This window comes from Bos grunniens, chromosome 5 (genome assembly GCF_055505025.1).
Source record: "Bos grunniens cultivar Pamir isolate PY7600 chromosome 5, Bosgru_T2T1.0, whole genome shotgun sequence".
In the NCBI taxonomy this organism is placed as follows: domain Eukaryota; kingdom Metazoa; phylum Chordata; class Mammalia; order Artiodactyla; family Bovidae; genus Bos; species Bos grunniens.
The window spans coordinates 101,390,865-101,462,953 of record NC_141169.1 but is presented as its reverse complement, the minus strand read 5'-3'; the positions used below and the strand labels follow the sequence as shown (position 1 = coordinate 101,462,953).

General features: G+C 38.5%; 2 protein-coding genes and 1 long non-coding RNA gene across 7 annotated transcripts in view; 2 read left to right on the top strand and 1 right to left on the bottom strand.

Annotated features, from left to right (window-relative positions):
- Window positions 1-22,066: 22,066 nt before the first annotated feature.
- Window positions 22,067-49,328, top strand: LOC147372763 (killer cell lectin-like receptor subfamily F member 2). Of its 5 annotated transcripts, XM_086402010.1 has the most exons (8): window positions 22,120-22,321; window positions 24,494-24,592; window positions 30,137-30,265; window positions 36,920-37,074; window positions 37,815-37,927; window positions 40,784-40,933; window positions 43,404-43,468; window positions 49,081-49,328. In XM_086402010.1, exons 1-6 carry the CDS (start codon window positions 22,183-22,185, stop codon window positions 40,920-40,922), a joined length of 774 nt encoding a protein of 257 aa, XP_086258136.1. In that variant the 5' UTR covers window positions 22,120-22,182; the 3' UTR covers window positions 40,923-40,933; window positions 43,404-43,468; window positions 49,081-49,328. The 5 variants fall into 5 exon arrangements, with proteins under 5 accessions (XP_086258140.1, XP_086258136.1, XP_086258139.1 ...); XM_086402013.1 differs by lacking the exon at window positions 40,784-40,933; XM_086402014.1 differs by lacking the exons at window positions 24,494-24,592; window positions 49,081-49,328 and having other exon boundaries at window positions 22,067-22,321; window positions 43,404-43,848.
- On the bottom strand, window positions 48,233-55,446 carry LOC147372762 (C-type lectin domain family 2 member D-like). Its single transcript, XM_086402016.1, has 5 exons — window positions 55,398-55,446; window positions 53,232-53,372; window positions 51,944-52,113; window positions 49,192-49,298; window positions 48,233-48,356 (listed from the first exon to the last, which is right to left on the bottom strand). Exons 1-5 carry the CDS (start codon window positions 55,444-55,446, stop codon window positions 48,233-48,235), a joined length of 591 nt encoding a protein of 196 aa, XP_086258142.1.
- A 13,205-nt stretch (window positions 55,447-68,651) lies between these two features.
- Window positions 68,652-72,089, top strand: part of LOC147372761 (uncharacterized) — a 6,776-nt gene continuing 3,338 nt past the window's right edge. Inside the window, exons 1-2 of the long non-coding RNA XR_015164912.1 lie at window positions 68,652-69,361; window positions 70,526-70,690. This is a non-coding gene — a long non-coding RNA (uncharacterized LOC147372761). The remainder of the gene's footprint in view (window positions 69,362-70,525; window positions 70,691-72,089) is intronic.

Below are 72,089 nucleotides of genomic sequence, written 5' to 3'. Positions count from 1 at the left end.
TTTACCAGCTGAGCCACAAAGGAAGCCCAAGAATACTGGAGTGGGTAGCCTATCCCTGCTCTGGAGGATCTTCCCGACCCAGGAATTGAACCAGGGTCTCCTGCATTGCTGGTGGATTCTTTACCAACTGAGCTATCAGGGAATCCCCTGGTCCCTTCATATCCTGCCTGAGTTCTTTATATAATTGATGTACTGGGGCTTCCCTGGTGGCTCAGCAGTCAAGAATCTGTCTGTAGGAAACAAGGGTTCAATCCCTGATCCAGGAAGATTCCACATGCCATGGAGCAACTAAGCCCATGTGCCACAACTATTGAGCCTGTGCTCTAGAGCCTGGGAACAGCAACTACTGAAACCCTCCTGCCCTAGAGCCCATGCTCCACAAGAGAAGCCACCGCAGTGAGATAGATGTCTGTGCACGGCAATGAGAGAGTGGCCCCTGCAGCAATGAAGACCTAGTATAGCCAAAAATAGATAAATAAATTAAAAAAAATTGAAGTATTAATTCTTTGTCAATAGTCCTGAAAATACTTGATACTTTTATTGCTCCATATAAAAATTTATTTTCATCTATATAGTTCAATATACTGAGGTTAAGTGAGCCATTTTTCTATTATGCATTTTTTTAATGTTTTCTTAGTTTATAAGGCATCAGTGAAAGTGAAAGTCGCTCAGTCCTGTCTGACTCTTTGCCACCCCATGGACGATACAGTCCATGGAATTCTCCAGGTCAGAACAGTGGAGTGGGTAGCCTTTCCCTTGAAAGGTATAAGGCACTGGTATTCCTAGAATATTCCTTTTAAATGTATACCCATGTATAGATTTCATTCATTCAGAAATGACTTTGGTGTTTAGTAAAAAATAAAATAATTTATTTCACAAAATTTTCACCCATTTGACTCAAGACACTGAGCAATGTCTCTATTCTCCATCAATTTATTTCACCATTTTAAAAAGAAACTCAATAGTAATATAAAATAATACATTTATAGATTATCTCTTTTGTTTCAGTTATCTGTCTCATGTCAGATTCACATAGAAAACTTTGCTAAAATATTGAAACATGTTTAGTATCTGAGGAGAGTACTCATTTGTTATTCCTTTCAGCATTATCTTTGAAATTTTTGATGTCTATTCTTTTTATCTCAAGTGTTCCAAACACTCAAAATTTTCAAACTTGGGGTTAGCTGAAATACATACTTTTCAGAGTACCATATCTCTTCTTTTTGTTTTAATAATGTTATTTGTCATCTGCACAGAAAAGTGTTCACAAAATACATGTTTTTTTCCCCTTTTCTCACCATTGCATTGAGTTATATCTTGCTAGGAAATGGGATACTATTAAATTGGAAAGGAGAGCCCTCAGTTTTTGGATGTTTTCATTAAAGAGCTGTCAACCTTCTCTAATATAAAACTGGAGAACAGTTTGATCATGTAGTGATATTAAAATTTTTACTGATGGTATTACCAAATGTTGCTACTCTTCTCTATGAGTAAACCTAAGCAGCCTATTGAAGCCAGTAAAAGACCATACACTGTTGATTCAGTTCAGAGAAGGAGGCAGGCAGCACAGACAAGCCCAAGCCCAAGCAAAGGGGCTTTTTGCTGAAATCTGTATTCCAGCTCCCTAAATGGAGGTATGAGCTGTCTTCTACTCTCAGTTGTGACTTACTTATTCTATGACTTACTTATTCCATCTCAGAGTTGTGGTGAAGCAAGTGTGCAAAGATCAGATCAGATTAGATCAGATCAGTTTCTTAGTTGTGTCCGACTCTTCACGACCCCATGAATCACAGCACGCCAGGCCTCCCTGTCCATCACCAACTCCCGGAGTTCACTGAGACTCACGTCCATCGAGTCAGTGATGCCATTCAGCCATCTCATCCTCTGTCATCCCCTTCTGCTCCTGCCCCCAATCCCTCCCAGCATCAGAGTCTTTTCCAATGAGTCAACTCTTCGCATGAGGTGGCCAAAGTACTGGAGTTTCAGCTTTAGCGTCATTCCTTCCAAAGAAATCCCAGGGCTGATCTTCTTCAGAATGGACTGGTTGGATCTCCTTGCAGTCCAAGGGACTCTCAAGAGTCTTCTCCAACACCACAGGTCAAAAGCGTCAATTCTTCGGCACTCAGCCTTCTTCACAGTCCAACTCTCACATCCATACATGACCACAGGAAAAACCATAGCCTTGACTAGACGAACCTTTGTTGGCAAAGTAATGTCTCTGCTTTTGAATATGCTATCTAGGTTGGTCATAACTTTCCTTCCAAGGAGTAAGCGTCTTTTAATTACATGGCTGCAGTCACCATCTGTAGTGACTTTGGAGCCCAGAAAAATAAAGTCTGACACTGTTTCCACTGTTTCCCCATCTATTTCCCATGAAGTGATGGGACCAGATGCCATGATCTTTGTTTTCTGAATGTTGAGCTTAAAGACAAATTTTTCCCTCTCCACTTTCCCTTTCATCAAGAGGCTTTTTAGTTCCTCTTTACTTTCTGCCATAAGGGTGGTGTCATCTGCATATTTGAGGTTATTGATATTTCTCCCAGCAATCTTGATTCCAGCTTGTGCTTCTTCCAGTCCAGCGTTTCTCATGATGTACTCTGCATATAAGTTAAATAAACAGGGTGACTATATACAGCCTTGATGTACTCCTTTTCCTATTTGGAACCAGTCTGTTGTTCCATGTCCAGTTCTAACTGTTGCTTCCTGACCTGCATACAGATTTCTCAAGAGGCAGGTCAGGTAGTCTGGTATGCCCATCTCTTTCAGAATTTTCCACAGTTTATTGTGATCCACACAGTCAAAGGCTTTGGCATAGTCAATAAAACATAAATACATGTTTTTCTTGAACTCTCTTGCTTTTTGCATGATCCAGCAGATGTTGGCAATTTGATCTCTTGTTCCTCTGCCTTTTCTAAAACCAGCTTGAACATCAGGAAGTTCACGGTTCACATATTGCTGAAGCCTGGCTTGGACAATTTTGAGCATTATTTTACTAACGTGTGAGATGAGTGCAATTGTGCAGTAGTTTGAGTATTCTTTAGCATTGCCTTTCTTTGGGATTGGAATGAAAACAGACCTTTTCCAGTCCTGTGGCCACTGCTGAGTTTTCCAAATTTGCTGGCATATTGAGTGCAGCACTTTCACAGCATCATCTTTCAGGATTTGGAATAGCACAACTGGAATTCCGTCACCTCCACTAGCTTTGTTCGTAGTGATGCTTTCTAAGGCCCACTTGACTTCACATTCCCGGATGTCTGGCTCTAGGTCAGTGATCACACCATCGTGATTATCTGGGTCGTGAAGATCTTCTTTGTACAGTTCTTCTGTGTATTCTTGCCATCTCTTCTTAATATCTTCTGCTTCTGTTAGGTCCATACAATTTTGTCCTTTATCGAGCCCATCTTTGCATGAAATGTTCATTTGGTATCTCTGATTTCCTTGAAGAGATCTCTAGTCTTTTCCATTCTGTTGTTTTCCTCTATTTCTTTGCATTGGTCACTGAAGAAGGCTTTCTTATCTCTTCTTGGTATTCTTTGGAACTCTGCATTCAGATGTTTATATCTTTCCTTTTCTCCTTTGTTTTTTGCTTCTCTTCTTTTCACAGCTATTTGTAAGGCCTCCCCAGACAGCCATTTTGCTTTTTTGCATTTCTTTTCCATGGGGATGGTCTTGATCCCTGTCTCCTGTACAATGTCATGAACCTCATTCCATAGTTCATCAGGCACTCTATCTATCAGATCTAGGCCCTTAAATCTATTTCTCACTTCCACTGTATAATCATAAGGGATTTGATTTAGGTCATAACTGAATGGTCTAGTGGTTTTCCCTACTTTCTTCAATTTAAGTCTGAATTTGGCAATAAGGAGTTCATGGTCTGAGCCACAGTCAGCTCCTGGTCTTGTTTTTGCTTACTGTACAGAGCTTCTCCATCTTTGGCTGCAAGAATATAATAAAACTGATTTCGATGTTGACCATCTGGTGATGTCCATGTATAGAGTCTTCTCTTGTGTTGTTGGAAGAGGCTGTTTGTTATGACCAGTGCATTTTCTTGGCAAAACTCTATTAGTCTTTGCCCTGCTTCATTATGCATTCCAAGGCCAAATTTGCCTGTTACTCCAGGTGTTTCTTGACTTCCTACTTTTGCATTTCAGTCCCCTATAATGAAAAGGACATCTTTTTGGGGTGTTAGTTCTAAAAGGTCTTGTAGGTCTTCATAGAACTGTTCAACTTCAGCTTCTTCAGCATTACTGGTTGGGGCATAGACTTGCATTACCGTGATATTGAATGATTTGCCTTGCAAATGAACAGAGATCATTCTGTCATTTTTGAGATTGCATCCAAGTACTGTATATCAGACTCTTCTGTTGATCATGATGGCTACTCCATTTCTTCTGAGGGATTCCTGCCCGCAGTAGTAGATATAATGGTCATCTGAGTTAAATTTCACCCATTCCAGTCCATTTCAGTTCGCTGATTCCTAGAATGTCGACATTCACTCTTGCCATCTCTTGTTTGACCACTTCCAATTTGCCTTGATTCATGGACCTGACATTCCAGCTTCCTATGCAATATTGCTCTTTACAGCATCAGACCTTGCTTCTATCACCAGTCACATCTACAGCTGGGTATTGTTTTTGCTTTGGCTCCATCCCTTCATTCTTTCTGGAGTTATTTCTCCACTGATCTCCAGTAGCATATTGGGCACCTACTGACCTGGGGAGTTTCTCTTTCAGTATCCTATCATTTTGCCTTTTCATACTGTTCATGGGGTTCTCAAGGCAAGAATACTGAAGTGGTTTGCCATTCCCTTCTCCAGTGGACCACATTCTGTCAGATCTCTCCACCATGACCCGCCCATCTTGGATTGCCCACGGGCATGGCTTAGTTTCATTGAGTTAGACAAGGCTGTGGTCCTAGTGTGATTAGATTGACTAGTTTTCTGTGAATATGGTTTCAGTGTGTTTGCCCTCTGATGCCCTCTTGCAACACCTACTGTCTTACTTGGGTTTCTCTTACCTTGGGCGTGGGGTATCTCTCACGGCTGCTCCAGCAAAGCGCAGCCATTGCTCCTTACCTTGGACGAGGGGTTTCTCCTCACTGACCTTCCGCGTGGGATAGCTCCTCTAGGTCCTCCTGAGCCCAGGCAGCCACAGCTCCTTGGACGTGGGGTTGGTCCTCCTGGCCACTGTCCCTGGCCTCGGGCGTGGGACGAGGGGTATCTCCTCCCGCCCACCACCCCTGGCCTCAGGCTTAGGGGCGTGGGGTAGCTCCTCCCCACCAAGCCCCTGGCCTTGGCCCTGGGGCAAGGGGTATCTCCTCCCGGCCACAGCCCCTGACCTTGGAGGCGGGGTAACTCCTCTTGTCGCCGCCCCTGACCTCAGACTCGGGGTAACTCCTCTCGTTGCCGCTCCTGACCTTGGACGCTGGGTATCTCCTCTCCGCCGCACCCCCTGACCTCGGATGCGGGGTAGCTCCTCTTGGCCGTTCCTGCGCCGTCGCAGTCTGGTACTCTCGGCCGCTGCCCCTGACCTCGGATGTGGGGTAACTCCTCTTGGCTGCCGCCCTTTGGGCATGGGGTCCTCCTGGCTTCTGTCCCTGACGTCGGACATGGGGTGGCTCCTCTCGGCCTTGCTTAGCGCGCTTGAGCGTGCCCGTCGCAGCTGCCTGCGCTTAAGCGCCCCCGTCGCAGCCACCTGCACTTAAGGAATCCTCAAGTAGGGGCTCTTCACTGACTTTCTGCACTGTCCTGGTGCCATTTCCTAAGTCAACGAAGCTTTTTTCCTCTGGGCAGTTTCTCCTTCAATCCTCCAGGCCTAGTGTAAAGACTGTGGTTAGAAATGCTCAAAAACTACTTTTAGGTCACTTCCCTAAACTGTGTGTCATGGTTCAGGTGGGAAAACTGCCAGTCATGAAGGAACTTGCTGAATAGATCCCATCAACTTCATAGCTCTAGAAATTTCTGACATATTGTGACACATATTCAATTTAAAATTTAATTTATGGTACCATGCTGGACTTTCCAGGACTTTCAGCTGGCTCAGACGGTAAAGAATCTGCCTGTATTGCAGGAGACCTGTGTTCAATCTCTGGGTTGAAAAGATCCCCTGGAGGAGGGCATGGCAACCCACTCCACTATTCTTGCTTGGAGAATTCCATGGACAGAGGAGCCTGGCAGGCTACAGTCCATGGGGTTGCAAAAATTGGACACGACTGAATGATTAACACACTGGACTTTCCATAAGTTGTATATATTCAGGCGTATTTTACTGAGAAATTCTCAGAGTAGACAAGTCATTCTTCACCAAAAGTCTCTATCATTTTGAGACATGTGTTGTTATTTACTTTAAAGGTATTTACCTGATCTCAGTAAAGTATTAAAAAATGAGCACACACATGATATTGCTCTCCTATATTCAAGTTCTGTCTCTCTTTTCTAAAGATATTTTTGATTTTAAGGTCTTTACTCAATTTATTACAATATTGAGTCTATTTTCTCTTTTGGTTTTTTGGCTGTGAGGCATGTGGGATCTTAGCACTCTGACCAGGTATCGAACCACACCCCTTAAGTTGGGAGGTGAAGTTTTAACCACTGGACCAGCAGGGAAACCCCTCTTCAGGTTCTCTTTAAACACTATCGTCATATTCAGTCTTTCTTCACTTGGATCTTAACATCTACATCTTATGAGAACACACACTGAAGAAGGCTATTGCTTTTAATTGCTGTAAAATGTATTGAGCTAACTATGATTCATTGTTCAAAAACACTAGCTGGAGTTCTGCAGGGAGCCGGCATATTGCATATTGAGTGCATATTGCATATTGCATATTGAGTGCAGCACTTTCCACAGCATCATCTTTCAGGATCTCGAATAGCTCAACTGGAATTCTATCACTGCCGGGAGCCAGCGTGAGGAGCTCCACCCATGACAAAGGTCATGAGGAAGGAGGCTCGGCATACGCAAAGGCAGGATCAAGCCTCAGGAGTCCCCCTGGAAATTCTCGAGCATCTACCCACAAAACCAGAGTCTGGCAGACTCTGCCTACTTTCTGCTTTGTGCTCTCACCTACACCTCTGACTTTACGGGAGGCTGTCCCCTACTACCTCTCTCTGAAAAAAGAGTTAGCTTACAGCTCCAGTTAATAATTCCTGGGTGTGACAGTATTTCAACCTACAAACTCCTTTGGAAATCCTCTAGCCTGCCTGAATAGGTTTTTCCGGCCACATGTGATTGTTCAGAGCCTCCCAACTGTGAGAGGTGGGAGATATTCTAAACTGTCTAAACAGAGAGTCCTTTGAGTAGTTAAATGATTGATTAGAAATTGTATTGGTGAAGGGTTTTTCACTTATTGGGCCAATGTTTGCTGCTAAGTCTCCATACCCCTTACCTACTGTGTCCTTGGCAGTGTATTGATTGATATAATGGGTGTATAGAAATGTAAGTAGTAGCCTCAATGTTTGTAACCTTGGACCCTTGAGTTAATTCTTTTCTTGATTGGCCCACCTCACTTTTGCCCTATAGGAATGCAGCTTTGTCCAATGCTTTTTTGGAGGCTGGTGCTTGACTTTGGAATAATCACCTTTAGAGAAAAATAAGTTTCTTAAAATGTTAACAGGCCTCCTGGCCAGAAGATGATGTAAATCACCCGAACTTTTGCATATGAGAAGTTTGAAAGCCTGGCTTCGATTAGAACCAGGAACTGCTGTCTTTGCATGACTCCACTCCTTCCCCCATTATCCTCTATGCATAACTTAAGGTATAAAAACTACTTTGGAAAATAAAGTGTGGGCCTTGTTCACTGAAACTTGGTCTCCCCATGTCACTCTCTCTCTCAAATTCTGGCTGAGTCTCCATCTGGAGCGTGGAACCCGCCATGCTTGCTAATTATGCCTGGGCTTCTAAGATCCGACCAGGGGGACCTCAGTGTCTCCTCTCCTTTGGGAGAACAGAAGGACGCGTGCGGCCTACGTAAGTGGTGCAAACTTCTTGTCTTAAAGTTTTATTGGTCTCCCGCATAAACGAAGCTACTCAGCCTCTTTTCTTCACTGAATTTTCCTACTGAGCTATCCTTATTTCAGCCACTTTTCTCCACTGAATTTCCTCACTGAGCTATCCTCATTCTATTACTCTTTATATCCTTAATTAACATTTAATTAAGCAATTGTTTCCTGATCCTCACCTACGCCTTCTCTCCTTCGAATACCCTGTATCAGCCGGGGCTGGACCCTGGCAGAGTTCCTTTTGTACAACATCTGGAAGAAAACTGTTATCTTGAATCTAGACCTGCACTGTTGAATCAGCATTCTGCAATGGTGGAAATATTCCATATCAGTTGCAACCACAACTGTAGCCACTAGCCACTTGGGGCTAGTGGGCATTTGAAATGTGGGTGGATTTTAAATTTTTATTTAATTATAATTGACTTAAATTTAAACACTCAAATGTGGTTAATGGCTACTGTATTGGACAGCAGCTCTAAATGTATGATTTGGATTTAAAAATTACAGCATTTTAGAGAAGAATTTTTTCACAACCAATTTTTTACCACTGATGTCAGGAATGGAGTACAAAATCAATACGTATTTGTAAAACCCACCAAAATATCATAAAGTAGTGTGCAAGTCACTCAGTCATGTCTGACTCTTTGAGAGCCCATGGACTGTAGCCTGCCAGGCTCCTCTGTCCATTGGATTCTCTAGGCAAGCAAACTGGGGTGGGTTGGTGTGCCCTAATTAGCCTCCAATTAAAATACATTAAAACAAACAAACAAACAAACTTTTGGTTACTTCTTGTGAAAAAGTGATACAGGTATAGATCAGATATTTAGGCATTGATTAGATATTTATTTGTAATGTTTACATAGATGAGTACCTGAACAAGGTATTACTCAAGGATTGATTCAAAAGATCTGGTGCTTATAGTCATTCAGAAGATATTGTGTTAGAAAAGCAGTAAACAGGGAATGAAAGAATAAACTTTGATAAAATTCTAACTAAGGAAAAACTATGGTATGAAATATAATTTATGGTTATAAGGATGGGCTTTGAAGAGGAACAAGGGAGCCTTGGTGTGGTGACTGATAGCTGTGTAATACTGGCAGTTTACATAGAATCTGTGAGCTTCATTCATTTTACTATAAAGTAGGAATGCTTGTTATTGTTCAGTCGTGTTCGACTCTTTTCATGGACTGCAACCCGCCAGGCCTCCCTGCCCGTCACCAACTCCCGGAACTTGCTCAAACTCATGTCCATTGAGTCAGTGATGCCATCCAACCATCTCATCCTCTGTCGTCCCCTTCTCCCCCACCCCATCCCCCAACACCTGCCATCTTCAATCTTTCCCAGCATCACGGTCTTTTCAAATGAGTCGGTTCTTCACAGCAGGTGGGCAAAGTATTGGAGTTTCAGCTTCAGCATCAGTCCTTCCAATGAATATTCAAGATTGATCTAGTTTAGGATGGACTGGTTGGATCTCCTTGCAGTCCAAGGGACTCTCAAGTGTCTTCTCCAACACCACAGTTCAAAAGCATCAATTCTTCGGCACTCAGCTTTCTTTATAGTCCAACTCTCACATCCATTGGAGAAGGCAGTGGCACCTCACTCCAGTACTCCGGCCTGGAAAACCTCATGGAAGGTGGAGCCTGGAAGGCTGCAGTCCTTGGGGTCGCTGAGGGTCGGACACGACTGAGCGACTTCACTTTCACTTTTCATTTTCATGCATTGGAGAAGGAAATGGCAACCCACTCCAGTGTTCTTGCCTGGAGAATCCTAGGGATGGGAGAGCCTGGTGGGCTGCCGTCTATGGGGTCGCACAGAGTCGGACACGACTGAAGTGACTTAGCACCTCACATCCATACATGACTACTGGAAAAACCATAGCCTTGACTAGATGGACCTTTGTTGACAAAGTAATGTCTCTGCTTTTTAATATGCTCTGTATATTGGTCATAGCTTTCCTTCCAAGGAGCAAGCATCTTTTAATTTCAAGGCTGCAGTCAACATCTGCAGTAATTTTGGAGCCCAAGAAAAGAAAGTCTGTCACTGTTTCCATTGCTTCCCCATCTATTTGCCACGAAGTGATGGGACCAGATGCCATGACCTTAATTTTTTGAATGTTGAGTTTTAAGCCAGTTTTCTCACTCTCCTCTTTCACCTTCATCAAGAGGCTCTTTAGTCCCTCTTCACTTTCTGCCGTAAAAGTGGTGTCATCTGCATATCTGAGGTTATTGATATTTCTCCTGGAAATCTTGATTATTATTCCTATTAAAGTAAGAAGGATAATAATAGGTTAATAAATTTTAGGATACAATACCTTGGATAAAATAAATACTATACCTGTTAAACTTTTCATATAATTAAGTTCTCCTTGTGTATCTAAAGCATAAAATCATACAAATTCAGAAATATGTGAATGTTAAATAAGAGCATCCCTGGTACACAGGGAAAAATTACTTTGCTAATAGACAAGTAAAGAAATCGTCAATATTCCCAAATCCATAAGAATGGAAATAACCTGTTTATTTACAGATGCATGTGAATAAAAGTTCATACCACTTGGTGGCAGTATAATACATTGGATTAAACAGGACTTTAGCACAAGAACTGATTTAGGTACAAATCTCAGTTACCTTATTCAATGATTCTATGAATTCAAGCAAAGTTTGTAACCTTTCTAAATCAAGTATAGAGTAGAAATAATTATGTCTGTCTTGACTGTATTACATTAAAGCTGTGAGAATCACTTAAGAATTATGTCAAAGCATCTTCAATTTTAACATACTATATAGAAAGTCTCCAAACTTTCATTCACAGAATCACTGCAGTTATAAGGCTGTATAAGAAAGTAATAAATGTCAAAAGCAATAGAAGCAAAATTAATCACTGATGAGCTGACACTTGCAAAATTGGCTGCCACGCACCTGCTCTTCCCACCTGGCATTAGCCTCCGTCTATGCCATGACATCAAGGAAGTTGTTGACTGTATTTCACCAGCTCTCGGATGCTAAAAGTTAATGCACACAGAGTGTGCTATGCAAAATAACCTTGCTTCCAAAGTATTTAAGATTTTCTGAGAGCTTTGAGATTTGTTTAAATCAAATTAGAAATTAGTTTAAATCACAGGCAGATTTACTGAAAAATGGGAGAACAACAGACCTGTACAAATTAATACTTTAAATATACAAAATCAACAGGGACACTAAGAAGATTAGTAGCTGCTTCAACCAGGTTCGATACAGGATACTGGATGCTTGGGGCTAGTGCACTGGGACGACCCAGAGGGATGGTATGGGGAGGGAGGAGGGAGGAGGGTTCAGGATGGGGAACACATGTATACCTGTGATGGATTCATTTTGATATTTGGCAAAACTAATACAATTATGTAAAGTTTAAAAATAAAATAAAATTTAAAAAAAAGAGACACTCAATAAAAATAAAACCAGAGAGGTATTCTTTTTTGCAAAAGTGACACGTTATATGATTATGCTATAAAACTCAAATAAGAGCTACAGTTATGCTACTCTGCTATTATAAAATCAGGTTGAAAAATAATGTCCCTCCTAAAATCTCAACACTTAATTCTTTCCATTCTAAAGATTGTTGAATATATACAATTGTAGCTTAAATCTTAAATATAAGATAAACTATTTTCCAATAATATCATGCTTTATTTTTCAAGATAAAGCCTACTGAACTCTCCTCCCCCACCATTTATTATGAAATGTTAGTTTTTCTTTTAGATCAGTTTATGCAAGTGTACTTTATCTAGTATTCAATTATACAATGAGGACTTCTAGTACGTTTTAAGATGATTTATTTAGGAAAAGAATAAAGTTAGATTTGGAAATTGATAAAATAATTCGATGTGGTTAGATACATATCTTGGTGAGGTTTTGTTTTCTTTTTGTTTTTTTACTCTGACTTGGTATCAACTGTGCTTTTTCTCACAAATGAATGGAGAGACAGCTAATGCTCTCAGATGGACTGTTTATTTATACACATAAGAATTTTTTGCAAATGCTTATTGACAATATATTTTCTTTTTTCATAAATTGTTACCTCATGTTTTCTTCTAGTTTTATATTGCTATTTTTTAACTGATTAGAAAGAACCCCCCGTATATTCCTCGTAGTTCCTTATTTTATATATACATTTCAAATACTTTCTGTGTTACTTGTCTTCAATTTTTGTTATAGTGTACACATGATTTACACTGGATTTTTGGTATTTTTCTTTATTGTTCCTTCTTTTTTTTTTTTGAGAAACAGCAACAATATCCTTTTTTTTTTTTAGTTATTCCTTTCTTTTTTGACAGTTATGGAGGATCATTCTCTACCTAATGTATTTCTCTTTTAGTCTAGCCTCCACTTGACTCATTGCAAAAGACCCTGATGCTGAGAAAGACCGAAGGCAAAAGGAGAAGAGGGCGACAGAGGATGAGGTGTTTAGATAGCATCACCAACTCAATGGACATGAATCTGAGAAAACTCTGGGAGATGGTGAAGGACAGAGAAGCCCGTCATGCTGCAGTCCCTGGGGTTACAAAGAGTTGGACTGGACTTAGCAACTGAAGAGCAACAATCACATGACTTGATGGTTCTATGGCTGTACAAAGACCACTTTGTTCTGCTCTCTTTTGCCTAGACATCCTAAATTTTCTAATGCTCTTTTTGATTATTTTACCTGTCACAATGTTGCTTTCTCAGTAATCTGTAATCAGGAGAATGTCATTCTTGGTTGAACCAGATGTTCACAGTATGTGATCAAAAACGATGATTATTCAGACGTAAATATTCACTGGTGAAGCTTCTCGTAGGATGAAGGAAATTTAAATAAAGACATTTAGGTGGTGTAGAATAAGTATCTTTGGGAACATTGTTTTAATTAATTTATTTTTTAATCGAAGGATAATTGCTTTACAGAATTTTGTTGTTTTTTTGCCGTGAATGAGCCACAGGTATACATAGAAATTATGAAGGAGCATGTTGAAGGGTCCAGACTCTACATCAGATAACATGGACATAAATTCTAGCTCCAACACTACATTAAGTTGATCATTCTCCTTGCCACTCAGTTTCCTCATCTTTAAAGTGGGAATAATAGGCCCAAGAGAGTGGTTTAAATGGTTGAAGGAGATGGTGCATGTCCAAAATATTATAAGTATGCAATATTATTTTAATAACATCATTTAAATAAATCATAAAAATCTTTATTTTTGCTATTTCCAAGTAGGTGAATACCTCTCTCATCTTTTTCATTCTTAGCTCTAATCATTTGTATATTTACAAGAACAAATTGCTCTTTACATTCCCTGGGCTTTGTCAACTCCACTAGTGTGTTTTTAAAAGCTACATTTGTTAGGTATTCTGCTAGATGATCTAAATCCAAAGGTTAAAACAAAGTTATCCTTGATATTTACAAAGATAACTTTAGTATTCATATAGTAAGTAAAAGGATATAAAAATTCATACAGTAACTGAATGATATTGGAGTCAACCTTTAGCTTTTTACTCTGCTGTTTTAGTTAACACCATAAAATCTATTCTATAATGTTATTATTTCCTTTCTTTCAGGGCTTCTCTAGTAGCTCAGCTGGTAAAGAATCCACCTGCAATGCAGGAGACCCCAGGTGGATTCCTGGGTCAGGAAGATCTGCTGGGGAGGGAATAGGCTACCCACTCCAGTATTCTTGGGCTTCCTGGTGGCTCAGCTGGTAAAGAACCTGCCTGCAATGTGGGTGACCTGGGTTGGGAAGATCCCCTGCAGTAGGCAACAGCTACCTACTCCAGTATTCTGGCCTGGAGAATTCCATGGGCTGTAAAGTTCATGGTGTCGCAAAGAGTAATATTGGGATCTGAATGATATTGGGGTCAACCTTTAGCTTTTACTCTGCTTTTTTAAATTAACACCATAAATTCTATTGCTGTAATATTATGGTTTCCTTTCGTTTAAAGCTTCTATCATTTTTCTTCACTTCTTTTCCATATTCTGTCCCCTGCTGCTGCTGCTGCTAAGTCACTTCAGTGGTGTCCGACTCTGTGTGACCCCATAGACGGCAGCCCACCAGGCTCCTCTGTCCATGGGATTCTCCAGGCAAGAACACTGGAGTGGGTTGCCATTTCCTCCTCCAATGCATGAAAGTGAAAAGTCAAAGTGAAGTCACTCAGTCGTGTCCGACTGCTAGTGACCCCATGGACTGCAGCCTATCAGGCTCCTCCGTCCATGGGATTTTCCAGGCAAGAATACTGGAGTGGGGTGCCATTGCTTTCCCCCCTTAATCTCTTACAGCCCCTTGAAGAATAGTCTTGAAGGATCCTTCCTTTAATTCCAAACTTCTCTTTTTTCCCTAGCAATTCTTTTGGCAATACACTTGGCCCTCAACCACTTAGTTTGCTGATTCATATCTACTTAACACACATGCTGATCTAAATTATTATTTTTGTGTGCAAAATTTCAAACAAATCACGAAAGCATATTTGAAAAAATTTTAGGTGAACCACAGTCTTCAAAATACTTCAGAGAAATGCCATAAGCATTGTTTGAGAGGAAGTAAGCTGCCAGGAAAGGAAGAGATTGTGGTTATCCTTCCATAGTTGCTTTTCTTTGATGTAGAAGAGAATAATTTAGAAATTTGCACACAACTCTTGGCCAAAATTAAACTAAGTGTGTCTAGAATTCAAAGCATAGAATAATCTCTATTCTGTTACAGTGGAAATAATATTTTTGCTCATATAAAAAGCCAAGCCCACCACTTGTACTTTAGAATCCATCTCCTCTTGATTTTTCTGAAAACATTACTTTTGCAATTATTTATCTTCCACCCTTTTTTGCAGTATTGATTTTTATCTTTTCACTGATTCATTTCCATCATAAAAAAAAGCAACCTAAAGGAACAAAAACCCCCATGCTCTAAGGTCCACCATATTTAAAATAAAATAATTTCCCTTGATCATATATTTTCCTCTAGCTATTATTCCATTATTCCTTCATTCTTCTTAGTATATTTGTCAAAAGATTTGGCTAAATACACACTCTCAAATTCCTCATTTTCTGTTGTTTTTCAACTCATTCCATTCTCTTCTCTTCACAAAACCATTTCTGATCAATATCACTAGGGACTTCCACATTGCCAAGTTAATGGCCATTTAACTATCCCTGTATTTCTTGACCTCTCAGCATCCTTTGACATAGTTTGCCACCTGTTGCTTAATAAAAACTTTCTTCTCTGTGTTTCCAAACACATCTCTTTCTTTTTTCTCTGACAACCTCAGCTACCCTTTCTTAATCTCACTTACTGGCTTCCTCTCTCTTTTAGCTCTAAGTGTTGGAGTTTCTCAAGGACAGTACTTAGCACTGTAAGTACACTCTTTGAGTGAGCTCATTCTGCTTCATATATAGTTCTTTTTCTTGAGTTACAGGTACAAATATCTAAATGCACATTAGGCATTTCCATTTGGATGTCTAATAGGCATCTCAGACTTATGTCCAAAATCAGATCACTCTTTTTCCAAATACAACTCCTCGTTTCTTTCCTCTTGTCTTCTTGATTTTAGACAAAAGTTATATTTAATTTCTCTTGTTACACATTCAGTCTTCTCTTGTGGCTCAGAGGGTAAAGAATCTGCCGGCAATGTGAGAAATTGGGTTCGATCCCTGGGTGGGGAAGATCCCCTGGAGAAAGGAATGGCAACCCACTTCAGTATTCTTGCTGGAGAATTCCATGGGCAGAGGAGCCTGGCAGGCTACAGTTCCTGGAGTCATAAAGAGTTGGACTCGATTGGGTGACTAACACACAGAAACATACATGACACATTCAGTCCTTCTGTAATTTCCTTGGCTTTTTCTCAAAAATAAATTCCAAAGATAAGAATAACTGTATCATATAGAAAAATACCATTATTATACTTCTATATGTGAGATGCAGTGAGTAGTTAGAGGGAAATCTGTGTCATGAAATGGATACACTCAAAAATAAGTAAGTAAGATCTAAAATCAGCTTTAAATTCCCGTTAGGAAACTAGACAAGGGAGAATATTTTAAACCTAAAAGACACAGAAAAAAAGAAATAGTAAATATTTGAGCAGAAATAAATGAAACAGGAAAACAATAGAGAAAATCAGGGAAACCAAAAGCTGGTTTCAATAAGATTCATCAAGAAGCTTGGTATCAATAAGATTCATCAAACTCCAATCAGGATAAGAAGCAAAGAGAGAAGAAAGAAATTATCAATATCAGAAATAAGAGCTTTCATGGCAATAAAAACATAACCTAGATATACCAGAGATAATTTTATTCCCACAAATTTGATAACAGATAAAATGTGTCAATTCCTGGAAATACACAAATTATAAAAATTCGTACAGGGAGAAATAGATAAATTGAATAGTCCACATCTATTGAAGCAATTGAGTCAATTACTAGTATATTTCCAAACCATAAAAAAAAAAAAAAAAAAAAACAAAGCCAAATGATATCACTGGTGAATTCTACTAAAGTTGTAAGAAAGATGTAGTACCAATTCTCCACAATCTCATAAAGGAAATAGAAACAGAGAAAACACCTCCTGAGAAGACATTCTATGAAGCCAACGTTACTGAAAGTAGAATAAAGACATTAAAAGAAAATAAAACCGCAGATTTACATCTCTCATGAACACACCAACAAAACATTAAAAAAAAAAAAAAAAGCTTTGCAAATTAAATCCAAAAATCTACAAAGGAAGTATACATCATGGACAGTTGGGTTTTATTTCAGGTTTGCAAAGCAGGTTCAACATTCAAAAATCAATAAATATAATCCAATCAATAAGCTGAGGAGAAAAAGCATGTAATCAAGTCAGCTGGAAGAAAAAAAAAGTGACAAAGTCAATACCCATAAGCACTCTGAGCAAATAAAAAGCTTGATAAACAACACTTATTTAAAAATCTACTGTTAACATCATGTTTCATGGTGAGGTAGTTTTCCTTTTAAGCTCAAGAAAAAGGCAAGATGTCTACTCTTACCTCTCTTATTCAGCATTGTATTAGAAATCCTACCTCATGCAAGAAAATCAAGAAATAAAAGGCATACAGATTAGAAAACAAAAACTAAAACTATTTCTTTTAGCAGATGATGTAACTGTCCTGTTAGAGAACCCAAAAGAATCAAGATAAAAAATTCTTGGAACTAAGAAGTGAGCACAGAACATTTGCAAGGTTTAAGGTTAATAAATAAAAAGTTAATTTCATACATATATACCAGCAACGAACAACTTGAATTTAACATTTAAAAATCCCATTTACAATACCATCAAAAATTGAAATATTTAGATATAAATCAAGCAAAATACGTACAGAATCTATATGTGGAAAACTATAAAGCACTGATAAAATGAATGACATCAAAGGAGATTTAGATCAATGGAGAGATATTTCATGTTCACATATTGGAAGATTCATTACTGTAAAGATGTTGATTCCTTCTGACTTTATCTATAGACTGTAATGACAAATAAATCTCTTCAAACTTTTTCATAGAGATCGACAAACTAATTCCAATTATGTAGGAAGACAAAAAGTTCTAGACCAGTCAACACAATGCTGAGGAAGAAGAGCAAAATTGAAGGACTCACAGTACTTGATTTCAAGACTTACTATAAAGCCAAAGTAACCAAGACAGCGTGGTATTGGTGAACATACAGACATATAGATCAACAGAACAAAATGAAATCCCCCCGAACAAATGCCTTATAATACAGTCAACTCATTTTTGAGAAAGACACAAATACAATTGAATTGAAAAAGGAATGGGCTCCATTTAAAATAAAAACTTCTGTTCTGTTAAAGACACTTTTATGTCACAAAACAGTAAAAAATTTTTTGCAAAATATGAATCTCATAAAAGGACTTGCAGTCAGTGTAAATAATTCAATGCTCAACAAAAACTGGCCAAACAACTCAATCGAAAAATTGGTAAAAGATTTGAAAAGACACTTCACCCAAGAAGATATGAAAATGGAAAGAGCACATGAAAAGATACACCTGTTGCTAGGGAAATGCAAGCTAAAATAACAATGAACTTCCACTAGACACCTGCTAGGATGCTAAAATCAAAAGTCCTGACAATACCAATTGCTGATGAGGATGGGAAGCAACAGGGACTCATTCTTTGCTGGTGGAAATGCAAAGACATTCAAATTGAAAGACAACTGACTTTTTTTTTTAAAAATAAAACTAAGTATAGTCTATCATATGATCAAGCAACTACCATTCTAGGTATTTACAAACTGATTTGAAAACTTGTATCCACAAAAAACTGCACATGAATGTTTATGGCAGATTGATTTATAATTGCCCCAAACTGGAAGCAGTCAAGATGTCTTTCAATAGGTGAATGAGTGTACAAACTATGGTACTCAGATGATGGAAAGAGCGATAAAAAAGAATGAGCTATCCAGCCACAAAAATATATAGATAAATCTGAAATGCATATTTCATATTAAAAGACATTAGTCTGAAAATGCTCTATTTTACATAATTTCATTGATGTGTTATATGGATAAAGCAAAACTGTAAAGAAGGTAAATATTGTCAAGGTTTGCATGAAAAGTAAGGTTGAAAAGTGAAACACAGGGGATATTTCAGGGCAATGAAGCTTTATTCTGCATGATATTGTAATGGTGTATTCATTACATTATGCTTTAGTCAAAACCCATGAAACTCACAGAATTTTATGGCAGAAAGAGTGAATTTTAATGTACGCAAATTAAAAAGATCATGAAGTCTACTCTGTAAAATGGACAAGTGTTTTACTTGTTTAGGATGGGTGAGAATGGGTGTGGGTCTCCTATGACATGGAGGTAGAGTAAAAGTCACCACGAGGGGATACCAGGCATCTAATGAAACCCCTACAACTATCCCATTACCTAGAATTAATAGTGATGTTTGCATTGAATGGATGTCCTACAAAGGCATGATTGTAGCAAACTGTGAGAAGCATCCACCACTGTTTAGAGGGATTTTTCTGGTGAAAACTTCCTGAGCACCTGTGAATCATTGTAGACTACCATGCTCTTATCTGGTGCCTACTTACTGACTTCTCAGCCCAGAAAAACTGGGTGTCAAGTTCATGAGACATTAGTAAGGTTTTCCCTGTGGTGAATGAGTGATCACTGGTTGAATGGCTACAAAAGGAAAAAAAGTAACCCTTCTTCTGCTGCTGCTTAGCAATATGACATCTTTAGTTGAAAATTCTTAGTGGAATATGGCAGATATAGTTACTGACAAAGAGAAAAGCCAATGCTATATTTTAATGGTTTTTGGTATCATTTCCTTTTCTGTAACAGATTATAGGAGTAAGATGCACTGATGCTGTGAAGAGAACAAACTGTTTCAAGCCTGATGTACAGCTGCCAGGAGTAGGCTAACATTACAGTCATTCAAGATGGGACAGGAAAACATCAGCACAGCACTAGTGTTAAAGGGGAAGTAAGAAAAACCCTGAATGGGTTAAAATGGCATATAGAAGAAGAACCAAATGCAACACCATCACAGGTACTTCAAAGAATTATCCATCATGATGAAGAGGTCCTGTTATTCAGACCAGAAATTCAATAATAGGGACAGTAAATAGAATTCAAAACAGACACAGACTTCCAAACCTAACTTCATTGCATGTAATTAAAATCTCAGAGGAGTATAAAGTGACAAGATATGGGGATTTTTATGCATGATTCCAGTGCTCAAAAATCACCAAAAAATTCTTATTTATAGTAATGCAACTTAAGACAATATTTGATATTTCAGTGCCAGTATACATATTCAGTGATGACATCTTCAAGATGACCCCAACAGTTCACTCAGTTATTCACTGTGCATGGAGTAGCACTGGGTTTTTCTGTGTTGTTGAATTATGCACTAACAATGAAAAAGTAAGAAGACACAGATATGTATATGAGAAAGTACTTGTGTTTGCACAGGAAATAAATCTCAACATTGTGGGATAAATCACTGTGCATGATGGGTTCTGAGATGGCAAATACAAATACAACTTGACTATACCAGATGAAGAAGGAAAAGGATGCTTGTTTTATTTGTCACAATCACTGTGGCAAAAAAATCTTGTTTGGGAGAGCATATGAGCATATCACTATAGTTATTAATAGCCAACACACTAAGTGTTCATCCATGCAGTTTGGAGTTCTATTTCTGCCCTTAGAAGACATAAATGAAAATTTAAATACATTATGGAGAAGGCAGAAGAAAAATTAGATGACTTAGTGGATTATGTTTAGAAAGTATGAGTCTATGGAAGCAAGGCAGAGGCAGAAGAAGATCAAAAGCTCCAAGAGTTCCACCAGAAACTTGGAATGTTTACATATCAGTACTAAATGGCAACCACAAGGTGAACAACAGAAAGTTGGAATTGCAAATTTCAACAGCTGATGGTAGTTCATCATTCTTCAATTTGGAAATTTATTGAAGTGTTAAAGGTGAATAGCAAAACAATGAAAAATGATCGCCTAGATTCTTTGTATTCACACTTGAATATGGCCACCAACAGATAACATTGTCACAAAGATGGTGACAAAATTTGTATATACAAAATTATTAACAGATACTGCAAATATAAAACCAAAAACCAGGTCCATATACACTTGAGAGCAACCACTTATTGACTTAAAAGTAACCCTGCCAAACTTCACGGTAAGAAAGAATAAACATGAAATCCATAACTGGCAATGAATTACAATAAAAATAACTCAAAAAACATTTCAATGAAGTTAATGTTTGTATTATTTAATGAATCATGGACCAAATGTCTCAATGGATGTTTTTGACAGTACCAAATGTCTTGTGAGGGATAAAGTATGTATACTACAATTGAAAAATTAAGGAAGTTACTGGTGATGCTGATAACTATGATTCTCACTATTGAAGTGGGAGGTTGTAGAAATGCAAAGGAAGAGATTAGCACAATTCATGTTGTAACGTATTCGATTTGGCAGCATCAGCATAAACTTGTGGAGCCAACTGAAAAGCTCCCGATGGTCGAAGATTGAACCATGTGAACAAGAAAATAAAGTAACATTAGATTGTCCCTCAAGACATAAAATGAATGTGAATGACTTTCATTGATATAAATGACTAAATGAATAAGTAAATGGAACACTAGTCAAACATCCTCTGCAGAATAAATCTAAATAATTTATGTAGATTGTCTCTTTTGAAAAAGTTGGAGCATAAATCTCCACTGAAGTGTAGGCTGAGCATATTGACTTCTTTCTGAAGAGTACTGTGTGGAAATGGGGAAAAGTGAGTAATTTTGCAGTAGTTAAACCTGATGAATACCGTTATAGTCAAGTGACCAAAGTCACCCTCATTAGTTATGTTGATAAAAGTACCCTTCATCAGATGTGCTAAGAATGATTACTTATCCCTGTGGTCTTCCTCCAAAACCTATGTGCATCAGTCATTCTGTCATGTCTCGTGTGACCTCACGGACTATAGCCCACCAGGGTCCTCTATTCATGAGATTCTCCAGGCAAGAATACCGGAATGTTGCCGTTCCCTTCTCCAGGGGCTCTTCCCAACCCAGGGATCAAAACGTAGATTTCCTGCATTGCAGGCAGATTCTTTACCATCTGAGCTACCAGGGAAGCCCTCTGAAAATATATGACCTATTATAATGATGAGAAAAACATCAGACTACCTCAGCTTAGGAGCATTTTGGAAAATATCTAATCAACATTCCTCAAAACTGTCAAAATTCAAAAAAAGAAAAAAGTGAGAAACTATCACAGTAGAGATATCCTAAGCAGATGTCAGAACTAAATGTATTGTGGTACCCTGAATGGGATGTATCCTTGAATATAAAAAGGTCTTAGGTAAATACTAAGGAAGAGGTACTGGACAAAAAATGAATAAAGTATAGACTTTAATTAAAATAATATATTAATATTGACCCATTAGTTCTGACAGATGTACTAATGCAACATGTTAATAATAGAGGAGGTGGAGTGTTGGGTATATGGTAACTCTGTAGTGACATCACAACTCTTCTGTGAATAATGAAACCATCTTGAAAGAAAACATTTATTTAAATAATGAAGTTCCTCTCACTCTTCAACCATATCCTTTGTGGTTTCACAGCTCTAGGCTTTGTTTCAGTGCCACAGCTTGTAGGCACTGACTGCTTTTAATCAAGTGATGTCTCTCTTTCCATCTCATTCAAAGATGGATTATTCTGTTTATAGGATGTTTGGACAGATGCAAAACACAGAGGAATCAATGATGCAGAAGCCAAGGAAACATCCCTATCATTGCCAACATATGTGGACATGCAAAGGTAAGAATCCATAACCTTCCACGAGGCCACAGATTATACAGCTAGAATTTTCTATTGGTTTTTTAGTCTTAGATTTTTAATGAGAACTTTTAAGAACTACAACTGGAGTCTATTATTCAGAAAATTCATAATCTTATTCTGAAATAATCAGTTTACATACATGTCTCCCCATTAGACTGTGCAGTTTTCTATTTCTGCAACCCTTCTATTCAGTCTAGTTTCTGGCATATAATTATATGTTTATAAATATTGTTTAATTGAAAGTAATGAATCAGATCTGACTTGACCTATGTTGAAAATTAAGAAAGTATTATAATGCTTATTTTGTTGAAGCAATGTTATAAAGACTGGCATCTGAGTTTTGCTTCATGAACTGATATAAATATATAACTGTTAAAATATTAAAAAAATATTTCAAACAAAATTTAGAAAGATGGATGGCTATAATACTTAATTTTGCTTATGTTTCTACTTTAGACAGTAATTTTTAATATAATTCAATTCTTTTGATACTTTTGATATATTTTTCCCTTTTGGGATATATTTTTCCTTCCTGGGTGTCAATCCCACTGAATATTATCTATTTCCAGTCCAGGTGTACATAAAGGTAAATGACAAATTTTAGTGGAAATATTTTGACTACTTGATTGTCTAATAACCACCCATTTGATTATTATGTGAATTATAGTTTTGGAACAGAAGTGTTAACGTAAGAATAATATTCTTTCACTAATACTGGTGAATTCTACAGAGTACTTTGGTGGTTGGTAGTGAGAATGGGGGGAAATGTTGAAATGATTACAAAATTCTAGTGATACTAATAAGTTCTGGTGATAACAGTTCTGGGGGTATAATGTACAACATGATGACTATAGATATCAATTCTGTGCCATATACTAGAAAGCAGCAGTGAATGTGCATCATCAAAGTTATCACCACATCTGCACACAAAATGATAACTATGTGAAATGAGGACTGCATTATTATGGTTGAACCCAAGTGTCCTGCACACATCTCCTGCATTGTAGGCAGATTCTTTACTGCTGACCCACCAGGGAAGCCCTAATCACAGCCCAATGTATGTGTATGTCAAATTGCCCTGTTATAAACTTTAAACAAAATGTGATATGTCAATTATATCTTAATCAAGCTGAAAAAATTTAAAAAACAATGAAGTAAATAATTAAAAACCAAAACAAACAAACAAACAAACAAAAAAACAGAAAATATTTAATTATTAGATAAAGCATACTGGTGTCTTAGACTTCCCTGATGGCTCAGCAGTAAAGAATCTACCTGCAGTGCAGGAGATGCAGGAGATGTGAGTTCAATTCCTGGGTCAGGAAAATCCCCTGGAAAAGGAAATAGCAACCCACTCCAGTATTCTTGCCTGGAAAATTCTATGGACAGAGCAGTCTGGCGTTCTACAGTCCATAGTGTTGCAAAAAGTGAAACATGACTGGGCACACACACGCAATTGATTCATCTCTTATTTTGAATTGATAAAACCAGTTCTTTAAAGATAACTAAATATGTGTTCATGGTAACAGAATATGTATAGAGATTGTAGATTTCTTTCCATCACATTAAGACAATGTGTACTCTCAAAAGTTTGACATTTGTATTGTCAAGTACAAGCTGGCACTTGTCATCCACCTCCACAAGAATTAAATCATGTGTTGCTGCAGCTGCTGCTTTTCAACACATCCCCAAAAGAGTCTGGGGTAGAGAGCAGAGTGCACACATCTCCTCTGTGCTTGAGTGACAAGTCTTCGGATAAATACTTTCACAATCCAATTTTATGAGCCCAATTCTTGTATTTCTCCATAGCTAGAAAAACTCTAAAATCTGTCACGGTGAGATGACTGTTTCTGTGATTAGCAAAGCTTCACAAGAATAGCAGAAATCTTTTGGAAAAAATATATGCTTGATTGTACACATTCCACCTTCACCAAAATCATTTATGTACTGACCTTCCCCTTGCCTCTTTGGAGCAACTTTTCAGAGCCATCTGAAATGCTGTCTCCCAGGCTGCAGTCCTCATTTTGCCCCAAAGGAAACTTAACTTGTAACTCTCTAATGTAGTGCATTTTTTAAAGTCAACGGTTTGACTTATTTTCAAGTTTGTTTTAAGTGCTTAAATGTTTCAGAAAGAAAAATTAATCATTACAGATAACCCCAAATGTCCCAAATGGCATCAGACTGCTCTGAGACTGACCAGCATTGCCATGGTTACACTTGTTGCCACAGTGATAGGACTAACTGTTTGGGGTGAGTAAATTAAAGCTACACATTCAACTATAGAGATTAATATGTTTCCTTTGGAGTTGTTTTTTTCTTTTTAGACATTTCTCTAACTTTTTCAGAATCATTGTTCACATTTACCTAATATTCTCTTTCAATATTGTTTTATTTATGTTGGTATTAAATGACAAGGTTGATAATTTCATTAATTATTAATCATTTTCCCCTATATAGAGCAGGTAATAAATGTGATTTATACTCTGCTAGAAATTTTGTAATTAATTGGCAAACTGTGGGTTTGACAGTCACAATTTGCTGAAGTTTTATGTTTTGGCAAAAGCACTTTGTTGAAAAAGATTTGCACAATGTGAGAGTTGGGAATTAAGTTTTATTTGGGGCAGAAGGAAGACTGACTCCTGGAAGGTCGTGATTCAGATAGCTCTGAGAAGCTGCTCCAAGGAGGAGGGAGGGGAGAAGCTAGATTATACAGAAGTTTTGCAACAAAGGGTGGGTAATCTGAACACCAAAAGATTATTGTTAATCAAAGAAAATCAGATATCTCAAGTTAAGGAATTTGGCACTTGTTTATATATGGGAAGATGCAAGAGTCTGGGCTCACTGAAATCATTCCTTTCATATGCATCTCAGCTATCTGGGGCCTATATCCTGTGTTTTCATATCCTGAGCTTCTTTGGGGCTCACTCTCACAGGGAGTGGCTGCCATCTGATGGCGGTTAGATAGCAGGCATTCTCCTTGCTGAGTTCCCTTAGAGCTCACAGGCTCACTTTGGAGGGCTGCAATCGCTGATGATGGTGACATCCTTGTTTACTGATAAGGAAATACTTCATTTCTCAGTTGGTAAATAATGTAGGTTTGACAGTCCCAATCTATGAACTGAGGTTTTATATTTTGGTGAAAGTACTTAATTTTATGAAAGCTGATTTGGGAGAATGGCATTGAAACATGTGTAATATCATATATGAAACGAATTGCCAGTCCACGTTGGATGCAGGATACAGGATGCTTGGGCCTGGTGCATTGGGATGACCCAGAGGGATGCTACGGGGAGGGCGATGAGAGGGGAGTTCAGGATGGGAAACACGTGTATATCCGTGGCAGATTCATGTTGATGTATGGCAAAACCAGTACAACATTGTAAAGTAATTAGTCTCCAATTAAAATAAATAAATTTATAATAAAAAAAAAACTTACGGAGTTTACATATGACAATATTTTGAAGTTTTGACAAAATTTATCAGCTGTTTAAAAATTTAAGGCTGAGTTAAATTTAAGATTTATTGTAAAATGAGCTCTACTTCAACAAGAGCTACAGTCTTACCTATTATTGTTTCCATTTGCTGCATCCTATTACATGTTAGGAGTTGTGACAAATATCTTACATTTACTAACTTTCAGCCTTCCATCAACTCTAAGTTAATTAAATATTTCCCCTTTTTATATATGAAGAACCTGAGGAAAAGAGAAGCTACATCACTAGTTCAAAATCACACAGAATTCTAACCTATTATACCAAACAGAACCGTTCAACTTCAGCTTCTTCAGTGTTACTGGTTGGGGCATAGACTTGGGTTACTGTGATATTGAATGGTTTGCCTTGGAAACAAACAAATCATTCTGTCGTTTTTGGGATTGAATCCAAGTACTGCATTTCGGAGTCTTTTGTTGACCATGATGGCTACTCCATTTCTTCTAAGGGATTCTTGCCCTCAGTAGTAGATATAATGGTCATCTGAGTTAAATTCACCCATTCCAGTCCATTTTAGTTCTCTGATTCCTAGAATGTCGACGTTCACTCTTGCCATCTCCTGTTTGACCACTTCCAATTTGCCTTGATTCATAGACCTAACATTCCAGGTTCCTATGCAACATTTCTCTTTACAGTATCAGGCCTTGCTTCTATCACCAGTCACATCCACAACTGTGTATTGTTTTTGCTTTGGCTCCATCCCTTCATTCTTTCTGGAGTTATTTCTCTACTGATCTCCAGTAGCATATTGGGTACCTACCGACCTGGGGAGTTTCTCTTTCAGTATCCTATCATTTTGCCTTTACATACTGTTCATGGGGTTCTCAAGGCAAGAATATTGAAATGGTTTGCATTCCCTTCTCCAGTGGACCACATTCTGTCAGTCTTCTCCACCATGACCCATCCGTCTTGGGTGGCCCCACATGGCATGGCTTAGTTTCATTGAGTTAGACAAGGCTATGGTCCATGTGATTAGATTGGCTAGTTTTCTGTGAGCATGGTTTCAGTGTGTCTGCCCTCTGATGCCCTCTTGCAACACCTACCATCTTGCTTGGGTTTCTCTTACCTTGGAGGAGGGGTATCTCCTCACCGCTGCCCCTCCTGACCTTGAAGGTAGAGTAGCTCCTCTGGGGTCTCCTGCGCCCACGCAGCCACCACTCCTTGGATGCGGGGTAGCTCCTCTTGGCTGCTCCTGCACCGTCGCAGCCTGGCACTCTCGGCTACCGCTCCTGACCTCGGATGTGGGGTAGCTCCTCTTGGCCCTGCTTCTGCGAGGTCCATCACAGCCGGCAGGCTTCTGCCGCACGGTCCGTACAAGACCTTTTAGAACTAACACCCAAAAGACGTCCTTTTCATTATAGAGGACTGGAATGCAAAAGTAGGAAGTCAAGAAACACCTGGAGTAATAGAAAAATTTGGCCTTGGAATACGGAATGAAGCAGGGCAAAGGCTAGTAGTGTTTTGCCAAGAACACGCATTGGTCATAGCAAACACCCTCTTCCAACAACACAAGGGAAGACTCTACACATGAACATCATCAGATGGTCAACATTGAAATCAGACTGATTGTATTCTTTGCAGCCAAAGATTGAGAAGCTCTATACAGTGAGTAAAAACAAGACCAGGAGCTGACTGTGGCTCAGACAATGAACTCCTTATTGCCAAATTCAGACTTAAATTGAAGAAAATAGGGAAAACCACTAGACCATTCAGGTGTGACCTAAATCAAGTCCCTTTTGATTATACAGTGGAAGTGAGAAATAGATTTAAGGGACTAGATCTGATAGAATGCCTGATGAACTATGGACAGAGGTTCATGACATTGTACAGGAGACAGGGATCAAGACCATCCCCATGGAAAAGAAATGCAAAAAAGCAAAATGGCTGTCTGGGGAGGCCTTGCAAATAGCTGTGAAAAGAAGAGAAGCAAAAAGCAAAGGAGAAAAGGAAAGATATAACAATATAAATGCAGAGTTCCAAAGAATAGTAAGAAGAGAAAATAAAGTTTTCCTCAGTGATCAATGCAAAGAAATAGAGGAAAACAACAGAATGGGAAAGACTAGAGATCTCTTCAAGAAAATTAGAGATACCAAGGGAACATTTCATGCAAAGATGGGCTTGATAAAGGACAGAAATGGTATGGACCTAACAGAAGCAGAAGATATTAAGAAGAGGTGGCAAGAATACACCGAAGAACTGTACAAAAAACATCTTCATGACCCAGATAATCACGATGGTGTGATCACTCACCTAGAACCAGACATCCTGGAATGTGAAGTTAAGTGGGCCTTAGAAAGCATCACTATGAACAAAGCTAGTGGAGGTGATGGAATTCCAGCTGAGCTATTTCAAATCCTGAAAGAAGATGCTGTGAAAGTGCTTCACTCAATATGCTAGGAAATTTGGAAAACTCAGCAGTGGCCACAGGACTGGAAAAGGCCAGTTTTCATTCCAATCCCAAAGAAAGGCAATGCCAAAGAATGCTCAAACTACTGCACAATTGCACTTATCTCACACGCTAGTAAAGTAATGCTCAAAATTCTCCAAGCCAGGCTTCAGCAATACGTGAACCGTGAACTTCCAGATGTTCAAGCTGGTTTTAGAAAAGACAGAGGAACCAGAGATCAAATTGCCAACATCAGCTGGATCATGCAAAAAGCAAGAGAGTTCCAGAAATAGAGTTCCATCTATTTCTGCCTTATTGACTGTGCCAAAGCCTTTGACTGTGTGGATCACAATAAACTGTGGAAAATTCTGAAAGAGATGGGAATACCAGACCACCTGACCTGCCTCTTGAGAAACCTACATGCGGGTCAGGAAGCAAGAGTTGACTATGCCAAAGCCTTTGACTGTGTGGATCACAATAAACTGTGGAAAATGCTGAAAGAGATGGGAATACCAGACCACCTGACCTGCCTCTTGAGAAACCTATATGAGGGTCAGGAAGCAAGCAGTCTGTTATTATGGAACAACAGACTGGTTCCAAATAGGAAAAGGACTGCATCAAGGCTGTATATTGTCACCCTGCTTATTTAACTTATATGCAGAGTACATCATGAGAAATGTTGGGCTGGAAGAAGCACAAGCTGAAATCAAGATTGCCAGGAGAAATATCGATAACCTCAGATATGCAGATGACACCACCCTTATGGCAGGAAGTGAAGAGGAACTAAAAAACCTCTTGATGAAAGTGAAAGAGGAGATTGAAAAAGTTGGCTCAAAGCTCAGCTTTCAGAAAATGAAGATCATGGCATCTGGTTCCATCACTTTATGGGAAATAGATGGGGAAACAGTGGAAACAATGTCAGACTTTATTTTGGGGGCTCCAAAATCACTGCAGATGGTGATTGCAGCTGTGAAATTAAAAGACGCTTACTCCTTGGAAGGAAAGTTATGAACAACCTAGATAGCATATTCAAAAACAGAGACATTACTTTGCCTAGAAAGGTCCGTCTAGTTAAGGCTATAGTTTTTCCAGTGGTCATGTGTGGATGTGAGAGTTGGACTGTGAAGAAAGCTGAGCATTGAAGAACGGATGCTCTTGAACTCTGGTGTTGGAAAGACTCTTAAGAGTCCCTTGGATTGTAAGGAGATCCAACCAGTCCATTCTAAAGGAGATTGGTGCTGGGTGTTCTTTGGAAGGACTGATGCTAAAGCTGAAACTCCAGTACTTTGGCCACCTCATGTGAAGAGTTGACTCATTGGAAAAGACTCTGATGCTGGGAGGGATTGGGGGCAGGAGGAAAAGGGGACGACAGAGGATGAGATGGCTGGATGGCATCATCGACTCGATGGACGTGAGTTTGAGTGAACTCCGGGAGTTGGTGATGAACAGGGAGGCCTGCTATGCTGCAGTTCATGTGGTCACAAAGAGTCAGACACGACTGAGCAACTCACTGAACTGAACTGACACCAAATAGGTGCAAATGTAAATATATATTTTTAAACATTTTTATTATTTAGATAACTTTTTTTGTTGTTTCTACTTACATTTTCCTAAGTGAAATTCTCTGAGTCTCAAAGCTTATTATCCTTTGTCAAATTATAAGGCTAAAATGCTATAAACAAATGTCCTCTCAATCAGTATTTTGTAAATTTGTTTGCAGTTTCATATTATCCTATACAATGGACATGACCTTTGGCAAACTTTGGGAGATGGTGAGGGACAGGGAAGCCCAGCGTGCTGCATCCATGGGGTTGCAAAGAGTGGGCAACTGATCAACAACACTGACAGATAATTAAAAGGCCAAGGCTTATATTTGTAGGAATCTAACTAGTGTTACTACTTTTCTTCATTTCTTAGTAAGTCACCTAAGCATATATTCCTGCAGTGACAACCCCAGCGAGAGGTTCAGTAGTGAGAATGGAACCAAAGATTGCAACTGCATGAATCTTTCTCCCAGGAAGCAGCAGAACAGTACAAACTTCATAAGTAAGTGGTTTTATTTCATTGTGTTTTGGGGGAGGAAAACACCAGTTAACAGAAGAAAATGGTTCATCTGTGTGCATACGAGAGCTAACAAAAGAAGTGGCTGGCTAAATGGTCAAAGTTAATTGTTTACATATTTATGCTTCAATAAGGAAAAGAATTGTTCCTTAGTCACTAAGTCGTGTCCAACACTTTGTGACCCCATGGACTGTAACCTGCCAGTCTCCTCTGTTCATGGAATTTCTCAGGCAAGAATATTGGAGCAGATTGCCATTTTCTTCTCCAGGGGATCTTCCCAACCCAAGGATCAAACCCACATCTTCTGTATTGGCAATGGATTCTTTATCACTGAGCCACCTGGGGAAAGAAAGACAGAAGAATTGACTCTGATGGGAAAAACAGAATGGGTTTTTGGGAAAGACAAGTGGGTTTTTCAGAACACATTGGAACTAATGAAGTTTGTGACAGTGTCTATTTTAGCAGGCATGAGTAGTCTTTCCCTTTTCTTCGTGGCCATAAAATTTCCCCAGAGAAGGAACTTAAGGTAGGTTTCCTATCAGTCTCTTTCATGGGAGTTGTTTTTACCCTGAAGAGGGTATTCATGGCAGCCTCACTTCTCAGAAAGTAACTGAGCAGGACCCCATGGGGCCTTTCTGGGTGGGACAGAACTTCCCCCAAATCCTCTGCTTTAGCTCCTCTCTGAAGGGTCTGGCTAATAGTATTTGGTACATATTTCCAGAGGTGTTTTGTAGATGTTAAAAAAACCTCCCCCTCTCCAACAAATGGAAGATGTTAACTACTTGATGACCTTGAGTACAGAGCCCCAGGCCTGCTGGAGCCTAAGAACTGACGATGTTCACCCTTGTAACACTGCCTTATTCCCTCACCGTCAGCCATCAGAGAACTGTGCATGAGCTGATCACAGACCTTGCAACCTCCCTTCCTCATCTGGCTTTCAAAAGTTCTTTGCCAAAACCCTTCAGGGAGCTGTGACCTTTTTTTAGGGCAGAAGCCACCCTTCCTTGCATGGCCTTTCAATAAACCTTGCTCCAGACTGATGCTTTGCTTTGCTTGACACATGACCTGGAGTTAACAAGTTAACTTTTTGTCTGATTAAGCAAAGCTCAGAGGAGGCTTCTTCCTGCATCTGTTGAATCTCAAGTTGTTTTTCAGCTTAAAATAATTCTCATATAAAAATGGAATATTTTAGGCTGGTGAATTCAGGTCCTTTTCAGTATTTTGAAGATGGTTTTCTTATTGTAATTATTCACTCTGGTTCCTGTTAATCTGTTCAGGTTCACTACTTAGGTAAGTACTGCTCACTTACCTTGCAGCTGCTAAAACTCTTAAATACCACTGTCTCCAGCAGTCAACTTGTTGCTACTTCGAATGTTACAATTCTCTTACTAGTCAATAAACATATCACTATCTCTTCCTATTTTTCAAATTCTTAATTTGTTAATTTGATATCACATACTTATTAGGCAAATATAAAATACTTGGTTTAATGATGAGATGGCAAGAAACTTAAGAAAAAGTCCCTACCCACAAGATGCATATGTGTGTATGAGAAATAGTGAAGATATAATCAAATGCCTTTTTCATGTGAGATTTAACTGATGAAACTTTTTCCTGACAGAGGTCTAGAGTAGCTTCCTGTGTGAGGCATTAGAAACTTGAAAGGTAAGGTGAGCCCAGGATGTGGAGTGTGGTTAAGGATGATATGATAATAGATATTGTTTTGGAGCAAAGGGCTTGCTGCCTAACACATGTAAAATTCCATACTTGGCATCAGCTTTTGAGAGAAGGAGAAGCTTTATTGTGAGGTCAACCAATAAGGAGATAGCAGACATGTCTGTTAATCTGTCTTCCTAATCTGAGTTTCAATCATGCTTCTATGAATTAGGGGGGGAGGGTGATATGTAAAATTTCTGATATGGCATGTGTTGACTAAAGAAATATTCACAATCTGAAAGTCAAGAGTAATGTTTTATTTGGTGGGGATTTTTGGAACTCTGAGCCTGAGAGGCAGTAACCCTAAGAGAACTGCTCTGGGGAGGTGATGGGGGAGCTAGGATATATAGGAGTTTTGCATCAAAGGGCAGGTAATCAGGCAGTCAAAAGATTACTGTTAAATAAAGAAATCCAGAAATCACAAGTTAAGGAATTTAGCCCTTTTCTATGTATTTGTCGCTGTTGTTCAGTAACTTAGACATTTCTGATTCTTTGCGACGCCCTTGGACTGCAGCACAGCTAGGCTTCCCTGTCCTTCACTATCTCCTAGAGTTTGCTCCTTCATGTCAATGATGCCATCTAACCATCTCATCCTCTGTCAACCCCTTCTCATAGCTTCATTTAAAAACTTAATCATACACTACTTTGTATAAAATATGTAACTAAAGAGAACCTTCTGAATAGCACATTTAGTGCTCTGTGGTGACCTATATAGGAAGTAAATCCAAAAAAAAAGAAGGGATGTATGTATATATGGGCTTCCCAGGTGCTGCAGTGGTAAGGAATCCGCCTGCCAGTGCAGGAGGCACAAAAGATATGGATTCAATCCCTTGGTTCGGAAGATCTCCTGCAGTAGGAAATGGCAACCCACTCCAGTATTCTTGCCTAGAAAATTCCATCGACAAAGGAGTCTGGCAGGCTAGAGTCTGTGGGGTCACAAAGAGTCAGACAAGACTGAGCACACACACATGTGTATATGTATAGCTGATTCATGTTGCTATGCAGCAGAAACTAATATATTTCAAACCAACAAAAATTAATTTAAAAACACTCATGAATCAGATATTAGAGTACAAAACTCACTATTTGTAAAAAATATAGTGGAAAAAAGTTAAATTTTAAAAAGTCTCTTTACCCCTTCCTTTCTTCCTTCCCTCAGTCTCAGGAATTAGAGATGATCTAGATAAAATATTCTTGAGGAAGGTGGTAGAACATTTACATCTCAAGGCACACAGAGAGAAATGCAAGTTTCTCCTAGAAAATTAGCTTCCACTAACTGAATATGTGGACTTCCCAGGCAGCTCAGTGGTAAAGAATTCACCTGCCAATGCAGGCGATGCAGATTTGATCCCTGGGTCTGAAGATCCCCTGCAGGAGGAAATGGCAGTCCACTCCAGTATTCTTTCCTGGAAAATTCCATGGACATAGGAGCCTGGTGGGCTACAGTCCATGCGATCAAAAAGAGTTGTTCATGACTTACCATTAAACAACAACAGAAACTGAATACGCAAAAACCAGTTTTAGGATGCTCAAAGAGTTTCATCTTGAGCATTTTTGGGGCAAGATTTCCTTCAATTTCTAAATAGCCATTCTTGTCTCCAGGGGATATTTCCCACCCAGGGATCAAGCCCCCATCTTCTGCATTGCAGGTAGATTCTTTACTGTCTGAGCCACCAGGGGGTTACCTTTCTAAATAGCCGATTCAGTTTAAATTTGAAGAAGTAACATCACTCCCTCACACTCACATACCTCTCCTCAGATGAACTTGAATCAGCATTCAAGTTACCATAAAGACTTGCTAAGGAATGTCAATACCAGGAAGAGAGAGCAGGATTTGGACTCTCTATCTCACACACACCCACACACACACACAGAGTTCAGATTATATGTGCTAATATACTATGATAAAAGTACACATAGTTGATTTTAGTTGCATTTCTTATATAACAGAGAAATTAAATGCAAAATTGCACATATTAGATATTTTTATTTTTATTCTGTAAAATGCCTGTTCATCCTCTTTGCCCTTTTTGCAAAAAAAAAAAAAAGGAGTGCTTATTTTTTCTTATTTATGTGTTTATTTTAAAATATGAAAATTAACCTTTCTCATAAGTTATGATCATTTTCTAAGTATAAAACCCACCTAAAGCTATAAGCTTTTGCATAGTTAAATGCCATGAGTTATGCTAAAATATATGTATAGTCTTGATGTTGAGATGGGACTGTTGATGGCCAAAATCCTGGCTTTCTCTGCCCACCAAAGCCTAATAAAAAATATGGAGAGTTTGGAGGAGATAGAAAGGTGGCTTTAATTCTCAACCAGTGGAGAGGGCAAAACAGTAGGCTCATACCTCAAAAACTGTGTCTCCCCTCCCATGAAGAAATGAAAGTGTTATTCACTCAGTCTTGTCCCGTTCTTTGCAGCCCCATGGACTGAAGCCCACCAGGCTCCCCTCTGTCCATGGAATCCAGGCAAGAATACTGGAGTGGGTAGCTATTTCTTTCTCCAGGATATCTTTTAAGATGCAAGGACTCAGCTTCAAGTACAAATATTATTAATTTTTCTGAATATATAAATAAATTCCTCAATATAGATTTATTTTCTGAGTATAGATTTTATTCATTTCTGAGTATAGATTTATTTTAATGTTTTTTTTTCCAAGTTTTTCCTTTTCATGGTGATATGTCTGGAGGTCCTTGGGGCATAGAGATATTGGGATCATGATAAACATTTTGTTTTACAAAGTTACTGATAAAATATGCTGTGAAACCTATTATTCTGCATCAAATGTGACTCTGAAAAGGACATTTTCTTTTTTTTTCTTTTTTTTTAAATTTTATTTTATTTTTAAACTTTACATAATTGTATTAGTTTTGCCAAATATCAAAATGAATCCATCACAGGTATACATGTGCTCCCCATCCTGAACCCTCCTCCCTCCTCCCTCCCCATACCATCCCTCTGGGTCATCCCAGTGCACCAGCCCCAAGCATCCAGTATCGTGCATCGAACCTGGACTGGCATCTCGTTTCATACATGATATTTTACATGTTTCAATGCCATTCTCCCAAATCTTCCCACCCTCTCCCTCTCCCACAGAGTCCATAAGACTGTTCCATACATCAGTGTCTCTTTTGCTGTCTCGTACACAGGGTTATTGTTATCATCTTTCTAAATTCCATATATATGCGTTAGTATACTGTATTGGTGTTTTTCCTTCTGGCTTACTTCACTCTGTATAATAGGCTCCAGTTTCATCCACCTCATTAGAACTGATTCAAACGAATTCTTTTTAATGGCTGAGTAATACTCCATTGTGTATATGTACCACTGCTTTCTTATCCATTCATCTGCTGATGGACATCTAGGTTGCTTCCATGTCCTGGCTATTATAAACAGTGCTGCGATGAACATTGGGGTACATGTGTCTCTTTCCCTTCTGGTTTCCTCAGTGTGTATGCCCAGCAGTGGGATTGCTGGATCATAAGGCAGTTCTATTTCCAGTTTTTTAAGGAATCTCCACAGTGTTCTCCATAGTGGCTGTACTAGTTTGCATTCCCACCAACAGTGTAAGAGGGTTCCCTTTTCTCCATACCCTCTCCAACATTTATTATTTGTAGACTTCTGGATCGCAGCCATTCTGACTGGTGTGAAATGGTACCTCATAGTGGTCTTGATTTGCATTTCTCTGATAATGAGTGATGTTGAGCATCTTTTCACGTGTTTGTTAGCCCTCTGACATATATCACAGCAGGATCCTCTATGACCCACCACCCAGAATATTGGAAATAAAAGCAAAAATTAACAAATGGGACCTAATTAACCTTAAAAGCTTCTGCACATCAAAGGAAACTATCAGCAAGGTGAAAAGACAGCCTTCAGAATGGGAGAAAATAATAGCAAATGAAGCAACTGACAAACAACTAATCTCAAAAATATACAAGCAACTCCTACAGCTCAACTCCAGAAAAATAAATGACCCAATCAAAAAATGGGCCAAAGAACTAAATAGACATTTTATTTTTCAGAGTGGTTTTCCCCTGATGCCTTTTAGATATCTAGGCATTTAGCCTCTCTGTTTAAGTTTTTCTATCTCCTATCTATTTCTAAACTATACGACCTTTAGTAAGTTATTTTAGTTGCCCTCTTTATTCTTTGCTTAACCTTAGCTTTAGCATCTTTATTTATGAAATGTGGAACATGAAGTTAATAATTTTATGTCATAAATGTCATATAAAGAAAAACATTTTATACATTCATATGAATAAAGAACTCAGGAAACTACTTAATTGTAGCCCTTAATAGTAGGGACAGGGAAGACTGGCGGGCTGCAGTCCATGGGTTTACAAAGGGCTGGACACCACTTGTGTGCTTAGTCATGTCTAACTCTTTGTGACCCCATAGACTGTAGCCCACCAGGCTCCTCAGTCCATAGGGATTCTTCAGGCAAGAATACTGGAGTGGGTTGCTGTGCCCTCCTCTAGGAGATCTTCCCAACCCATGGATCAAATCCAGGTCTCCTGCATTGCAGGCAGATTCTTTACTGTCTGAGCCACAAGGAAAGCCCAGGAATACTGGAGTGGGTAGCCTATCCCTTCTCCAGGGGATTTTCCTGACCCACGAATCATACTGGGGTCTCCTGCATTGCAGGCGGATTCTTTATCAGCTGAGCTACCACTTAGCTACTGAGTAACAAAAACGACTATTTCTGGCATTTATCTCTTTGTCTGCAAAGAGTCAGAAGTGACTTAGCAACTGAACAACAACAATCTCTTTAAAGACCATCAGTGGAGGAGGCGTTCATCTCTTAAAAGTGAGACAAAAATTTTTTTAAAAGAAATTGTTTACAAAATTAGTGCCATAATTGATTTTGATATCCAAACCTTGTTTTCAAGTCTATTTCTTCTTTTTTTATGTTTTAGGAAACCATAGCCAAAACTTATGCCCTAATGGCTGGGTGCAGAAGAAAGGGAAATGCTATAACTTTTTCAAAAACTATCAATCATGGATCGATAGCCAAAAACTCTGTTCAACAATGAAATCACATCTCTTGGTGATCCAAGATAAGGCTGAATTGGTAAGAGCTCATTTGCCATGAAAAAGGAAAAACAAAAAAACAAAAAAGCCCTTTTAAAACTAAGAGAAGAGCTTCTGTGTGCTCAGTGGTGTCTGACTCTTTGTGACCCCATGGACTATAGCCCACCAGGTTCATCTGTCCATGGATTTCCCAGGCAAGAATACTGGAATGGGTTGCCATTTCCTTCTCCAGGGAAATCTTCCCAACCCAGGGATCAAACCTGGGTCTCCTGCATTACAGGCAGATTCTTTACCGACTGAACCACCAGGGAAGCCCAGAGAGGTACTCATCAAAGGTGCTACCCATATCTGACAATATTCCTGGTATCTTGGATAGGACAGATGGAGGCTCCTTAGTGTTATTATTTATTTTCCCCATAAACATCAGTCTTCTTCAAGACTGCACATCGGTAGGCGAAAGGATAGCTATCTCTCCTTTGGGAAGACATTAATTCCTAGTTTTTGCTTCAAATTCTCTTTGCACCCTTTCATCAGTTGCTGTGTATATCATCCTCATGAATTCCATTAAGTAGCAAATACCTTTACACAACATATGCAAGAATACTTCAGAAACCTTTCCATATTAATTTCCTACCTTAAGTATGTAGAAAACCTCTTCAACTTTCTTAAGATTTTCCTGATTAGGAGGATAAATAGCAAAACCTTTTAAAGTCTGAACAAAGGTCAGAAGAAGCTGTTTTAATAGTGTAACAATTCATTTCCTCTGGATCCCTGTCACAGGATTTCTTACAGAGCAGTATACAAGATGGAATTTACTTTTGGATTGGATTGAACATTTCTTATCCACAAAATACGTGGACCTGGCTGGATGGCACCCCATTAAATCTACAACTGTGAGTATTTGGCATTTGAGTGCGTGTGTGTGCCCAGTCATGTCCAACTCTTTGCGACCCTATGGACTGTCACCTGTCAGGCTGCCCTGTCCATGGAATTTTCCAGGCAAGAATACTGAAGTGGGTTACACTCCAGAGGATCTCCCCAACCCAGGGATTAAACCAGAGTCTCTTGCATCTCCTTCATTGTCAGGCAGATTATTTAACACTGCATCACCTGGCATTTGAGTTCTATAGGGGGAACTTAATAGTTCAACAGCCAGTCCCTTCTAGGGGCTGCCTGAACCTGCAGGGAGCCAACTTGTTCCTACAGATTGAAGACTTTAATCTTTGTTAGTGTATAAATGATCAGGAAATTTGCCTTAGAGAAACAGACTCCTAAACTAATTTATTTTCATATTTGGCTTTCTTTTAGCTTACAGATAATGCTAGAGGTATAAATGGAAAATCATATCAATGCAAAATTCTCTAAATTTAAATTCTTATTACGTATTTCTTAAGAAAAGAGGTTTACAGAATAATTCTTATCTTTTAAATTGGAGTATAACTGCTTTGCAGTGTTGCATTAGCTTTTGCTGTAGTACAGCATGAAATGGTTACATGTATACATATATCCCCTCTCTCACATGCAAAATAAAGATCTTAGAAGACTGCTATGATCTGCATGTTTGTATCACCCCAAAATTCATGTGTTAAAATCCTAACCACAATGTATTAATACATCATGATGTATTAAGAAATAGGACCTTTGAGAGATGCTTAAATCATGAGGGTGGAGCTTTCACAAAGGTAGTTTCCCCCACCCCAATAACTGGGAAATATTAAGGAAAAATTTACATGTAACACAACAGACAGCCATTTGACTCTCTTCAAATTCTATTATCCCAATAAACAGTATCTGTATCTATTTTATGTACCTCGTTCATTTCTGTTTAAATTCTATGTGTAGAGAGTACTGAATCTTTGGGGATTCTGTGCTGATCCTCAAAACACAGGCAGAAGGTTTGGAGTGTCCAGGGCAAAAACTTCTATTCTTATTATCAAGGCTTGAAGGATCATTAAAAGTTGATTTAACTTCTTGAAAATTTGAAATTTGTGGTATCTCTTAAAGAGATGTGATATGGAGGAAATGAAGAAAGAAAATAGAGATGTTTGAGAGTGATACAGCAGACTTATCAGGCTGGCTGAGGGGAAGTAAAAATTGCTCAAAAGAAGGAAGTAACTCAGCAAATGAATGTTCTTAACCAGAGACTATTTACAATATCTTTTGTTAAAATTCATACTCTGTACTCACATATGCCACAATCTCTGTACACCCTCCACACTAAATTAACTTAAAAAATTTATCTCTGATTATTTTTAATGGATATCACCCAGCATATTTTTTTCTAGAAAATCAGCATTGACCCTTTTTTATTTTTAAATATTTTATTTTTAAGTTTTGTTGGAGTATAGTTGATTTAACATGTCCAATTAGCTTCAGACAGAGAAGGTGATGGCACCCCACTCCCGTACTGTTGTCTGGAAAATCCCATGGATGGAGGAGCCTGGTGGGCTGCAGTCCATGGGGTCGCAAAGAGTCGGACACGACTAAGCGACTTCACTTTTACTTTTCACTTTCATGCATTGGAGAAGGAAATGGCAACCCACTCCAGTGTTCTTGCCTGGAGAATCCCAGGGATGGGGGAGCCTGGTGGGCTGCCATCTATGGGGTCGCAAAGAATCGGACACAACTGAAGCGACTTAGCACCACCAGCAGCATTAGCTTCAGATGTACAGCAAAGTGAATCGGTTATACATATACCCACTCCTTTTACCATTATATTTTTCGTATAGAATGTGATGCTTGGCCACCCACATGCAAACCTGCTTAGAATTATTAATTTGCTAATCTGATTCTTTAAGTTGAGTATTTTCTGATTTCTAAGATATTTTGCAGCTTATTTGTTTAAGACAGGAAAACCAGAATTTAGGGGAAGTTTCCTTCTTTTATGTTAAGGATAAAGAATCTGGGTATATCCTTATACACCCACATGCACAGAAATTTTCTTGTTGAGGTGTCTATGTGAGTTTACAAATTTTAAAAGGGAGTTGATCTTTGTAGAAGCAAAGAGGCTCATTACAAACAGTGAAAAAAGATTTTTGAAAGGGCTCATTCTATTCTGGCTCCTATAACAAAATACCACAGGCTTGGTAGCTTATAAGCAACAGAAATGTATTTCCCACAGTTCTGGAGTGTGGGATTCCAAGATAAAAGTACCCGAATGATCTTGTTTTGTTAAGAGGATTCTTCTTGGTTTGCAGCCAGAGCCTTCTCAATATGTTCTCACATAGTGGAAGGGGCTGGAGATCTCTCTAGAATCTCCTTTGTAAGGAAATAATTCCATTCATGAAGGTTCCACCCTCATGACTTAAGCATCTCTCAAAGGTCCTAATTCCTAATATATCATTTTGAGGTTAGGATTTTAACATACGAATTTTGGGGTGATACAAACATGCAGATCCTAGTGGTCTCCTAAAATCTTTAGTTTTTGCATGATGGAATGGATTGGGAAACCAATGTTTCTTACATTTTAATTTTCATTTTAATTCCACATAGTAATGATATTTACAAATGACTGTTTGGGTTAGAAAACTATTTAGAGGAACTCCTTCATTAAATAAATTGCTTTTAATGTGCATTTGCTCTCTAAATATTGCAATGTCTCAAAACTCCAGATTGGAGAGTACATTCTTCCTAAGAAGAGAGAAAACACAAGATACACAGAATTGTGCTTTTAGCAGAGTGAGAACAGATGTCTGGGAAAGAGTCCAGCTTTCATGGGAGTCACTAGCATGTTGCCTTTTCCTCCATAGATTTCAAGTTCTTGGAGAGGTTGAAGATGATGCTTGTGCTTTAATAACAAAAAAGGGTGTTTTTTCTGAAAAGTGCCCCATTCAGAATTACTGGATTTGTCAAGGTGTTGTTCCTTCATCTACAGACACTGACCTCTGAATTGATCACAGGTATAAATCTTCCTCTTTAAAAAAAGTATGCATTTTTGTGGAAACACTTTGTTTCTACAACAAATATTATTGTGGTAGTGCTGATAATAGTGTGGACGTGGGTCACTACCCATCTAGGCAATCAGCCTTGAGTTCTTGGCTCTACCAGAGGACTTAAATGACATTTTCATAGTCATCTCTCATGAATGATACTGACTGTTTCAGACAGAAACTATTGCTTTGTGTCCTTAAGAATTCTCTCCCTACACCTTGCCTTCACCATTAATGGAAAAACTTTTTACTTTTTCAAAGATAAGCCATTGGATGTTACATTTTTGAATTTTCTACCATTGAATCTACACATTCGTCTGTGTCTTGTCACTTTTTTCTCTCCATTTCCAAAAAAAAAAAAAAAAAGCCACACTTCTTTCTATCTAAATCAGATCTCCAAGTCTACGGTCAGGATTGCATCCATTTAATTTTTTTCAAGGAGATCCCTTCCTTGATTATGTCTTCTTTAACCTCTCTCTTCTTATGCCTTCCTTTACAAGAAAATTGTTCATTAACCACATGAGTCTTTTGGTTTCCACCCAGTTTTCCTCATCCGTTTTAAGTCAAATTTCCTAAAATTTTTTTATACTTGCCTTCCTCTTTCTGTTTCTCAGTCCACATTCTAAAATGTAGTTTCTGCTTTTCCTACTATTGCTCTGACGTGTTCTCTCCACACTTTTGACTAAATACAGTCAGGACTGTTTACTTTCACTTTATCTCTCAGCGGTGTTGCTCCTTGTTGACCTGGCATTCATTTTTGAAACATTTTTTAACCTTAGCACCTATGATGCAAAGTTTTCTTGAAATTCTCTCTACCTGTCCAACTAGTCCTCCTCAGTATTTTCTGCAACATCTATTCTCTCGTCTGATCTCTTGAATAATGATATTCCTCAGAGTTCTTGTGGGTCCTCTATTACACGCAACTATTGGCTAAACTCATCCACTCTATAACTTCAACCGCTATCCATTTATTTTATTTTTAAATAATTTTTATTGACGTGTAGTTGATTTACAATGTTGTGGTAGTTTCAAGTGTACAGCAAAGTGAATCAGTTATCAGTTCAGTTCAGTTCAGTTGCTCAGTCATGTTGGACTCTTTGCGACCCCATGGACTGTGGCATGCCAGGCTACCCTGTTCATCACCAACTCCCAAAGCTTGCTCAAACTCATGTCCATCGAGTCAGTGATGCCATACAACTGTCTCATCTTCTGTCATCCCCTTCTCCTCCTGCCTTCAATGTTTCCCAGCATCATGGTCTTTTCCAATGAGTCAGTACTTTGCATCATATGGCTAAAGTATTGGAGTTTCAGCTTTAGCATCAGTCCTTCCAATGAATATTCAGGACAGATTTCCTTTAGGATTAATTGGTTTGATCTTGCAGTCCAAGGGACTCTCAAGAGTCTTATCCAACACCACACTTACAGTTATACATATACATATATTCATTCTTTTTTTAAAGAGTCTTTTTTACATATAGGTCATTACAGAGTATTAAGTAGAGTTCCTTATACTATACAGCAGGTTCTTATCAGTTATACATATAAAACAACTAATTTCATATGTACTTGAGTGTATATGTTGGGGCTTCTCTGGTAGCTCTGTGGTAAAGAATTTGCTTTCAACACATGCGGGTTTGATCCCTGGGTCAGGAAGATCCCCTAGAGAAAACCCAGTCCAGTATTCTTGCCTTTGAAACCCCATGGATGGAGCAGCCTGGCAGGCTACAGTCCTTGGGGTCACAAAAGAGTCGGACACAACTGAACTACTAAACAAGGGTGTATATGTCAGTCCCAATCTCCCCAATTCATTGACTACTCCCAAACCCATACTTCTAGCCCAGACCTTATTATAGAGGATTGCCCATTGGACATCTCTATATACATCTACATCTCAAGACCCATTAACTAATGAACTTAAACAGATTAGCTTAGTGGATTGGTAGCAACATGCTCACTCTAGTTCAAGCCAGAACTTTTGGAGTCAACCATGACTTCCTCCTTCTTCTCTCTCTCAATATTCAAAAATTCATTTAAACCCTGTCAATTTTATCACACGATTATTTCTGGAGTCTGTCTCTATACAGACTTTATTAATCACCCAATCATCTTAGATTATTGCTCTAGCTTTTCTGTCTGCTGCAGTCCATTCTCCATGTTGTCATCATGGTTTAGATTCTTTGAACCTCACATCCCCTACATTACTCACCACCTAATTTCCTTCAGTGGCTTTTCACAGTTTAAACCTTTTACCAGCTCCTCCAGCCGCTCTTTATTCCTCCCCCACCTCCATGCTGGTAATGATGCAAGCACACTAACCCTGTTTCGGTTCCTCAAATGTGGCATGCTGTCTTTTGCCTCTAATCTAATCATATGTTTGCTTCAGCTCAACAAACACTGTTCCCTTTCTCACTCTTCTGTTCAACTCTTCCTTATTTTTCAGGTCACCAGTGAAATGTCATTTGCAAGAAAATACTTCTGTGACTATTGTCCACTCCAGGCTAAATTGTAAGGATTTAATATATATTTTCATAGTTCCCTGTGCTGATTTTAATCTTAACATTTAGAACCTTTTTTTTTCTTAACCATTGTTTAATTATTCATATTTCTTCATGTGCTGTAAACTCTGTAAAGTGAATAATCCTCATCATTGTGTGAACAAGATGTGTGATTCATACTGGTAGATAAGTACTTTTTAATGTTATCAAGTATGTATTTGCAATATGTTCCCCAGCATCATTTTTACTAGTTAGGTAGAGTTTTCCCTAGTTTTGATAAACAAAACCTGCATACAGAGAAATAAAGTCACTGCTGTTTTTGTTTTTGTTTTTTTTTAAATAAATACCAGTGTTAGATTTACAGACTAATAAATAAAAATTTCCAGGTTTCTTGCTTGTTTGTGCTTTTAACCAAGAACCTACATTGAGGCTTGGAGCTGAGAGATTACTAATGTTTGCTGATTGACTTTAAATTCACCAAGAAAACTATTTTAAGGTCTTAGATCCATTAACAGCAAAATTTAAAGATCATAAAAGAATTTTAAAAATGTATTTCAAATTCATACGTATAAACAGAAATAATTACAGCTTTGTAGGGAAAGAAATATAAAATGTTCAACTCAAAAAATTTAAATGCAAAGAGCATAAAACCATGCTTACTTAATATAACAAATGCAAAAATATGTACCGTTTTATTAATATGAACATTTGAGAAATGTCAAAAAAAATTGATAAACGTTACAGTTGAAGGGAAGGGGAGAAAGATTAAGAGATCCGAGGATCTCTTGTTTCAATGATTTTTGAAACACTGGTTTTGATGCAAACGTTTAAACATTTAAATATTATGAAAGAATTAGTCTGCACATTGAGTATTGCCTTGGAAAGAAAGTGAAAGTCATTCAGTCATGTCCAACTCTTTGCTGTCCGACTCTTTCTTTGCTGTCCGTCCGACTCTTTGCTCTCTGTCCAACTCTTTCTTTGCTTTCCGTCCAACTCTTTGCTGTCTGATTCTGCGACCCCATGGATTATACAGTCCATGGAAATCTCCAGGCCAGAATACTTGAGTGGGTAGTCTTTCCCTTCTCCAGAGGATCTTCCCAACCCAGGGATTGAACCCAGGTCTCCCGCATTGTGGGCGAATTCTTTACCAGCTGAGCCACAAGGGAAACCTAAGAATCCTGGAGTAGGTAGCCTATCCGTTCTCCAGCAGATCTTCCCGACCAAGGAATGGAACCAGGGTCTCCTGCATTGCAATCTATGCCTTAGATCAAACCAAAAATACAACTCCAAGAAGATAAGAGAATCAATAACTAAAATCCGAATAGTAAGCTACCCATAAGTATTGAATTACTATTCTGGGACATCCGTCCATAGATATCACATATTAATGGAGTTCATATCCCCATTTCCAAGTGAGCCCTCTTTTTTTTCCAACAAATTGAATGATAAGGTTTGAAGATTTATTAACCACTATTGCTGTCGAGTCACTTAAATCCTGTCTGACTCTTTGTGACCCCATGGACTGCAGCACACCAAGCTGCATGTGGTTCTCCAGGCAAGAATACTGGAGGGGATTGCCGTTTCCTTCTCCTAAGTGATTCCTCTCAAGTCAAATGAAGTGTCACATGTTCACTCTCACACAATGATGAAGTTATATTTCTCATTTTTCTCCATTTATATTCAGTAGTGTTGAACACTTTGGGTTTCCCATCAATCATTGTAAAAATTAGCATGTTACTTTCCTGTTTTGTTTATGCTTATTAGTATATAAATACATATATGCATGTGTATCTTTATATTTACTTGCATATGCATTATACTTAAAGTATAATACAAATTATAATCAAGGATAAAAAAGTTTTCACTCTTAGAAGTTGTCTTCTCATAATTTGAGATATTAAATGTCCAATTCTAACCATACTTATCTATTATCGCCCCCCAATGGACATGTGAGAGAATATTTGTGATTTTATTTAAAAAACACCAAAACTCTCAATTTGCTTTTACAAAGTAACTTTATTTTAATACTAATTCATATACTTAGGGCAGGCTTTTAAAAAATCTATGTCACTAAGTAATGAAATAGCATTAGGTCCCATAAAAGCCATGAGTCATACAAAGGGATTTTTTGACATTGTTACTCTATTGTTAGAGAAGGCTGATACAATGACCATATAATTTTTAAAATTATAACTTGAAACAGTGTATTTTTCTATTTGATTTTGGACACTCCAGTATTAGAAGGCTTACAGGTCTAATATGTGAGTATTGCAGCATCTGTATCCTAGAAAATATGCATTGTTCTCATTTTATGCTTCTGCAAATATATGTAAACGGATTTATGTGTCTGAAGTTAAACTGTTGCTACACTGGTGCTCTCAGAGGCCCAGATTCAGCTCTCTGACCAAACGAAAATGACCTTTAACTTCACCTAAAAAGCAATAAGTAATATAGAAGCAAATAATTTTTTCATTAGGCAGATAACTGTCGTCTTTGCCACCATGCACTTTTCCTCGTTTTGTCATGTGAGCTTACAGCTGAGATCTGTGCACCTCTGTCTGCATCCGTGTCACATACCAGCCCAGACTCTCTCCTGAATTCTAGAACTGTACATCCAACTTCCTGTGAAGCGTTTCCCCCTGGAATTCCTGCCAACTCCTAAAATTCAGTAATTCCAAAATATCCTTTTCCTGCTGTGTCAGTTAGTAATCCCACTGTTCCTCTGATTGACTTCCTAAAGGGAAACATGGAATTTATTTTTTTAAACATCTATTCTTCATCTCATTGTCTGATATTTTCTGGGAGTTTATCTCTGAAAGAGTTTCTGAGTCACTTAACTCTTCTCTATTCTTCTACCACCATTTCTGACACTGCTTTTATCGTTTCTTCTTTCAATCAATTGAAAAGACTTTCAAATAATTTCTTGACCCATCAAGTATCTAGTATCTTTAAAGAAATAACCTAAAGGTACTTGAAGTTTAGAGCATCAGTTCTAAACTTCACTACTTCAGTTAGTATAGCAAATAATTCCCCCTGAATCTGGCCCTGGGTCTCCTTCCCTCTTTTTCTCCCTCCCCGATCCCCACTTTCAGCTCCAAATTTTATTCTTTCCCCTCTCATTCTGGTGCTTCCAGACAATTATAGCTTCTCAATTTTGTAGCATTTGCTAACCTCATATATGCTTTTCACTCTGCTGCCAGTGTTTTTCCTGAAAATGTTCTTCCTTGAATATCTCCACTTTCTTAACTTGTCAATTAAAAAATATCTTCTCTAGGCACCTCTTTCTCAAATTTCGGACACTTTCTATCTTGTGCTACCAGTGAACCTTGCATACTTCATATCCATTTAATTTTGTACTTTTTACACTGTTTGATAATTCAATGTTTGAAGGTTCATCTATTCAGTGTCTGCTTTTCTAGACAAATTATAGGCAATGCTAAGTTTCTTGTCCCATTTATTCTATTCTAGTTTTCAATTAAAATAATTTTATTTACTCCCAATACAGGAGAACAATGAAGTAATAATATAACACAAGCCGTTAAAATTAAGACCTTAAAAACAAAGTCCTGAGTTTTCTAAGAAACCATGCAATGGTTGGTTTTAATTAGGAAAGAGATTTTCTCTTTTTGTCTTTTATGTGACTCTGTATGGTTCTTTCCCCTATTCATGTTGAGATTGAAATAATCAAATAAACATTTATAAACAATGGGAATGAGGAGAGAACAGAGAGGAAAACAAAATGAGAATGAGGGTGAGAAGAGAGCTTAGAAAAATGGAATTGATATGGTCGATAACAGAAGATGTAACAACGAGACTCTGCTAAGTTATTTTCCTAAATTCTTATGAGTCCAGTATGTGTTCTCTTTTTACAACTGTTTAAATTTCTATCAATGAGTATACATGAAGCACCCGTAGGATGCAGAACACAGATTTCACAATTATTTCAAGAAAACAATGTTTTACAAAGAGATATTGTTAACCTTGAGTAAACATGAAGATAATATCTTCTGAAGAGTTACACATTCTGACATACAACCTAATTCATTTTCTCAAATAGAGAGCAGTTTGCGCAGCAAGGTTCAAATCACTTCCTCACCCACCTGCCCCCCAAAGTTGTACTATTCATGATGTCCATCGCACAATAGGTCCTTGGCATTCACAAATAGCACTCTGCGAGTTCACATTGTTTACTCATTACCTTGATTCTGTCACATGACAGTCTGAATGTGAAATCTTTTTATTACTGTTTCATTGTTTCTTCTATGTGTTCAGTGTGTGAAAGTGATTCACTCAACTAGTAAGTCAACATGTTATGCACTATTCTTGTGTTGAACTACACTACATTATTCATGAGTGAATCTCATGAAGTTATGCAAATATTGCAAAACTAAAAGAAAATCAACTAGGACTGATAATGAAATTAACAGTAAAAATATCAGAATTCTTACTTAACAAAACAAGCAATTTTGAATGACATTAGTCAATTCATATTATTAAATCTCTTGAAATGTCATCGAAAATTTTCATACATATTTTAATGTATTACCTATCAGATTTGATTCTAAAAGCAATTTGGGAACTTTTAAATATGCTGTGGCATATATATCTTGAATGCCAAGAATGTAACAGATTTATAAAAATTGACTTAGAGGTTTTGAGTGAAATATCAATGAACATTTCTAAGCATGAATTTCATGTACCTTTATATTAACATATTTCTTTCTGAAGGAATAAAAATTACATTTTATGTAAAGTATGTTAAATCTAGGGTGTCTTAACTTTTTGATGTGCATATGTCTGGTTTGCTGCAAATCCATTTGCTAACTAAATGGGTACTGGCACTGCTGACCCCAATTTTGTGTAAATAGGCACATTCACCAATCCCAATTATTTTAAACCTGAAACAAAACACAAAAGGAGGGGGGGAAAGGGCCACAGAATGAGTGGATACTGAAGAAAATTATTGTCTTCTCTCAGATTTTATTCTAACCCAACATCATATTATTTGAATATAAAGCAAAGTGAATTCATATGTTTTGCCTGTCCTAAAACATAGCTTTATAAACTGTATAGTCCTTGGAATTCTCCTGGCCAAAATACTGGAGTGGGTAGCCATTCCCTTCTCCAGGGGATCTTCCCAACCCAGGAATCAAACCCAGCTCTCCCACACTGTAGGCAGATTCTTTGCCTTCTGAGCCACAAAGGAAGCCCGAGAATACTGGAGTGGATAGCCTATCTCTTCTCCAGGGGATCTTCCCAACCCACTAATCAAACTGGGGTCTCCTGCACTGAAGGCAGATTCTTTACCAGCTGAGCTACCAAGGAAGCCCTTATACACTCAGAATATCAATAATCTATATGATGAAGAAGGGAAGGCTCTATTACCAAATATATTTTAAATGTTGTATAATATTCTAATTATTTAACATCTTTGAAAACTAATTTTTATTTCACCTGTATTATTATGGAATAATACATATTACACCTCTCACAGTTTCTGTACAGATTGTATGGTACAATGATTATATGAAGCATTGTGTTTGGAATATTATAGGCTTTAAATAATTTGTATAATAACTTGTGTTACCATTTTGTTTCCTGGGCTCATTTTTTCTCCACCAGAGGGAAACTTCCAGGAGAACAGTGTGTATGGATTATAACTCAGATCTCTCCATGATGGGAAAGGCTCTAAGCACCGGTTTCAGGGGTGTCAGTTATATACTCAGGACTTACCAGTCCTGGTTGTATAGCGTTCCATCGATCCACTTCCAAGTCTGCCCTGGTTTTCGCCTCAGTCCAATCCAATATTGAGAATGGTCAGAATATCGCTTCAGGAAATTCTTTAATAAAGAATATTTATAGAATAAATAGCAAATGCCTCCTTCTCTTGAATTTTTTGGTCTAAGTCATTATACATTAAAAAAAAAACACACAGACTTTCAGATTTGGAAATGATCTCAGGGTGACTTTGCCCTTCTCTAGTTCATGACTCAATTCACAGGCATGTTACTCTTGTAAGAGCTTTTGTAGCAAATTGCACTGGGTAGCTTTCTCTCTTTTTTACTTTCTATAAGAGTTTTTATAAAACAGAAATTAATTTTTCTGTGAAGGCTTGATCTAACTTGATCAAATCTTTCTAGGTTTGGTGGCTTTTAGGATGGGAGAATTTTGTTCAGCAGTAAATTGTATTGAATAGTTATTGGCTCATTCAGATTTTATATATCTCTGTATTTATTCTGATACATTATATTTTCTGTTATTTATTACCACTAACCTAGCTTGGACTGTAAGGAGATCCAACCAGTCCATTCTAAAGGAGATCAGCCCTGGGTGTTCTTTGGAAGGACTGATGCTAAAGCTGAAACTCTAGTACTTACTTTGGCCACCTCATGCGAAGAGTTGACTCATTGGAAAAGACTCTGATACTGGGAGGGATTGGGGGCAGGAGGAAAAGGGGACGACAGAGGATGAGATGGCTGGATGGCATTACTGACTTGATGGACGTGAGTTTGAGTGAACTTCGGGAGATGGTGATGGACAGGGAGGCCTGGCGTGCTGCGATTCATGGGGTCGCAAAAAGACGGACACGGCTGAGTGACTGAACTGAACTGAACCTAGCTTTATGGGTTGGTTTGATTTTGGTTAATAATTGCCTTGCATATCTTTTCTTTGTACGTCTTCTCTAACTTTCCTGTGTGTGTGTGTGTGTGTGTGTGCATTAGTTATGTCTCTGTAAGTAGGACATAATTAAACTTCATTGTTTTTTAAAGCCAATCTAAAAATTTTTGTCTTTTAAGAGATAAATTAAAAATATTTACATTTTATCATGATTTTTGTTATATTTGGATTTATCAATGTGTTTTATTTATTTTTTCATCTTTATTTTTGCTAAATTCTGTTGGATTGATTTTTTATGTCTTCATTTGAACACCTTTTTAAACATTTTTTTATTCTTTCATGATTACCACTGAATTCTTAAGAAATATGCCTATCTATCTATATATATATATTCTAATTTTTAGATTGTCTATGTATAAACAATTCTTTAAATAACTGTTTGGACAATTATCCTTTTCTTCAAGGTCTTCTAACTGGGTGCCATAATTTTTTTACATCTCCATAGTTTGTAATTGTATTTCTTAGGCTGAGTAGTCTTTTCTCCTTTTCTGTAATCAATCTTGTCTATTCAGAGAACCAGTTTTCCTCCTGTATATCCTCACTTATTATTTTGTTCTACTCTTTTTCTCTTATGCTTATTCTACTAATTTAACAAATAAATAATAAAGCTTTTGTTCTGTTTCCATATCCATCTGATATTTCTCATTTTCCCCCTGTTTTAATTCCATAATTTATTATTCTATGGAATAGAATTTATAACTTTGCATTTTTCCACCATTCTAATGTATTCATTTAAATATTTTTACCAGAATTTTCTATAAAATTAATGTTAATGTGGGTCAATTCCTCTTCTGTCTATTCCTAGTAGAGCAAATTGTCAGCAAATGTTAAATATGTCCCTATGCTCCTTAAGGTCTTAACCATTCTGTCTCTTATCACCTCTGGCATTCTACATCTCTACTGTTTCTGTTTCAAGGCATTTCGTATTGTACATTTTTGAATTTTTCTACTTTAGACTTTTTTGTGCCCCAGAGCTCCTAGATCATCTTGGCTATAACAACTCATGTACTAATTCTCTCCAGCATCTCTGACAAACTGTTATGATTCTGTTTATCTTTGCTTTCATATAGTCCCACAAAAAGCAACTTTTATTTGATATAAAACAGATTAATATCAGTTCATACTGAGAGCTTTATTATTACTTTTCAATTCTGAATTGTGGAAATGGTTTTAGTTTTTCTGAGTTTCATTGCTATAATTCCTTTTGAAAATGCTGTTGTTCTTATTGTTAATTAGTCACTAAGTCGTTTCCAACTCTTTGTGACCCCCATAGTCTGTAGCCCTCCAGGCTCCTCTATCCACGGGATTTCCCAGGCAAGAATAGTGGAGTGAGTTGCCATTTCCTTCTCCAGGGGATCTTTCCAACCAGACATTGAACCTATGTCTCCCACATTGGCAGGCGCATTCTTTACCACTGAGCCACTAGGGAAGCCCTTGAAAATACACAGCCTAGGTACTTATGTGGTTGAACTTCTTTGAAGAACAGTTGTGGTCTTTCTCATGGGCAGTAGTACTTAAATTGCTTTACATGGGGCCGAGGGAAAATGCCTCAGAGTGTAACTTTTCTAAATAGGAAGGGAAAATCATCTCCTAAATGTTGCCTGATAACTTATCATGAGGGTTCATCTGAGGTGACCTGTGATATGAATGAGATCTGACTTGATATGAGCTCTTTCTATGGTTTGAGTAAATATTAAAGTAGGAGCCCCCTCTCTGCTTATCAGAGGGTCTCTTCTGGACCATTCTTATTCTCCACACCAGGTATAACCTCTGAAAATATAATTATGGTTCAAAAACATTGGCTTACCAGTTCTTTCATGGTGTTGAATACAGCAAGAGTTGCATCACGAGAGGCACAGAAGTTCTGGCTTGCTTCCCAGGTGGTTGTATTTTCAGAAAAATAGAAGCACTTTCCTAGGAAACCAATCCAGCCTTCCAGGCATGATATGTGTTCAGAGGAAGATTTGTATTTTTCAACTAAAAATGATTGAATAATATATTAAGTACTGAAGGGGTGGAAATCCATTAATTTCAAACAGTTGTTCATTTGAATAAAATTCACCAGGTTAGCCCTTCTGTCTGATGGTATTAGAGTTCATCATTCCTAAATTTCTATACTCCTATTTTGCTAGGTTGAAAGAAAATCTTGATGAATGCCACTTAAGTAGATGCTGTTATTACTCAAACTGGGTCTTGATGTACTTCTCAAGTGATATTTCTTTCTAGGAAGTCACTCTCATTTTCATGACCTTAACTATTATATATGTACTAATATTGGTAAACTGATATGTCCAACCCAGGCCTCTCATCAGACATCTCCTCCATATAACAACCTAATAGATACTCATCCTCTCAACAACAAATGTTCAGGAGTACACATTATTTAGTATGGCTATTATATTAGATGCATATTTTTAAATGCATATTGAAAGTGTATAAAAAAGCATATTAAAAAGCAGAGACATCACTTTGCCAACAAAGGTCTGTATAGTCAAAGCTATGGTTTTTCATTAGTCATGTACAGATGTAAGAGTTGGACCATCAAAAAGACTGAGCACCAAAGAACTGATGTTTCGAATTGTGGTGCTGGAGAAGACTCCTGAGAGTCCCTTGGATTGCAAGGAAGTCAAACCAGTCAATCCAAAAGGACATCAACCTTGAATATCAATTGGAAGGACTGTTGCTGAAGCTCTAATACTTTGACCACCTGAGGTGAAGAGCTGACTCATTGAAAAAGACTCTGATGCTGGGACAGACTGAAGGCAAAAGGAGAGGGCGTGGCAGAGGATGAGATGATCAGATAGCATCACCAACTCAATGGATGTGAATTTGAGCAAACTTGGACATATAGTGAAGGACAGAGGAGCCTGGCGTGCTACAGTCCATGGGGTTGCAAAGAGCCGGACATGACTTAGGGACTGAAAAATAGCAACAACAAAGTTATTCTCATGTTATATAGGAGGAACCATAGGGTTATTTCATGTAAGATGTCTGAAATTACCCTTAATTCTGAGCTGAAGTATGAAAGGCACAAGCACTATGAAACATTTTAGAGGAGAGTTAATACGAACATATTTGGGAAATGGACCACCCACCTGCTAAAACTGTGGCCAGTGTAAGTATTAGGATCACCAGAAAGATGACGACTGTGATCATTTTAGTGATACAAAATTTCTTTTTATTTTCTTTTGAGGGTTCTTGTGATTCCATAATAAGGTTGGAACAGATAACATCTCCTATAGAAAAATTAATCAGTTCTTTAGTACTTACGTGACCTTATACTGTTGTAGAATTTGAGATTAATATATACAAACCAACCACATTTCTATATACTACCATTTATCAATAGGAAATTAAAATATAGCTTACCATTTACAATAGCATAAAGTATTGAATGCTTATGGATTTATGTGTGACAGAAGACATATAAAACTTGTACAATAAAGATACAAAACATTACTGAAAGAAACTGAAGACATAAATAAATGGAAGGATACTGTCTTCATGCTTCAGAACACACAGTAATGTTATGATGTCAATATGCTAAAACTAATCTATACATTATCACAATCATACACAAAGTTCTCAGCATTTTTTTTTTTTTTTGAGTAGAAGTAGGTAAGCTGTTTTTAAAATTCCTATTGAAATGTAAAAAGAACTAGAATAGCCATGTTTGAAAGAGAACTAAATTTGAGCACAAGTATTACCTGGCTTAAAGACTTATTATAAAAAATACAGTTGCCAATATAGCAGTAGCAGCAGCAGAAATAGACCCACACATGTGCAGACACCAGATTTTTGGCAAAGATGCAAAAGAGGATAGTCATTTTGATAAACAGTGCTGGAAATATTGGATATCCATATAAAACAAAAGACTTTTTAATCCATACCACATCCCATATGTAAAAACTAATTCAAAAAGGATCATAGAAATAAATGTGAAAGCTGAAGCTATAAAAAGTTTCAGAGAAAACAGGAATTTTTTTTTGTTATTTTGGATTAGAGAAATATTCAATCCAACCAAAAAACATGATGTCAAAAAAATAATAAATTGGACTTGTATTAAAATTCTGCTCCTCAAAAAACAGTTTTAACAAAATGAAAAGTCAAATCAGAGGCTGGAAGAAATATTTTCAAATTCAAAGTCTGATAAAGGTCTTGGGTCCAAAATACACAAAGAGCTTGATACTTAAGAAAACACACAACATAACAAAAATACAAACAAGGTGTAACAGACATTTCATGAAATAAATATATAGATGAAATATATAGATGGCAAATTACCACATAAAAAGATGTTCAGCATTATTAGTCATAAAGAAAGTGCAAATTAAAGCTAAATTTAGAAACTACTACGTACCTATTAGAATAATTAAAGTTAAAATGTCCGACCATAGCCAAGTATTAGTGAGAATACAGAAGAACTTGAACTCACTCATTCACTGTGAGACCGTTTTGGAAGGCACTGTAAAAATCTCTTAAAAAGCTAAATATACACCTACGATATGATCCATTATTTCTATGCATAGGTACTTCCCCAAGAGAAATGGAAGAGTATGTCCATACAGAGATTGGCACCTAAATTTTTATAGAAGCTTAATTTGTAATAACCCCAAACTGTGGGTGAATAAATAAATAGTGTTTTATCTATATGAGGGAACACTAGTCAGCAACAAAAAAGAAATGAACTACTGATACAAACAATGACATGGATGAATTTTATAACTGAACAAAAGAAGCCAAACTGAAATGAGTATATACTGTGTGATTCTATCTATATAAAATTCCATAAAATGCATATCTATCTATAGTGTCAGAAATTTGATGTGTGATTCTTTCAAGGAGGGCATGCTGAAATTAGCAAGAGAAAAATATAATAAAGGGATATGGGAAAAATTTTGGTGTTAATAAATATTTCATTATCTTGAATGCATTTATAGTTTCTTGTATATTGTCATGTACATCAAAATCTATCAGGTTGTACACTTTAAATATGTGCATTTTAATGTAATGTCAGTTTTCTCTCAATAAAGCTGTTAATATGAAAATCAGGTATCTTTAATTCACAGTGTGTATCTGTTTATAGTATTTATAAGCACCCTTAGATACACAGCTGGAAATAATTTGGCACGGATAGGAGAAATGAAATGCTGACTCCCTCTGGAGGGTTAGGATTCAGAATTGAAAGCAGAAACTCACAAACTGTAAATTTGTTTATTTCACAAATAGATCATAGTGCCTGTCACACCTGTGCTTCTTACCTGAAGATTGGAAATCTCCTACACTTGTCAGTCTTTCGTGGTCATTCATGTTTCTTTCTGAGTAAGACAAAAAAAAAAAAAAAAATACAGACAGGCTGGAGTGAACACACTGGTTTCAAGATTCCGGCTCAATATCTGAACTTGCTTCAGTAATCTGATGGAAGACAATCTCAAATGAGAATGCAAAGTTAAGGCAATCTAAGATGAGAATATCATGTCAGGGAAATCTCAAATGAGAATACAACAGTAGTATATAAAATTATAATAAAAGTTCCTCAGAATCTGAACTGCTTCCTTTTTGGCACACGCTATCCACAAATAATTATCAGTGCAGCTTGAGAAGCTACTAGAGAGGGCTGGCAGCTGAAATAATTTTTCCAACTGCTGGATTCAGTGTGAAGGAAGTGAGGTTCAGTGGTTTATGAAGCCAACAGGTTAAGCCTTCATACCATGACCCTGACCTTCACATACTTTTAGTTAATTTGACCATTATAGCATTTTAAAAAGCAGAGACGTTACTTTGCCAACAAAGGTCCAGCTAGTCAAAGCTATGGTTTTTCTAGTAGTCACGTATGGATGTGAGAGTTGGACTATAAAGCTGAGCACTGAAGAATTGATGTTTTTCAACTGTGGTGTTGGAGAAGACCCTTGAGAGTCCCTTGGACTGCAAGGAGATCCAACCAGTCCATCTGAAAGTAAATTAGTCCTGAATATTCATTGGAAGGACTGATGCTGAAGCTGAAACTCCAATACTTTGGCCACCTGTTGGAAGGAGCTGACTCATTTGAAAAGACCCTGATGCTAGAAAAGATTGAAGGCAGGAGGAGAAGGGGATGACAGAGGATGAGATGGTTGGGTGGCATCACTGACTCAATGAATATGAGTTTGAGTAAACTCCGGGAGTTGGTGATGGATGGGGAGGCCTGGCGTGCTGCATTCCATGGGGTCACAAAGAGTCGGACATGATTGAGCGACTGAACTGATTATGGATCCCAGCCACAGATCCAAGCCCCAAAGTTTTAAGGGCAAAATAACAAGTTTTGAAAGTGAAAGTTGCTCAGTCGTGTCTGACTCTTTGCGACCCCATGGACTTAGTCCATGGAATTCTCCAGGCCAGAATACTGGAGTGGATAGCCTTTCCTTTCTCCAGGGGATCTGTTCAACCCAGGGATAAAACCCAGGTCTCCCACATTGTAGATGGATTTTTTACCAGCTGAGCCACAAAATAGCAACTCAGACTTCTTGAAAAGAACATGATTTTGCTTTAGTAATAATAATAATAACAGAAAAAAATCATATCTAATATTTATTATGTTTCCTTGACAGTAAGTCTAGTTCTAAGCTTTTAACTTTTATGAAGTAATTTAAACTCACCATAACATTATCAAATAGGAGCATATCATTATTATTAATTTATAGATGAGGTAACTTCCTTAATGTAACAGAGAGGTTAAAGTTTTCTTGAAGTAACACAGTCAGTATGGGGCAGAGGTTGGCTCTGATCATTTAACCATTTTGCTGTCTTCTATTGCTTCTCTCTGTTTAGGAGTGTTGCCACGAATGCTCTGATGTGCTAAGCTTCTCCTTCCAGATTTAGAAAGCAGACCTCCCTCAGGTTCAACAACAACAAAAGTATTATGCTGTGAGCATTTTGCTCAGATAATGATCACCAAGTTATATTATTTGACAGAAGTGAGGATGAAACCATGGCAACCTGGATTTCAAAGTCACCTCCTTGAGAGGCAAGCAAACAGTAATGGGTTGGCATTTTTTCAAAGTTGGATTGTAAGGCATAGAGTTCCCTCTAATTTTGTATGTTAAGCTTTTTAATGTGTGATCATTATTTTGCATCCCACAAACAATTATTTCAGGAGCCGGGCAGATTTTGTGTTTGTGTGCATACGTATGTGCATTAAAGAAAGAGAGAGATTAGGGAAACTGATGGCTAGATTATTTCAATCAAGACTTTACCTGGAGCACAACTTATTCCTAAACTTTACATGCTGTCTTATAATTATACATTTTGCTGGAGTACCACTCAGCTATTGCCACAGTAGTGCTCTATTATAAACCACACCCTAAACCCTGAGCACTTACCAGACTGTGCTGCGTTGGTTGAGTGTTATCCCACAGAAGCTGGCAACTCTGCAGCTCTGCCTCACACTGCAGCTTGTCTCTTGTTATCTTTGTTATCCTCCTGTCCAGGTTGAGGCAGCAACAGCTGCTCCAGAAGCACTTCTCCTAGAGATGTCAGAGGTACAAGACACTAATCCTAGCCACTCACCAAATTTCAAGTCACTGTTACTATCCCATTGGCTGGTGCTCCTTTCTGGCTGACCGCAAACCCATGGGAAGTACCCTTGACTTCTAGTGAAAGCCATATCACATGTTTACAAGGACCTTTTCGGGGACATTTGTGCATGCTAGGTCGCTTCAGTCGTGCCTGACTCTGTGAGACCCTATGGCTCTTCTGTCCATGGGATTCTCCAGGCAAGAATACTAGGGTGGGTTACCATGCCCTCCTCCAGGGGATCTTCCTGACCCAGGGATCGAACCCATGTCTCTTACATCTCCTGCATTGTCAGACAGGTTCTTTACCACTAGAAACATTTGGGAAGCCCTTCTTGGGGACAGTAATCCACACAATGCAGCTCGCTGGAGCATTTATGGAGCTCTCCTGCTCAAATCTGCTTTATCTACTATTGGTCTGGTTTTGTGTTTTAAATCAATCTTGAATCTTTTTTGTTTGTTTTTTAATTAAGGAGTTTACCTAAAGGATGAGATGTTTGGATGGCATCACTGACTCAATGGACATGAGTTTGAATGAACTCCGGGAGTTGATGATGGACAGGGAGGCCTGGCATGCTGGTCCATGGGTTCACAGAGTCGGACACGACTGAGCGACTGAACTGAACTTACATAAGAAAGCTGTTTTCAGCTTGTTGGCATCCTTTAGGGACAATAGTGATAGGCTTACTTATATAAGGTAAGGGTCATCTTTTTTCAAAATGATTTGCATATAAACTTTTCACATTTCTCCTGTATATTATCAATTCCCTTTCAAATTTATCTTTTGTTAAACAAAGAGTGACCAGAAACACTTAATAATGGACAGATCACAAGCTTAATTTTATCACTGAATCATCCCATAACATCCATCTGGTTATATAATTTTGTGTATGCTCATTTGCTTCAGTCATATCCAAGTCTTTGTGACCCTATGAGCTGTAGCCTGCCAGGCTCCTCTGTCCCTGGGGATTCTCCAGACAATAATACTGAAGTGGGTTGCCATGCCCTCCTCCAGGGGATCTTCCTGACCCAGGGATCAAACCTGAGTCTCCTAAGTCTCCTGCACTGTAGGCAGATTCTTTACCCTCTGAGCCATCAGGGAAGCCCATATAATTTTGAAATTACTCCTTATTTTAACTTTGAAATTGTTTGCTAAATGGTCTTTAAACTTATTCAATCAACTCAGCAATCACTATTCTACAGGCAATTCAGGAGAAAACTAAGAGAACTCTTTTCTTTCCAAGTCCATATCTTGCCTTCTGGGCTCATATAGTCACAGATATTCTCTCTGTGGTCCTATCAAGTGCTATTCAAACTATTTGTAGCTCAGTGATACCTTTACAGGTATTTGACATCTATTAGATAAGTTTCAGAGCACTGTCCCTACAGAGGCAAGATGAGGAATCATAGAAAATTATATTAGCTCTCCAATTTAATTCTCAGGGTTCCCTGTTCTAAGATCTTACTGAAGCAATAATTAAAAAAAAAAAAAAAAAAAAAAACTCCCATTTACAGCTGTATGAGGGAAAGAGAGGGCCTGGGACAATGACGAGCAGCCAAGAACCTCAGAGCCTAAATGCAATCAAACCTAACCATGGGTCTATATACTTGAGGATAAACAAAAAAGCAAACAAATAATCTCCCAAAGAAAAAAGGCAGATGCATGGGTGAGAAGTGCGGACTCCGTAGGGGCTGAGCAAACTGGAAATACCTGGAAAGGTCAAGCACAGACCTTAACTCTCTTCCATATCCCTAGGAATGTCTTTCTCCTTATTTGCTCATATTCTAATCTGCCTTTAAGATACTTATTATCCCTTCTCAAAGTGTTGATAAAACTTACTTTGTTGTTGTTATTTAGTCACTCAGTCTTGTCCAACTCTTTGCCACCCCCATGGACTGTAGCCTGACAGGTTTCTCTGTCCATGGGACTTCCCCAGGCAAAAATACTGGAGTGGGTTTCTGTTTCCTTCTCCAGGGGCTATTCCCCACCTAGGGGTCAAACTCTTGTCTCCTGCATTGGCAGGCAGATTCTTTACCACTGAGTCACCAGGGAAGCCCTAAAACTTATTTGGAACTTTTCATGTTTACATTTTATGAGCTTTGTTTTTATATGTGTATTCCTTCTTTCTTTTAATAAATATTGTTCAAAAGAATCAATGTATAAAATCCTCCAGGATAAAGAATTTTGCTACATGCCCAAAGAAAGGAAAGACCAGTGCTTCTGAATTTCTTCATTGCCACCCACCTTCCTCTTAATGTTAAATGCAGTGTACTTGCTACTGCAGATGAGATGTATATTATAAAATGTTAGAGGGGGTAGTATTGCTACTTAAATTACATCATATTTTTAGAAAAAATAATGTAAAAACTCACCATGACATGTCATTGTTATGTGAGATATCTTTTTTTCTCATGGAGAAAAAGTGTTGTTTATTTTAATACTTCTTATTTATTAAATTAATTATTTCATCTGTGCTTTTCTTTACTTCTTCTTTTCCAAAAGGAAAAGTAAAGTTTGAGGTCAAAAGTGTGGTATATAACCCATGGCCTAAAATAATTTGTCCAAGTTTTGGAAAAAATACATTTAGCATGTTTTTCTCTTTTTAGAAATTATTATTATTATTATATATTATATTATTATTAGAAATTATTCTCCCTAGTGGTCCAGGGGTTAAGACTTTGCCTTCCAATGCAGGAGGTGTGGGTTTGATCCTAGTCAGGGGGCTAAGATCTCATATGCCTCTTGAAGATCTCACATTCCTCTCGCCAAAGAAACAAAACATAAAACAGAAGCAAAGTTGTAACAGATTCAATAAAGGCTTTAAAAATGGTCCACATCGAAGTAGAAAGAAAGAAAAAGAACCACAACAACAAAAGAACAAAAAATTATTCTCCAAATCTCATATAATGGGCTTTCAGCTACTTTTTTTCTTTGTGAGCATAGAAAGACTAACTGTGACTCTTTGCTACATACTAATTTTTCATGCACAATTTTTGAAGCCACTTCTTTAATTTCTCTCTGCCCTATCTACTTAATTTTCTTATTTTTTTTTACAAGCATGTTTTGTCTGGGAATAGCTTCCAGAATTTTAATTTTCCTTTGCAGCAAATTCTCTCCCAAATCTAATCTGGACCCATTGGAATTGCCACATATTGGGCCTCCCCTACCTGCCAAAGCTTATGCACATAAACTAGACTGATCAATTAGAGTTTTCCATCTCTCCTAAACAGAAACTATTTCAGAAATAGATATTGTCCTAAACTAAGTCTTTCTTAATTAGCTTTTGTGTGTGTGCTTAGTTGCTCAGTCATGTCCAACTCTCTGGGACCCCACAGACTGTAGCCCTCCAGGCTCTTACGTCCATGGAATTCTCCAGACAGGAATACTGGAGTGGGTTGCCACTTCCTCCTCCAGGGGATCTTTCAGACCCAGGAATCAAACTTGTGTCTCCTGCATTGCAGGCAGATTCTTTACTAGCCCTCTTAATTAACTTACCTGATATTTAACATATGAACTCTGGGAGAGAAAAGGCATCTCTCTTTCTCTAGGGTTAGGAAATATAAAGAGTTAAAATGCAGAAGTTATTTTCCAGTCTCATGAAGAAAGCAATGTACAAACGAAGTCCAGATCCATGGGATAAAAAACAAAAATATAGCAGTAAGTGCAGATCCTTGGAGAAACCAGTTGAGTTCCCACATCCAGCCAGAAGACAGAGCTGATGAAACAATATGCTTTCCTAGGTATGGCAGAGTTGATGTAACACCTATGTTTTATAGGTAGGCCATATTTTAGTATATGCATTTTACAGATCAGAAATCAAAAGACTGAATAAGTTAGTTTCATACAGCTAAAACTAGGATGTCTGTACCCATCTTATGTGTAATGAAGTGAAGACTCTTTTTCCAAATTTAAAAAATTGCACTTGCCTGTTTATTATAGTAAGTGTATACTGGATAGATATCTAGTTCCTGTTTTACTTAAGAAATAAAATAATGTCTTTGTAGATTGATCTAACTATCCAACCCTAGAGCAGTAGAATATAGTAGCAGAAATTAGAGATTTTTGAAGAAAGTTACTTTATTTCTACCAAACCATAAAGTTGACTCATAATGAGAACAAATAGTGGGAAGGGATGGAATGTTATGGAAATGGATTTCTAACCTCAATTCTCAATATTGAAAGACAAACTTCTGGTTTCACTTCTTACATGGAAATGTGTGAAACTGCAATTTTCTTTCTGGGAAGTCCCTGTCCTACTGCCAGAAAGGAGTTGGAGGTTTGACTGGTTTCGAACACCTTAAGGTTGAGGATATTCACTTTATTCATTGACTTATTAATTCATTTATTTGAATGCCTCGTCTGTTCATAGCTTTGTGCTTAGTGCTATAGGAGATGCAAAATATACAGTTCCTCAGTGGAGAGTAATAAATGAGGCTCCTTGTATTCAGTAATCTACTGTCAAAACATTCTGGAAGTACTCAGGTATAAATCCCAATCTAGATATCTGCTAATAGAAGAAATATCCTGGAGTTGACTTAAAAAAAGAAATAAAACAAATCAATCCCCACATTTATATCCACAAAATTTTATTTTAAAAGTTTATGAGTTGATTTAAAAAACATATACACTTAAAGAAATAGTTATTAATTATCAGGACCAAAGAAAGGAAAGCAGTTTGGTATACTGCCATTTAAAAAGCTAAGCAAACTTGTGATTAGTAAGTAAGGATTAAATTTTGAGCTTTAAGGTAGTCAGAACTGAGAGGAAAACATGATTATTTCTATCAGATCAGATCAGATCAGTAGCTCAGTCGTGTCCGACTCTTTGCGAACCCATGAATCGCAAAACGCCAGGCCTCCCTGTCCATCACCAACTCCCGAAGTTCACTCAGACTCATGTCCATCGAATCAGTGATGCCATCCAGCCATCTAATCCTCTGTCATCCCCTTCTCCTCCTGCCCCCAATCCCTCCCAGCAACAGAGTCTTTTCCAATGAGTCAACTCTTCGCATGAGGTGGCCAAAGTAAGTACTGGAGTTTCAGCTTTAGCATCATTCCTTCCAAAGAAATCCCAGGGCTGATCTTCTTCGGAATGGACTGGTTGGATCTCCTTGCAGTACAAGGGACTCTCAAGAGTCTTCTCCAACACCACAGTTCAAAAGCATCAATTCTTCGGTGCTCAGCCTTCTTCACAGTCCAACTCTCACATCCATACATGACCACAGGAAAAACCATAGCCTTGACTAGACGAACCTTTGTTGGCAAAGTAATGTCTCTGCTTTTGAATATGCTGTCTAGGTTGGTCATAACTTTCCTTCCAAGGAGTAAGCATCTTTTAATTTCATGGCTGCAGTCACCATCTGCCGTGATTTTAGAGCCCAGAAAATGAAGTCTGACACTGTTTCCACTGTTTCCCCATCTATTTTCCATGAAGTGACGGGACCGGAGTCCATGATCTTCGTTTTCTGAATGTTGAGCTTTAAGCCAACTTTTTCACTCTCCTCTTTCACCTTCATCAAGAGGCTTTTTAGTTCCTCTTCACTTTCTGCCATAAGGGTGGTGTCATCTGCATATCTGAGGTTATTGATATTTCTCCCGGCAATCTTGATTCCAGCTTGTGCTTCTTCCAGCCAAGCATTTCTCATGATGTACTCTGCATATAAGTTAAATAAACAGGGTGACAATATACAGCCTTGACATACTCCTTTTCTTATTTGGAACCAGTCTGTTGTTCCATGTGCAGTTCTAACTCTTGCTTCCTGACCTGCATACAAATTTCTCAAGAGGCAGGTCAGGTGGTCTGGTATTCCCATCTTTTTCAGAATTTTCCACAGTTTATTGTGATCCACACAGTCAAAGGCTTTGGCATAGTCAATAAAGCAGAAATAGGTGTTTTTCTGGAAATCTCTTGCTTTTTCCATGATCCAGCGGATGTTGGCAATTTGATCTCTGGGTCCTCTGCCTTTTCTAAAACCAGCTTGAACATCAGGAAGTTCACGGTTCACATATTGCTGAAGTCTGGCTTGGAGAATTTTTAGCATTACTTTACTAGCGTGTGAGATGAGTGCAATTGTGCGGTAGTTTGAGCATTCTTTGGCATTGCCTTTCTTTGGGATTGGAATGAAAACAGACCTTTTCCAGTCCTGTGGCCACTGCTGAGTTTTCCACATTTGCTGGCATATTGAGTGCAGCACTTTTACAGCATCATCTTTCAGGATTTGGAATAGCTCAACTGGAATTCTATCACCTCCACTAGCTTTGTTCATAGTGATGCTTTCTAAGGCCCACTTGACTTCACATTCCAGGATGTCTGGCTCTAGGTCAGTGATCACACCATTGTGATTATCTGGGTCGTGAAGATCTTTTTTGTACAGTTCTTCTGTGTATTCTTGCCATCTCTTCTTAATATCTTCTGCTTCGTTTAGGTCCATACCATTTCTGTCCTTTATCGAGCCCATCTTTCCATGAAATGTTCCTTTTGTATCTATGATTTTCTTGAAGAGATCTCTAGTTTTTCCCATCCTGTTGTTTTCCTCTATTTCTTTGCATTGATCACTGAAGAAAGCTTTCTTATCTCTTCTTGCTATTCTTTGGAACTCTGCATTCAGATACTTATATCTTTCCTTTTCTCCTTTGCTTTTCTCTTCTCTTTTCACAGCTATTTGTAAGGCCTCCCCAGACAGCCATTTTGCTTTTTTGCATTTCTTTTCCATGGGGATGGTCTTGATCCCTGTCTGCTGTCCAATGTCACGAACCTCATTCTGTAGCTCATCAGGCACTCTATCCATCAGATCTATTTCTATAGCTCTCATGATTGAAAACATTGAATATGTCAATTCCTTAGAGTTGAGAAATTTATTTTTCTAATATCTGAAAGTATATTTCTTACATGGAATTTTCCGTATTGAGATATAATAACATTAGACCACAAACTTTTATTTTGTTGTCATTCTGTCACCAAAATGCAAGTGGTTCCTCCAGGACTAAAGTAATTGTTAACGATTGATGCTGTTAAGATTTGTGGATTAAGATGTATATATGATGCATGTGATGAATTTGTACATGCTGGTCCAAGGCAGACTGTATACCAAGAATGGCCAGGATGTTTGATTTACAGGAACAGGGGTTTTGTCCTACAGGGGTTCAAGTAGAAAACAGCAATATTGATTTTGAATATCCTGCCCAAGTTCACCACTGTTCCCCAAACTCTCATCTTCTCTCGACTAAATTTGCCGTCTGGCTGTTAAGCACAATATAATTAAATAGCTAAGGATAGACTCTGAAACCAGGTAATCTGAGTTTAAATTTCAGGTCTGGCACTTTCTAGATGTGAGACCTTGTAAAGTTTACTCCATTCTCCAGAATGTTTCCTCATCTTTAAAATGAAAATAATAGGCATTTTGCTGGTGGTCCAGTAATTAAGACCCTGCACTTTCACTGCAGGGGGAGTGGGTCCAATCCCTGGTTGGGGAACTGAGATCCCACAAGTCCTGTAGCCAAAAAATTGAAAAAATAATTGAGAATAATAACAGTGTCCACTTAGTAGTTTTTTTTTTTTTTCCCCCTATGAGGTTCAAATATACTTAAGATTTTTAAAGCTCTTAGAAATATGCTAAACAAATACTAAGTGCTATTGTAAGTGGTGATTTTTTCAGTATTTGAGCTTGGGACCCCAGAGAGTGAGTTGTTTACAGCAAATATGGGATTATTTGAGTGTTAATCTTCTATTTGTTCAGATAATATCTGAATTACTATTTATTTCAACTCTTCCAAGTATCCTGATAAAAAGAATTTCTACTTCATATCTCTGTGGTCGATTCTTTTTCCAAAAAGCATCAGTTTCTAGTAGCCATGTTGATCTTGTAATATCCTGGTCTTTCTGTCCTTTGGTTGGCATAGCTCTGGCTTTCAATCCTCTTTCTGTGGCCATGATTCTTATTATAACAACCTAATTCTCACCCTCTGTGTGTCAGTTTTATAGTCCATGTCTGTATTTAAAGTCAGGTAGTATAATTAATTTCTGGTTAATGATAACTATAGAATTGTGATGAAAGCCTAGCTTACTCACATGTTTTCACTGCTTTTTTTCCCCTTCAAAATTTAAGACTAATTCAACTGTTTGATTGGCCTGTACAAGGAGTTAGGAGCATTGGGTAGATGAACAAATGGTAATCTAACTAGTGGCAAATGAGCTCTATGTTCTCAACACTTCTGCTATTTGGGAACTTAGGATTACCTCCCTCTGTAAATCCTTGACTTGAATTTTAAAACTTGTAAATTGGCCTCAAACTTGCTGAGAGATTGATGTGTATGGATGTCCATATTGATGTACGTTGATGTATATGGATTACAAATAAATGATAATAACACAAATGGTGACATTTGTACCAAATGAGAAAAAGATTCTAATCTAATTGAATGAAAATTCCTTCAGAACCTCAAATTTTGTTGCTTTTGATTTATTCTGCTAGATATTTGATGAACATTCACTTGATTGTTTTCTAACATAAAAATCACATTGCCACTGGGAGATTATAATTTATAAGCTTCTGTAAATGCTAGACTCCTTCCATACATTTATTTATTTTTCTACTCATTCAGCAAGCATACTCAGTGTATACAGTACTTGAGATGAAATGCATAATATTTGATTAAGCAGATCCTATTCTAAAGCTAATCTTTAGTTCAGTCAGTTTGGTCACTTAGTCATGTCTGACTCTTTGTGACTCCATGGACTATAGCACCCCCATGAACTGTCAGGACTCCCTGTCCATCATCAACTCCCAGAAATTACTAAAACTCCTGTCTTTTGAGTTGTGATGCCATCCAACTGTCTCATCCTCTGTCATCCACTTCTTTTCCCGCCTTCACTCTTTCCCAGCATCAGGGTCTTTTCCAATGCATCGGGTCTTCGCATCAAGTAGCCAAAATATTGGAGTTTCAGCTTCAGCATCAGTCCTTCCAATGAATATTCAGGACTGATTTCCTTTTGGATGGACTGGTTGGATCTCCTTGCAATCCAAGGGACTCTCAAGGTTCTTCTCTAATACCACAGTTCAAAAGTATCAATTCTTCAGCGCTTAGCTTTCTTTACAGTCCAAACCTTACATCCATACATGACTACTGGAAAAACTATAGCTTTGACTAGATGGACCTTTGTTGGCAAAGTAATATCTCTGCTTTTTAATATGCTGTCTAGGTTGGTCATGATTTTCATTCAAGGAGCAAGTGCCTTTTAATTTCATGGCTGCAAGTACCATCTGCAGTGATTTTGGAGCCCAGGAAAATAAAATCTGTCACTGTTTCCATTGTTTCCCCATCTATTTGCCATGAAAGTGATGGGACCAGATGCCATGACCTTAGTTTTCTGAATGTGGAGTTTTAAGTCAACTTTTTCACTCTCCTGTTTCACTTTCATCAAGAGTTTCTTTAGTTCTTCTTCACTTTCTGCCATAAGGGTGGTGTCATCTGCATACCCGGGGTTATTGATATTTCTCCTGGCAATCTTGATTCCAGCTTGTGCTTCATCAGTCTGGCATTTCTCATGATGTATTCTGCATATAATTTAAATAAGCAGAGTGACAATATACAGCCTTGATGTACTCCTTTTCCTATTTGGAACCAGTCTGTTGTTTCATGTCCAGTTCTAACTATTAGTTCCTGACCTGCATACAGATTTCTCAAGAGGCAGATCAGGTGGTCTGGAGTTGCCATCAGTTGTAGAATTTTCCAGTTTGTTGTGATCCACATAGTCAAAGGCTTTGGTGTAGTCAATACAGCAAAAGTAGATGTTTTTCTGGAACTCCCTTGCTTTTTCAATGATACAGTGGATGTTGGCAATTTGATCTCAGGTTCCTCTGCCATTTCTAAATCAAGCTTGAACATCCAGAACTTCACGGTTAATGTAATGTTGAAGCCTGGCTTCGAGAATTTTGAGCGTTACTTTGCTAGTGTGTGAGATGAGTGCAACTGTGTGGTAGTTTGAACATTCTTTGGCATTGCCTTTCTTTGGGATTGGAATGAAAACTGACTTTTTCCAGTCCTGTGGCCACTGCTGAGTTTTCCAAATTTGCTGGCATATTGACTGCAGCACTTTCACAGCATCATCTTTTAGGATTTGAAATAGCTCAGCTGGAATTCCATCACCTCCATTAGCTCTGTTCATAGTGATGCTTCCTAAGGCCCACTTGACTTCACATTCCAAAATGTCTGGCTCTAGGTGAGTGATCACACCACTGTGATTATCTGGGTCATGAATATCTTTTTTGTATAGTCCTTCTGTGTATTCTTGCCACCTCTTCTTAATATCTTCTGCTTCTGTTAGGTCCATACCATTTCTGTCCTTTATTGAGCCCATCTTTGCATGAAATGTTCCATTGGTATCTCTAATTTTCTTGAAGAGATCTCTAGCCTTTCTCATTCTATCGTTTTCCTGTATTTCTTTGCACTGATCACTGAGGAAGGCTTTCTTATCTCTTCTTGCTATTCTTTGGAACTCTGCATTCAGATGCTTATATCTTTCCTTTTCTCCTTTGCCTTTTGCTTCCCTTCATTTCACAGCTATCTGTAAGGCCTCCTCAGACAAGCATTTTGCCTTTTTGCATTTATTTTTCTTGTGGATGGTCTTGATCACTGCCTCCTGTACAATGTCACGAACCTCCATCCATAGTTCATCAGGCACTTTATCTATCAGATCTAATCCCTTGAATCTATTTGTCACTTCCACTGTATAGTGGAGTGGATAAGAAGTTCATGATCTGAGCTACAGCCAGCTCCTGGTCTTGTTTTTCCTGACTGTGTAGAGCCTCTCCATCTTTGGCTGCAAAAATATAGTCTATTTGATTTTGATATTGACTATCTGGTGATTTCCATGTGTAGGGTCTCCTCTTGTGTTGTTGGAAGAGGGTGTTTGCTATTGTTAGGTAGGTAGAATAGGGAAAAGGAGTTCAAAATGGCCATGGCTAAAAGACAAGGAACATCAAAGGAAGGTCCGAGGACCAGAGTGAAGACTTCAGGCAGAACAAACAGCACTCCTGGCTAAGCCCAATTTGCATAGGGCAGGCCCAGGTGGAGGAAAAAACATATAAAAGGAGGAGCCAAAGCACTTTCTCATGGACTCTCTCTCCCGCGTGCGCGCGCTCTTTCTCTCTCTTTCTCTCTCTCTCTCACTCTCTCTCTTTCTCTCTCCCGTGTGTCTGTGTTCTCTCTCTCTCTGTCTCTCTCTCACTCTCTCTCTCTCCCCACGCACTCCTCCACTCTCTTCTCTTTGAGTCTTGGATTCTCCTGCTATCTTCTAAATACAATGGACCTGTAACACTGATTTGCCTAAGAGCTGTAGCATGGTTTGTCCAAGACCCGAGAGCTGTGGGCACCGAGGGCTTTAACGTCCGTTGCTCCAAATCTTTGTTGTGACGAGACAAAGAACCAAGGAACATACACTCGCGTGACATCTATGGTGCCGTGACTCGGATTTAACCTGGCTGAAACAACCTCTGCGGGGAAGAGGCCAAACACAGCAGGAGCCCAACTCAGTGAAGCTCCCGCGCTAGAAGCGGAAGGCAAAGAAACCCAGCGCAGGGGAAGGCCCATCGTGCTGGAAACCGGGACAGTGAAAACCAAACTCAGCAGAAAGCTCACGTGGCCCAGTCTCAGATTCCAGAAGACCTCTGGTTAAGGTAAGAGGTCCTCGCTCCTATGACTGGAGGGACTTTTACAATCTCTCATTTCTTGTTTCCTTGAACCTCCAGCAAACAGGCGGGTGGCAGGGGGCACAACTGAGGGACTCTGGAGAGGCTACTCCTCAACATGTCCCAAAGGCGCTATCTGCTGAGCCCCAGTAGCTGTTACCCAAGCTGGTGGGGGTTCTTCTGTCCTTTCTCTTCTCTGTGCCAAGGATCAGACCAATGAAACTGTGAATACTGGTCAGATATTTAGCAAATTTTCCGGTGGGCTATGAAGGGGATTCCTTGGCACGTTTTTCCCACTGCTTTTTCCTCCTGTCCTTCAGCTCTCTCCCGGGACTGAAGCCCAGCCAAAACTAATGAAACTCAGGCTCTGATGTCTCATTGCAAAAATTTATTGAGAGACAAAGCAATAAGAGGTGGATTTGTTAGGATCCAGAGAGAAGCCACTCTTCAGGGTGTGAACCATGGCTGAGGGCAAGGGCTGGGGCCATGAAATTAGGGCTGGCTAGGTTTTGTGAGGGGGTGGAATTCATATGCTAATGAGTAAGAGGATCATCCCAGCCATTGGGGATATCCTGCCACCTCTGGGTGTGTCTGTTGGCTTATAGATTGGGGATTAAGCTTTATTTAAATCATCTTGGACCCAATTGATTTTAATTGGTTTACATTATACCCTTATGCTATGTTATTTTTTCAAAGGTTGTGCTCTGCCCCCTTCCCTCCTGTTTCATGCTCTTTTCCTGAGCCCTATCCAGACCCACAAGGTTGCCTCTACAATCTTCTGGAGAGACAATCAGAAAATAGCTGGCCTTGGGAGCGAAATACTCTATAATATTCAACTCCCTAATCCTACCCAATACTGGTCACATTGGAGATCTTGGGGATGCCCAAACTCCAGTCTGGGGGGTCCCAGGAGGTCATCACGCCTTGACCTGCCTAGGGATCCGTCTTCAAAAGGTTGTCACGCCTCAACCTGTTCGGGGATCCTCTAGTCCCAGGGCTCCCAGGAGGTCGTCACGCCTCGACCTGCCCAGGGACCCAATTCTCGGGAGGCCGTCACGCCTCGACCTGCCCGGGGATTTGATCTCTAGGAGGCTGTCACGCCTCAGCCTGCCTGGGAATCAGCACCCTGACCCAGGGACCCCTGGCTCTCAGGTTGCAACAGTTCTGGGTAGGATAAGCTTCAGAAAGACTCACCCCTAAGGAAGTCTACCTATGGAAACAGAAAGGAAGCCTATTACTTGTGAGACTGTGCGCCAGCCTGCCTGTCACAGATAACCATCACGGGGCTGGAGCCAAAGGTGCAACTGGATGTGGCAGGTAGGTCCGAGAATTTCTTGGTTGACACAGGGGCTACCTACTCTGTCTTGATCTCCTGCTCCGGAGCCTTCTCCTCCCAAACCTGTACCATTTTGGGTGCTACAGGAAAAGCAACTACTAAAAGATTCACCCAAGCACTTCTTTGTTGTTGGGATGGACAAATATTTTCCCACCAGTTTCTGGTGGCCCCTGAGTGTCCTACCCCCTCATTGGGAAGAGATATACTCACTAAACTGGGGACCACCCTTGTGATGGGAAGTTTTTCAGCCCCTAGAGCTCTACAGCTCCTGGTTACTACTGAAGAACCCATTACACCTTCAATAGAGAGGGACCAAAAACTATGGGAAGACAAAATTAACCCCAAGGTGTGGGACCAGGGGATTCCTGGACGAGCCCACCAAGCTGAACCGGTCATCTTTGTCCTCCAATACCCCACTCAGTTTCCTAGCTGGAAACAATACCCTCTCAAAAGAGAGGCTCAGAAGGGACTACAGTCTTTAATAAACAAATTCCTTGCTTGTGGGCTATTGGTCCCTACCAGTTCACCATGTAACACCCCAATCCTCTCAGTAAAGAAAAAAGACGGACACTGGCGAATGGTTCAAGATCTCCAGGTCATAAATGAAGCTGTAGTCCCCTTTCATCCCACAGTACCCAATCCCTATGTAATCTTGGGAGAAATCCCACTCAGTGCCAAGTGGTTTACAGTCTTGGATCTCAAAGATGCTTTTTTTTTTTTTTTTGCATACCACTGGCTAAAGAATTCCAATACCTTTTTGCCTTTGAGTGGGAAGCCCCAGGAGAAAAACACCAACAGATGACTTGGACAGTATTACCTCAGGGGTTCAGAGATAGCCCCCACCTGTTTGGACAGGCCCTTAGCCTGGATCTCCTAGATCTGGACCTGGGACCTAATGGGAAAATATTACAATACGTAGATGACCTACTAATCTGCTCTCCAGATGAGAAAAGTGCCCAACAACATGCAATTCAGGTTCTAAACTTCTTGGCAGAAAGTCTCCCATGCTAAGGCACAGATGGTCGAGACAAAGGTCACTTACCTGGGAGTTCAGATTACAAACGGGTCCAGGAGGCTGTCCTCTGATTGGGTACAAGGAATCCTCCAGTTGCCCTCCCCCACGACTCAAAAACAATTGCGAGCTTTCCTGGGGCTAACTGGTTATTGTAGAATCTGGATACCCAATTATGGTCTAATTGCCCAGCCTTTATATGAAAGCTTAAAGGGATGAGATGATTCAATTCCACTGATGTGGGGAACTCCTCAAAAGAAGGCAGAGGCTACACTAAAACAAGCTTTAACTCAGGCACCTGCCTTGAGGTTGCCAGACCCAGAAATAGCATTCCAACTTTATGTCCATGAAAGAGAGGGAATAGCCTT

Bases quoted from the DNA above. Each gene is read 5' to 3' on its own strand.
- LOC147372762 (XM_086402016.1), bottom strand. From the start codon at position 55,446: ATGAATGACCACGAAAGACTGACAAGTGTAGGAGATTTCCAATCTTCA. The intron at 53,373-55,397 runs GTAAGAAGCACA...ATTTTTCTATAG, and splicing joins AGGAGATTTCCAATCTTCAG to GAGATGTTATCTGTTCCAAC. The intron at 49,299-51,943 runs GTAAGCCAATGT...TCTTTATTAAAG, and splicing joins TCAACACCATGAAAGAACTG to AATTTCCTGAAGCGATATTC.
- LOC147372763 (XM_086402010.1), top strand. From the start codon at position 22,183: ATGTCTCTCTTTCCATCTCATTCAAAGATGGATTATTCTGTTTATAGG. The intron at 22,322-24,493 runs GTAAGAATCCAT...TAATCATTACAG, and splicing joins ACATATGTGGACATGCAAAG to ATAACCCCAAATGTCCCAAA. The intron at 30,266-36,919 runs GTAAGTGGTTTT...TTTATGTTTTAG, and splicing joins GAACAGTACAAACTTCATAA to GAAACCATAGCCAAAACTTA.